The sequence below is a fragment of the Dicentrarchus labrax genome, unplaced genomic scaffold (genome assembly GCF_905237075.1).
Source record: "Dicentrarchus labrax unplaced genomic scaffold, dlabrax2021, whole genome shotgun sequence".
NCBI classification, from domain to species: domain Eukaryota; kingdom Metazoa; phylum Chordata; class Actinopteri; family Moronidae; genus Dicentrarchus; species Dicentrarchus labrax.
In genome coordinates this window covers 14915076-14976023 of record NW_026136717.1, presented here as the reverse complement: position 1 = coordinate 14976023, position 60948 = coordinate 14915076, and the positions used below count along the sequence as shown (strand labels likewise).

General features: G+C 39.6%; 3 protein-coding genes across 4 annotated transcripts; 1 reads left to right on the top strand and 2 right to left on the bottom strand.

Moving 5' to 3' along the window:
• Positions 1-5719: 5719 nt before the first annotated feature.
• rin1b (Ras and Rab interactor 1b) lies at positions 5720-37865 on the top strand. Of its 2 annotated transcripts, none has more exons than XM_051428909.1 (12): positions 5720-5957; positions 20961-21104; positions 21412-21526; positions 21762-21834; positions 22464-22555; positions 23669-23841; positions 24022-24306; positions 24583-25138; positions 29319-29627; positions 30293-30424; positions 31728-31897; positions 35893-37865. In XM_051428909.1, exons 2-12 carry the CDS (start codon positions 20961-20963, stop codon positions 36214-36216), a joined length of 2373 nt encoding a protein of 790 aa, XP_051284869.1. In that variant the 5' UTR covers positions 5720-5957; the 3' UTR covers positions 36217-37865. The 2 variants fall into 2 exon arrangements, with proteins under 2 accessions (XP_051284869.1, XP_051284868.1); XM_051428908.1 differs by having other exon boundaries at positions 23669-23850.
• On the bottom strand, positions 37019-44477 carry zgc:101810 (uncharacterized protein LOC493612 homolog). The gene is made up of 9 exons (XM_051428921.1): positions 44300-44477; positions 43225-43335; positions 41288-41446; positions 40883-41012; positions 40612-40748; positions 40370-40519; positions 40146-40291; positions 39866-39998; positions 37019-39028 (listed from the first exon to the last, which is right to left on the bottom strand). Exons 1-9 carry the CDS (start codon positions 44345-44347, stop codon positions 38858-38860), a joined length of 1185 nt encoding a protein of 394 aa, XP_051284881.1. The 5' UTR covers positions 44348-44477; the 3' UTR covers positions 37019-38857.
• A 2510-nt stretch (positions 44478-46987) lies between these two features.
• six7 (SIX homeobox 7) lies at positions 46988-50939 on the bottom strand. Its single transcript, XM_051428925.1, has 3 exons — positions 50187-50939; positions 48681-48844; positions 46988-48492 (listed from the first exon to the last, which is right to left on the bottom strand). Exons 1-3 carry the CDS (start codon positions 50592-50594, stop codon positions 48282-48284), a joined length of 783 nt encoding a protein of 260 aa, XP_051284885.1. The 5' UTR covers positions 50595-50939; the 3' UTR covers positions 46988-48281.
• Positions 50940-60948: the final 10009 nt, after the last annotated feature.

Genomic DNA, 60948 nt, shown 5'->3' with positions numbered 1-60948 from the left:
TGAAGACACTTTTCTGCCCCGATGGACAACACATTCTTGTACAGTCTAACATTTAACCAGGTCAGACTCCTTGTGTTTCCTGTCCACTTGGCAAACAACCTCCTTTCTCTCTCTGAATAGCAGTTGCACGCTGCTTTTGGACTAGGCTGAGGATTAACTAATTATCGCATATGTAACTCTCTCATTCCATTCTAGTCCAGTACAAACTACTGTATTCCAATGTCAGCTTGATTCGGCCTCTGCAGTGGTTATCCGGCCACAGAGTCCTGACTCTGTGACTCAGCTGTCAGTTTCTGAGTCCAGGAGACGTGAACAAGGTGTCAACTCGACTGCGTCACTGAGCCGTGCAGTGGAGAACTGATCAGTGATGAAGGGAAGCAAACAGACAGACAGAGGAATAACGGTGCAGGGGACACAGACGACCAAGTCAGCTCTGCTGCCTGTTGTCATATTCTGCTCAGCCCTCAGGCATTGTGGGAAATATGCATGTGAGAGTCTCACATGTTTCTGTGGGGATACAGTTTCATACACAATTTTTCGAGGGTATTAAAAATGTTCCACACTGACATGGTCATATATATTTATATGTATATGTATATGTTCATATCCAAGACTCCCTGTTTTATGGCTGCACCATTTTCTCAAATTTAAATATTGTAGATGTCTTATTTTCTTATATTTTTTGACACATTTCTCCAGAATTCAGTCTGACATATTTGGTCTCTTTGGAAACTTAAGTCTGTCCACTAGAATTTGAAATAAAGGTCTGTGGGTTTGAACAGTGCTTGGCCGAACAGCTTGAGCTTGTATTGACTGACTCATCAGTGGCTCTGCAGGGTTTAAGAGCTTAAAAGTGCAATCATGCAGCAAACACACTGCAGCAGAATATATTGTGATTATACATATTTGCATAGAAACAATCGGAAACATATAATCACACATCTGTATGCCCTCCATCGTTTGATAGAAAATGGGAATTTGCATGCACACAAGTGTTTTAATTGATCTCAGAAATAGTAGCTGTACATTCACTAGCTGTTCTGGAGCTTTTGATACAGTCTTCCTCAGCAGACAGAGCTTGTCCTATTGTCCTGTTGCTGTCTGTGTTCAAATATCCCGTTTCCAAGGTCATCGATGAACCTTCAGTCTCAACTTTTAAGCCACCATGGGGGCATAAAACTGGAAATTACTAACATGTGTTTCAAATAAATTCTATTTTAATTAAAGGCTAAATAATTGAAACACCTCTCTGTATAATGCAAGACAGTTTCAACAGCACCACAAACTACATCCTCTAAAATGACCATGAAGTTCAACACCTCTCTGAAACAGTTTAAGCAGACATTATAACCTTCATGAAGGTTGGATTTATTGCAGGACTGTTGTACCCTGCATTAGCTAGGTGTACCTAATAAACTAGCAACTGAGTGTGGTTGTGGTGGCACAAAAGCGTGCTCGTACATAGCCGTAATGTGCTCGTAGGTGAGCACAAAGAAACTTCCCCCTTCAGAAGGTGAATTTGGAAAAACCCTCTGGTTGTCCAACTCTGCACATACATCATTCTGCACAGTGAAGGGCAAACATGTAACTGAAGTAACAATTAGCAAAACATATTTTTGAGTGGAGGGGAGTTTTAACCTCTACTGTAATGAAGGTGGGGGTTAAAAATCATCTCAAAATACACTTTTTTTCCGAGTTGTGCCACTTCTACCTGTCTTCCATCCGTCATCTCACCTCCCCTGAAGAGCTCTCGTGTTGAGAGAGAAAGGTCTGAACAGCAACAAACCTACCTGTCTTCATGACATCCCCACAGCATATGATATGAGCTTATACACGGTATCTGACATGAGTGTAACATGATGAGACACACACACACACACACACACACACACACACACACACACACACACACACACATACACACACACACACTGACAGTATCTTACATGAACAGTGTCCATGTCTCTACTCATTTCTCTCTCTGTGAGTCAGAGATGTTTTGCACAGAGTTGAGACCACAATACATCACTTCCATTTTAGTTCACACTCTGAGGGGCTGTGGGCGGCATGAGCGTGTGCGCGCGCGGAGAGAGAGAGAGCAAGAGGGCAAAAGGGAAAGAGACAACTAGTGTGCATGTGTGTGTGTAATTAATTAGCCTAAGCTCGCCGCTGTTGGTTTCCGAGTGGCTGCAGATTGCCACACTAGTGGTTTTTCCACTCAGCGGACGGAGGAACTGGCCTACAGTGATCTGGCATGTGAAAGATGCTGGAGAGAGGAAGCTGTCCTAACATGGCAAACACCCAGCAATGAAACACAGAGAGCCACACAACATCCGAAGCAGAGTTTGCCACCCCCGAAGGCGTTCAGCAGAGCGCAGCTTGAGAAAATTGGACATTAAAAAAACACATCACACATCCCGACCTTGGAATGATACGGTTTCTTGTGCCGTGTTTGGTCAGAAATGAGTTATTCACATTAGAAAGGGACCTCAAATGTAGCTATCTATACTTGTTTTTGAAAATAGTTTTGGATAATGGAAAAGGTTACAGTATATTAGTTTTGCTATTTGAGATATCAAAATGCCTCTCATTGCAGACAGCGCTGTGCACTGTAATTTTGAGCCTGCAATTTTGTAATTTAGCTCCAAAATACAGACAGAGTCAATATTAGCAGGGCTGTAGCTATCACTGGGGACACTGAGGTCACGTCTGTATTTTTAGGCATGCTAGCTGCTAGCTCTAGGGATGGCAACGTCTGTCTGTCTGTCTGTCTGTCTGTCTGCTGGTCATTCCAGTCCACCACTTTGGTCCAGACTGAAATATCTCAACAACTATTAGATGGATTTGAAAATGTCGTTCAGACATTTGTGTTCCCCAGAGGAGGAATCCTACTGGCTTTGATGATCCTCTGACTTTTTCACTGGCATCAAGTTGGATTTGTCCAATACATCGGTTTCTGACTACTTAATAGCGAAATTGATGACATTTGCATCAGCAGAGTCAGCTCCACAGGGCAGTGCCCCCCCACTTCATTCCCTGAGCCCCCTCACCTAAAGGCATGTCAATATTTTCTCACGACTGTGGTAAATGGATATCCATTGGAAAGCTTGACTGCAGTTACATAATGTTTAACATTTAGAATTCTAGTTTTTAAACTGTTGTCGGCTATAGTTTAAGTTAACTAACCTATAATCCCATTTGCCGCCACAGATTTGAGAAAGCGGTCGACCGGCTCAAGAACAATAAGTTCAGCACCCAGGTGTGACGATGTCCCTTTCTTTTTAGTTGTCTGAGTTGCTGTCAGTGTCCTTTATATTTACACCTAAGTGATTCCTACTTGTGTTTTTAGTCTTAGATTATTAGGAAAGAGACAAGAATGCACTATTATTGTGTTTTTTTTCTGTAAGTTTTCTCTTGAGCAGCATGGTTTCACTTTCACTCTGCATGACTACCTTTCCACATGCCAGTAATTTGGTGTTCCCTTTGGAAATTTGTTTGTTTGTCTATTTTATGCTAATTAGCAAATGTTATTGTCATTGCGTGAATGTTAGCATGCTGACATTAGCATTTAGGTTTTAGCAACGCACAAAGTCCACATTTTAAATTTAGTGTGTTGGCTTATTCTAGTGCTTTTAGACTCGTAAGCCTCTATGTTTAAATGTTTACTCCTTTTTGGACATCAAAAAACAATAAATGAATATAGAATCATCTACAACTGTATTAATTATTTTTGTGACAGAAAATAAACTAAACAGAAGATCTACTTACGGGCTTTTTGGCTGCTTTCAACTACATCTTATGCTCTATTTTGTCTTTAATCAGCATTTCACACTTTATTTTATTGGCATGTAATTTCCCATAAAGTTCTGGAAAGAATTATGTAATCTGGCATTACTTGAAGGGAGAATAGAGACAAAGCTGTGAGACAATTTAAGTTTAGTCTGTAAGCAGTTGTTGATTGCCAGAGACATTTACATGAAAGAACGGCTCCATTTTTACTAAAACTTAGACAGAAGATTAAATTCAGCAGTTAACTGAATAAATCAATGTGAAAAATCCAACTTTCTCTGGAGAGTTTGGGATTTTTACTGATGACATCAGCATTTATAAAATCCTGGCTACAGCCCCGAATAATAAAAGTGCAACATCACGATGCATTCAAAAAATGCAAAATTTTGGGAGCAGAGACAGAAAAACAAAGAGCAAAACCACAAAGATCATAGAAGAAAACAAGAGAACTGTAAACTCATTCAGTCACTCATGTCAGCCATTAGTTTGTAAGTGTCATTGTCCTCATTTTCAAAATGGCATGATTTCACAGTTACACTCATCATCTGCAAGGATGAGTCCAGAGAGGCATGAAAATGACAAGACAACAAGTCTTACTGGGAACAAGAAAACAAACCCGATTAGATTAAAGAGCGTGCAGAGGAATGATTGCGGTCATAAGATGCATGGCAGTGGCCCAGAGAATAATCATCCACTGCCAGACACCAAACAACATCTGGAGCTGGCAGAGCACCATCAAACACTGAAATTACAAAAACTAATAAGGAGGAATGTGCATATAGGCAGGGACATTATCACGTCTCAAACTTAATCTGAGACAATATGGCGTGAGATGGAAGAATCAAGTTTAAGTCTGACCTCGCACTGAATCACAGTAACTTACATTGCCAAAAGTATGTGGACACCCAAACATCACGCCTGATTGTTGAACTTTTAATTCCAAAATCATTGCTGGTATATTAAGTATGAACATTTGATGAAGACACTCAGTTTCGTGTCATTTCTTTCAGTGAAATGAGACATTATAAATAAAGTTTATTCAAAATCACTGATTGGTCCGTACTCATAATGACATAGGGCTGCACCAGCTCCTAAAACCTTTCAATATTAAACCTTTTTGTCCTTTATGTTGAGCCATAATGTTTTTATCATAGTGCCTTTGGTTCTGTAGGTGAAGCTAAACGCGGCCTGTGGCGCCCTCCAGCGGGAAGAAGCGGAAGTACACATGCTCACCTGTAAAAAGAAAATAAAAGTGATGGATGCAGCAGTCCAGAAATAGCTCAGACACACACACACACAGAAGAAAAAAAAAAAAAAAAAGCTGTGCGTCAAAGTCCAGTTCCGGTTACATGATGCGTCTAACAGCTTCCCCATGGTCGGATTGTGATATTCCTAATTTATCTATGCAAAAAAAAAAAAAAAAAAGGCTTGAATTTGCGTTTTAGGACCCTTAGCTGTTTTCTCCCACCTTAACAGAGTGTCGTATGCGCAAGTAGTTTATGTAATGGAAGCAGTTCTGACACAAAGGTGATGACTGGGTGGTTTTTAGGGGCTTTAAAATACTTTGTGGGGAACTTATATGGTACCTTTATCATGTTTATTTCTATATTAATCGGTTAATAGTGCATTTTATGTTACAGTGGCTTTAAGGTGCGTTTTTATAACATTAATTGAATATAAATTATCATCATACATTGATGTTATCGTCCATTATGGAGTTTTTTATACAATGCTATCACTACAATATCCCTTGTGGACTGGAAACGCCCTCTTTTTTTGTGTTTCTGACAGACAAAAAAAAAAGTGGTCTTCCTGAAAAATATATTATTCTTCAGTGGCATAATGTGGTTGGGTTTGAGTGTGTGTCAGAGTCAGGGAGGCGGGAGGGGGCACACACACACACACACACACACACACACACACAGAGAGTCTCTGCTGTGACTGTGTATCACTTCAGATGCTCAGACAGAATTAAAAATGCGCTCCTCCGCCTTGTCACCAGTGTTGTGCGCATTTTCTTGACAAGCCCGTGTTCCCACAGCATGGTGCTCGGACTCAGAGGCTCAGCACTGTCTTCATACATAACCATTAAACTCTCTCGGACGCCTAATTAGACAGCAGAGCACGCACAGCGCCGCGCAGCACCTGTTCCCACCTTCAGAGAGAAGGTAAGTTATTTTTTGAAGCGTAAAAAAAGAAAGTGCGCCCGGTTGCCATGCTTAAAAAATAGACTCCTCGAAGTAAAAATGCAGCGGGAGTTCCTGGAGAGTTGGCACATGCATGCTGGCTGCAGGCTACACTATCTGTATTTATATATTTTCTCCTCCCTTTCAAGGTTTTCTTTCTGTTCTCAAGTTCAAAGCGCGTTGGCGTTTGTTGTTTAACGTAGTTTCCGGTCAGCAGGGGACGTCTTGGTAAACAATGCTGCTCGGTGATTCATGCATGTGTGACATTCAAGCGATGCCAATTAATCAATTAGCGATCAGGACAATCATGGTACGTTTCCGAAGCGGTGATGTCACCCAGGCTGTCCCACAGTTGCAGCCCATCCAAAGCCAAAAGTAGTGACTGGATTTAATTATGAGAGAAGTTTTCAGTCTTCAGAAAGTGAAAAATGAGGCTTTTTTCTTTCTAATTGTTTCATCCCGGCATTGAAGACACAAAGTGTAGGTGTCTAATTATTGCCAGCCACAGGTTTATACTCAGGTTGTCAAAGGGAGCTGTTGTTCTCAGTGTGTGCACTGACAGCAGGCTTTCTTTAAATGTCTGTAAGTGTTTTGTCCAGAGACAATAAAAGCCTTTAAAAGTTTGATTCTTTGCATACACGAGTAGAAGTTCAGTTTGATTTTCCTGCAGCTGACATTTCAACCTAAACCCTGCACCCACGATGCAATATCTCACAACTACAAAATCTTGCTTTAGGTGTAAAATAATGCACCAATGCACCATTACCAGCCAGGACAATGTTCAATTAGCCACTCAGACGTTTTTATTTTTTGAGTATCTTGATCTCTTGTCTTCCCTCTGAGGGCAAAGTGAATGTAATCTCACACCATTGGACTGTTACATAACTTTAAAACTGAAGTGCCATCCTGCCTGCGTGGGAGTAGATGTGATGTTCCCACTTCCTTGCTGTTGTTTTGCTCGTTAATTCTGAGAGGCACATTACTGTAAGTGGCGTTTTGTGACTTTACATGACTGCTGGTTTTTTTTTTTGGGGAGGAGGGTTTTTTTTCTTTAATGCAGATGATGCCCCTGAGGAGGACTGATTGCCTCATAAATTCTCTCTGTGATTATGTAGCCTACCTACATGAAGTCTGTGATTGTTGAATGTGGAATGACATGTTAATATTGAAGGTGGCATGACCAAATGTGTGTATATATTTATGTGTGTGTGTGTGTGTGTAGGGGGGCTGCATTCTGCCCTGTGTTGTGTAGGAGGAGTGTGATCGCAGTGTGCCCGAGCATGACGCTAAGAGCTGTTGGACAGAGTTCAGTCCTTTGCTGAGCAGTCTGTCCTCTGTGCTGGAAGTGGTGCGCAGACAGACACATTACAGTAACCTGACTCATGTATATGGCAGGCTTCCCCCATCACTGCTCAGGAATTGTGTCATCATCATGCAACACAACACAGAAAACCAGCATTAAAATTTTTTTTGCTTCATTCCTGATGCAAATGTCCACCATTTTGAAAATTTTGGCAGCTACTTATATAAAATGATGGTCAGTATGCAAGAAAAACTATGTGGATTGTTTCAGTTGTTTTTCAGTTGTAGGACATTTCTCATTATGTAAAACCACTGTGCACTTACTGACCAGGGACAGTTTCTATAAGTAATGTTACATAATCTTATTATTGGAAACTGCTAATCAAAAGCTGAGCACTGAGCTCATATAACTGTGACATAACACTTTATTTTGTGGGTATGTTACTTTCCTACTAGATTAGCCCTTCTAGAAACAAGCCAAATATTCTTAAATATAAAACATAGAAATCTAGCCTCTGAAAGACTGTAATGGACATTAAAACTAGAAAGAAAATCCAAAAAAACGTAAGCAAGTTGTGCTTATTATAAGCAACGTAAACCCAGCTATTTAAGATAAGATAGACAAAATATTTTTTTCACTTTTTTGAGCTGAATTCAAAAATTTGTTCCTAATCTGAGATTAATAATTAGCCAAAAAAACTTACAATAAGACACAATTTCTTCAAACAGCTCCAGAAGCATTCTTATTGTTAGCATTTTCTATTAAGACAATGAAAAACTACTAGGACAAGAATATTTTCTCTTAAACTGAGCAAGTTGTGCAAGTGGTCTTACTCTTCAGATAAGGAAAATAATTTTTTTCCCCCTGCTGGGATATTATGTAAACCATTGTTGTAACTTGTTACTGGTTAAATTTAGCTCAATATGAGTCTTAACACAATGTTAGATTCAGACGAGACTCAAGACGAGATTACTTTTGGACACGATTATTTTTCTCTTTAGACAAAAAATAAGACTCATTTCCCAGAAACAAGGGAAACTGACAGTTAACTCTTATTTAAGGATATTTACTGGCAACGTGTTATGTAATGTGGTAGGAAATGGAAAATGGAGAAATTGTTCAGGTGGTACCGTTGATACTCGCCCATTATTGAGTTTTAAAGAAAGAACTTAAAAAGGAAAACGTTTACAGTGTGTCTGTAAAGCATAAACCTAACTTTCAAATTAGTTTTTACTTGGTCATCGAGTGGACCTCAGTCAGATAAAGAATTGTTACACTCAATAATTAAGAATTTGAATGGCCACTTATAAATTGTACAAACTAAACACTTTTTTATTTATTTTCCTTATAATTATTACCAAATTAGATTCAGCTTGCTGAGAAATTAGTAACTTGGCTTTTATCCCATATCCCACAGAGTTTTAGATTTATTTAATGCTGGTTTAAAGGTCCAGTGTTTAACATTTAGGAGGACCTATTGGCATAAATGGAATATAATATTCACAAGTATGTTTTCATTAGTGTATAATCGCCTGAAAATGGGAATCATTGTGTTTTTGTGACCTTAGAATGAGCTGTTTTTATCTATAGAGGGAGCAGGTTCTCTTCTACAGGGTACACCATGTTTTTTTGCAAGTTTCACGGCCAAGCTGTATTCAAATGGCTGCAATCTGCAACTTTATCACTAGATGCCACTGAATCCTACACACTGGTCCTCTAATGCCCTTTTTTAAAACCCCTATTGTAAGTACTAACTTACGTTTGTCTAACTCATGCAGAACGGAGCGGACTACTCTCATTGGACCACCCTGTATAAATAAAGATTGAATTAAAAATGTTACTAGTTAGTTATTACTAAAAGTTACATACTTGAAAAGAAAACTTCCAGGAAGTTGGAATGGATTTAAGGGACCTGCAAAATAAAGCATCACTGAGAGTAAATGTAAAAAATCAACAACAAAACACAGATGAGACATGAGAGCACTGCTATTTGATCTCAGCCCCATAATCAAATATCAGTGTATTCAATGCAGCACTCCAGTGATAAAGTGATACAATGTGGAGGTTACCATCTAGTTGCTGGCATCTTTCCTGATGAGATGTGCTTAAGACATGATTTTGTTAGCACCCATTAGCTCCGAGTTCACTGCTGCTGTTTGCATAACTCACTTTTTAGTTTCCATAGTACCACTTTTGGGCACTAAGACTCAACCAGGAAGTGTCTTTGTCAAAATTCACCTATAAAAGTTGTGTTTTATGGAGGTTTCTTTTGCAATCAGAGCCGGATTTTTCCAAGGCTTATTTTTGTATTCTTTTTTAGACTGGTGGATAAATTCTTCAATACAGACAATGTGACGTCAAGCTGGAGATGTTACAGGATACAAATCTTATTATTTGGTGTCAGTATCAGAGTGTAAGGATAGAATAACTCCCTATTAAGTAAAAAATACTACTGTGATTGGAGTCAGATATCCCTTTCTGAAAAGCTTTGAGACAGATTTAGATATTCACAAGTGATTGTAATAGAGCAGAACTTGAAAAGGAAGAGGTCTGAGTTGACATCCTCCCTGTTCGGCCGCTTCAGAGAGAACAATATTAATGCAGGCTTTTGTCCTCTTGTGGTCACTCTAACACAATCTGAAAATGGATGATGAAAGTGATCCCTCATTGTCATTGTCAAGTCTATGCTGATTCATACGAGGGCGTAGAAAGCCTTGAGAGGCCTGGAAAATGAAATAATGTCCGAATGTTAGGCAATTAGAAAGATGTACTAAAGTCATATGGGCAAAATAGTTTTTAACCCCAAAAATTGGCTGTTAATTAATTGTCCTGTCATGTGTTATCATCATGTTTTTTTGTTTTTCTTTGGAAAAAAAACATCTGATTGAAGTCTGATTTAGAGAATGATATTAAACTAGGGTCTCGAAAGGCGGTTAAATTGCAAAAAGTCTTGGATGCCTGTGCTTCCATTGCTTTTTGTAAAATATCTACTTGAAACATCCCGAACAAAACTTTAAAAAGCACATTTTTTAAAAGGTATTATTCACACTCACTTATCAAAAACCTCTGACATTACCTAACAGTCCTTTACAAAAATAACATTTTGTATGAAGTGCTCCTCATGTCGATCCGTCATTAGTCACACTGTGAATCACACAACCATCCAGAGGTCAAAACAGATCAGAAAAGGCGAGATATGTGACGTTAAAAAAACCTTTTTAAGAGCACAAATCCCCCACAAATATTGTTAAATATAAATAATATTTACATTTCCCTATCATAATTCTTTTTTCTTAAAAATGTGAATATTTGCAATCCATTAAGGCTGCTATTCAGCATCCAATCTTGTTTTTTAATTTTAAAAAAATGTGTGAAAACTCTTACAGCATGGTGAGATTAGAGTTGTTTTGTGTTTAGAGAAGTGACAGTAACAAGTGACAGCGTCTTGGAAAAAAGTTGTTTTTTAGTTTTCACAGGAGACAAGTGGATGGATTGGAACTAGATTGTTATTCTGGCAAGTTTTCTCAGCTTATTATCAGAAAAATTAGATTTCAAAACTCAGCGATGACCCGTTCAGATGGACGAATTTGGCACTGCGAGACGATTTCAGCCTTCACAAAAAAAGCTCAAAGCATGGTGAGAAAAACAAGACATGGTAATGAATATTCACCAGTCGTTGCTTCATTAAATAACCAATCAATTAAAACTTTCTTCAGTCACCTATGTGACTGTTAGGCACTGATAGTCCAACAGGTGTTCCTAGTTCCTGTTTGTTTTGGTGCATCTGATTGCTTTTACAGAGTTTAAATTAGTTCATAGAGTTTGGTGATATTATGAGTGGAGGTCTTATTAGCCAGATTCAAGTGTCTCTTTAAGATAAGTGACATACAACAAAGACCAGCCTGATTCAAACCAGGGAGGCGTGTAAAAAATATTAAAAAATACATAATTCAGGAAGAGAATTGTATAAAAAGTTCCCTAAACAGGAAACAATCTGCTCAAAATACATCGTTTTACACAAACTTTTTGCAGTTACTGAGTTCATTATTTGAGGCAATTGTACAGTTTTGAATATAATATGAAATATCCATAAAATATACCTCTTAGTTTGGGGTTGTCAGTTTACTAAATGATAGGAAGAAAAGGTTGGGAACCACTGTCTTAGGCTTCACATTATTTGTTAAATGTGGCCTATATCAGCTTCCAGTGTAAACGGGTCACAGTCCTGAAGTCACCCGCATGACGAATGTCGATCTATAGTGACGTAAAAGTCACAGGAATTCTGATGACTGTAATAATCAGATTTAAGTCACTTGCAGTGACACTTGGCCTGTAGTGTGAACACGACCTTAGACCCCCATCAGCTATGGCTTCCAGTGAACCACAAATTCCTGTAGGTTGTTTAGGAAGATTAGTCATAAAATGTTTTTTTCTTTGACATAACAGTGGAATACAGGTCAGTACTTTATACGTGTTTTCTTTTCTTGCCATATTGTGGTAAAGTCATTGACAGTATATATGAGTACAGTATATATAGGATGCCTGATATGGTAAAAACATCATATTGTGATTATTTTGACTGATATGATTAGTGTAGGAATGAAAGAAAGTTCACATCACAAAACTATTAAATTATGATGATGTGACATTTGTTGGGGTCTGTACCAAATAAATAAGGTTTTTAAATCAGGCGAACAAGATTTGTTGGCCAGGGTCTCTCTTCAGAACTACAGTGCTTCATTATAACACTCTTCTGTCACACATTTTACCTTTATTGAAAAAAGTGCAGCTTCTGTGATTTGCTTCTTGCACCCGGCCATATTGCAGTTTGGATGAAATTTCAATTAATTGTGCCGCCCTGGTATACATCCAGAGTACTATTGTGATAATGTCATATTGTCCAGCACAAACTGAAAGCCTCACACTTGCAATATTTGGTGGTAACAGGACCCCAAGCAGCGTCTTTTTCACTTCAGAGCATCTGTGATTAAAACATTCACACTTCAGGATCATCGGAGTGTTACAGAGTCAAAGCAAAGTGTCGATTCAGAGTTAGTTCAGTGTCACACTGCAGAGAAAGAGCAAGGAAAGACACTTAAAACCATTCATGGAGAAATATGAGACAGATTAAAGATTTTATGACATCATGATGGATACTGTATAGCTTCTCTCTCTTTTACACACACAAACACACAAACACAAACACACACACACACGCACACGCACACACACACACACACACACACACACACACACACACACACCACTGGTCTGACAGAACTATTTGTGATAATGCCCCTTCTGAATCACCGCACCAGTTAACCGATATGCTTCTAAAATTATGAATATTCACAGTTATGCTAACAGTCCTTCTCCTCTCCTACAGCCCCACTGTTACTTCTGACTCATACTAATGCCTTTGTACGACTTCGTCACACACACACACACACACACACACACACACACACTAAAACACACATTCTCACTTCCTTGTCGCTGGCCCTGAGTGCCATCGCTACGGCGCTTTTGCAACAGGCATCAAAACGGACACCTGTCATCAGTCAGCAGGCCCCTGTGCCCACTGTTGCCCCCTGCGGATACTTATAGCCCACTGCAATTATGTTGTTCCATTAGTCATCCTACGCATGCAGTGATGGGCTGCTGGCTATACTTAGCCACCGTCATGGTCACTCTTGAGCAAATGAGAGATTTTACAGACTGATGCTTGTGGTTGGCGTCAAACACGATGAACAGAGATGAATAATAAAGTACACATTTGTTGTTTTGAAAAGTTTGTTTGGGAGGAAACAACCACTGCTGGTTTCTAGAGAGCCCCCTCTCTCGTAGCTTTTCTAGTCCAGTTCAACATTTTGAGAGGGTAAGGGTTTTCTTATATAATTATTATATTATTAAATGTACAATATGTTTTTTTCTGTTGCAAGGGGGTCTCACATCAAAGTTTGCTGACATCATGAAGTAGCGTGGGATCATGGGAGCCACCATTGGCGTCATTACAGTCAGCTTCTCACAATAGGAGCTGAATTATCTGCAGGGCTCTCCTCCTCTCCAAGGCAAACAGACCTGTAGATTAAATCCAGTAGAAACAATGATCAAAGATTCACCTTAAAAATCAGTGAGTCTTCCACGCTGTTCAGCAGACAAAGTATGGGGACGTTAGCTAAGCTTTATCCTTTCATAACTTAAGTTCCAGACATCAAATGCCAAAAACCCTTTATCCAGTTAAAAACGACCAGGATGTAAAAAGTGTATTGTAAAAATGTGACTTAAAACTGCATTACCTGAATAAAATTAAAGATTTCTCAGGGTTTGAATATGGAAAACTTGGGATAAGGTCTAGTGTTTATAGATGCAGAAATGTTACATGTTATATCTTTAAATAGTTTATGATATATGTCACAGAAAGCTTAAAATGATGTGTATACTATCAGAAAAGATAACTAAAATTGGACCAAATTTTGTTGATAGTTATAATTGAAAAAGAGCGTCAACATCAGCAAAATGTGACACATAAAAATTGATGTTACGTAGGATTTCTCTAGCCTTTTTGGGATCTGGTCATGTTTGAATAGAACATTTAACAAGCAAGCAGCCACTATTTGAACAGATTGAATGCATAAAAGCGCAACAGAAACCCTCTTTGATAAAAGCCATTAAGTTACAGAAGCCAGTGGAAGCGAGGCTGGCCAGGAGAGGCTGTAGGACTTTGGCTCTCTGTTGGAGATAATTTTAAAACATAAAAACTGGCACAGTTACTGTAGTTGGAGACTCTTCATACCCACTACTGAGAAATGTTGATCAGCTTGTTGGGGTGCACCTGTCATGGTTAAAAATGCATAAGCATAAAGTTTTTTTTATTGCTAATTTGAGCACCGAGTCGCCTGTTGCTTCTGCAGAGAGTGACAGTTTGCACAAAGTTAGAGACTCCAGTGTTGACAGTCTGTAAGGACACTTTATTTTGTGACTGGACTGCAAAAGTTTTAGTAAAGTTTGGGGCTTGCTGGAAGTGTCTGTTGTTCCTGTCTGTCATAATAACAAGTGAACTGTCTGTGTGTGTGTTTTTGATTTAAAATATTGTGTTTTTTGACTATTTTTGAACATGAGTCGTATGTATTAGTGGGTTACAACTAATTTAAGGTTCCTGAATTTGGTGGAAAGTAAAATAAGAGAAATACACACAGACGGTGAATTGAAACCTGTTGAAAATGTGTGTAAATTGTTGATTTGTCTGCTGATTTTTTACTGTGACGATGATTGATTACAGCATCATGTGGGTGTGAAGAGTTGTGAAACGAAAAACAAAACAAATATTAATTCAGAAGATAAGTAACATATTTGAACATCTATAAGAGAAGCAAAGCATGTAAGAATATCAAAATGTACAACAAACAAGATGTTAAAAATGAAAAAAAATGTGAATTTTCAGTGGCCGGATATGTGCTTTGCTAGCTGCCTGCTTATCAAAATCTCCAGATGGAAATACCGTATGTAGGATGTGACGGTGAGCAAAGTGCACGACATCGTTGTCTGTTTTCAGTATCGCTGTCAGTAGTTGTTTGTTAGCTGGAGGTTACATTGATGGAGAAAAGATGTTGTGAAGACTTGATGTTGTGTTGCACCTTGGATGATGAAGCAGAGGCTGGAGATGTAGCTGCAGCAGCTCAGTGTCGTGGGGGTGGGAGATGTTGTGGAGGATTCGGTTTCCTCCTCGTCCTCCCCCTGCTGCTGTCTCAGGAGTCTCTGTAACTGTCTCTGGACTTATTTTGTTACGTCTTTTTATGTGGAACTGCTGAAATGTAATGTGCAGTACAGATGATTTATCACTGAGAAATTTAAATTGCAGCTAAAACTGAGTTTATGAGAATACATAAACATCAGCAGAAATGTATCTCAGTATTTTGAACTAATGATCAGATATAATCTTAGAATTACTTTCTCTGCTAGTTGTATTCTCAAGAGACCAGAATCTCTAGATGAAGAGCTAGATGATGTTGTTGTGTTCAGTGTAAAGGGCAGTTTTCCTTCACTGGAAACCTGAGTTCTTTTGCTCTTACTATCTCTATCATTATGGTTACATCCACCTACGCAAAATACTCAACTGATGTTCATGTTCATGTGCATGTGGAGCTGCAGAAAGTAATTCTGGGAAATGTAGGAAATCACTAAATCACATCAATTCCAGGAATTTGTGTTTGGCACTTTACAGATTGAGTGATTCAAAGGGGGGAATTTCACCTTCCAGTTCCATATTTGCACATTTTTATCGTTTAACTTCAAATCATGTATATATTTTGCATAAAAGAATTCCATGTTTCTCAATTTTTTTCTCCATTGTAGTTTACATTTAGGTGCAGTTATGTTTATTTATTTTTATCAAAGTAAGATTATACTGTATACTCTTCTGAGAGAGCAAGGTGTTGAAAAGCTCTTTCTAGAAATCAAACCTTCAACAAATAAGTAATCATAGATGGAAGCTGGTGTGAATTTAGTTGTTTATTTAATTAAATATAGTTGCAATTTGTATCTAGTAATAACACAGATTACTATATATATGTTTTCTTTCTATCTCAGGCAAGCTGACCTTTACCCTCCTAATATGAATGGAAATCAATGTCTCCATGGAAGTAATCACACTGAATACTTCTGTTTGTGTGCACATTTTTGTTATGCATTCAAAACCACAGGATTCACCCTTTAACATATTTCTGCATCCATTTATGTTTATGTTGCCTTTCCAGCACACCTGAGCAAACATCCAGTGGTGCGTTCACATGCGGAAAACTCAAGTAGAAGAGTTAATTCATTCACCAGCTTAAAGAGATAACGTTCCAGCTTGTATTGTGGCTTTTATGAACAATTTAAATAAGTTGAAATTAGAAGTAAAGTTACCAAATTAAACACAACTGACAAACATATTCATAACCTTTTAGACTGTTTTTCCTTCTCCATGCACTTTGCATTCCACTTCATTCACCAACTCACTCTGGATGGCTGGATAGTTTATTTCTTGCTCCTTCACCTTCCAGACTCTGAGCTGTAGGTGGTTCCCCTCGCAGCACCTGTCAAAACTCTTCACCAGACCTATGTTCACCTCTTCCTCTGCGTCAGTCATGCATAACACGTCAAAGCCGTCATCGGGGAACATCTGGAGGTGGCACAAACTGTTGAGGTTGTTCATGTAACGATGAAACCACTGATCCCTTGGTGGCGCCAATGTGCTTCTCTGTAACCTGATGGGATACTGGTCTGGAGGTGGACAAATCTGGACACCATGATGTTGTCCATCTGCACCAGGCTGAGCCTCTCACTGAGCAGCTGCTCACTGTCAGTGATCTCTCTCGTCCTACACTGTTCTCCTGAAAATTTTAACTTCAGTGTTTTTGTCATCCTCCTCTTCAGCTTCCTTGAGGTCAATTTAACTTCCACTTCACCTCCAGCCCTGAAAGCCTTACTTATTTTGTCTTGAATACTTGCTAATCAATAACTGGTCATATGAAAAATGTGTATATCTGATTAACAGATGCATGACGCTGCGGTCTGATGAGTGACAGCTGCTGATGTTTTCAGCACCGATACCTATAGCACCTGTTGTTTTCTCAGATCTGCTAAAAAATGGTCTTCTGTAAGTGTTTGAGTCAGTCCATCACTCCGTCATCACTCGCTCAGCCAGCAAGTCGGTCAGTCCTTCTGGCCAGTTTTGCTTCTGTGCTCAGATTTCATTCCAAATTTCTCATCTCTTCTGCAAAAAGCTGTAAAAAAAAGTCAGGTTTTCTCTAGCAGTCAGTCAACATTTGCACAATAAAATCCCCCTTTCCAAAATACCCATTAGCAGGCTGCAGATTTTTGGCACTTTGAATGCTCATTCCAGTTTGGCCTCTGCAAACCAATTCTCCCTTTACTGCACTGGGAATGTAATTAAGAAACCCCACTTTTCTCCATACAACTCCCCACAGATTAGATTCCCCCTGTTGGGCTCAGCAATCCTTTATCTCCCTCTACTCCCTCCATCCCCCTTCAGACAGGTCTTGCCCTATACTGTTTCTTTATCTACTTGTTAAGTGCTCAGTGCGCATCAGACTTTCTGGTCTATCCTGCTGGGTTCCCGGCTGCTGCTGCTGCTGCTGCTGCTGCCCTCAGGTGCAAAAACACCTTGTTAGATATACAGTGTTCGTCTCCGTCTGCTTATTATATTTTCAGTCTGACAGCTTGAACTGCAGTGCTGCAGGCCTACTGAAGTTGTGATTTCCTTACCAAGCTTTAATTTTCAGTCCCGGCTTTTCTGTTCTCTTTTCATCATTTTACCTTTTATCTTTCCCTTCTGTTTCTCCCTCTCTGTGTGTCTCTCTTTCTCTGAGGGAATTACATAAGTCTTTCTGTGTGTGTGGGCAGCGTTGCATTTTATGTAAGGCGGACCTGGAAATGGCTAGCGAAACACTAGGGTCTTGCTCTCTGTTTTTTTTTCCCTCTCCCTCTCTCTCTCTATTCGTCTTATAGCCTTGTGTGGTTGGGTCATCGGACTGCGGATCTGCGTGGTACTTGGCTACAGATATACAAAGGGGTGACTCTGCAGGCCCACGTAGAGTCACACTCGCAGTTTTTTTTTTAAAGCGCACCTTTGAATAAAAAAATATTTGATTCCTAATTTGAAGATGATGATGCTTGTAGTGCTTATGTGAAGTGTGTCTGTTTTGAAGTGAGAAATGTCTGAAGTGTGTCTTTGATAGATAAAACAGTGCTGCTTTATTCATTTGCAACTGATTGTTCGATAGGCGCTGCGGTTATTAATCAAGGCTACAACTGTAGGTAGTTAGCTATTAGCAGGGTAACATTTTGTTTCAACCATTCGTTACAAATTTGCTCTTGTATTTTTGGTTTTGAACTCTTTGTTAACCGAGTATGGCTCTAAGTAAAGCCCCTAACACAGCATTTTTGCATGTGTTGAAATCGAAAGATTGACACGTTTGCCTTGTCTAGTTACACTTGTTAAGCTATGACTAAACAATTGGTGCCATGCCATTGTTCTCACATTATTAGAACTAGTCTGAAAAATTGGGAACAAACACCCATTGCCGGCGCTGTCCATGGTGCTGACTAAATACCAGGTTGTATTTTAACCCACACCACAATCTTTTCCAAAAATGTAACCGAGTAGTTTTGCCTAAACCTTAACAAACAGCAACCTTAAATTTTTTCCCTGTCTAGGGGTGAAAAGTACATATTGCATTACATGCGTTGGCGTTATTCCAGGTTGGTATTTTCAGAGCAATGGGCCATCAGAGCAATGTGCATTTGTATTCCATTTAACGGGCTGTTGGACAAATGGGTTTTCAGTCAAATGGGAAATTTTTTGGGCTACTGGGGTTTCGGAATAATGGGCCTATGGGACAATGAGCAGTCCCCCGAAAAATTGCTCTTATCATTTGGTTTGTCAATTTATCAGTTTTTCCTCATTTTTAAACACAATCATAATGTTCTGCAGGAGTTTCTTTTAAAGTCTTAGAGCTGTCAGAACAAACCTGTGATTATTATATAACACCGACCCCCTCCTTTGATTGATATGTGCAGTACTTGATTTCTAACCCCTCTAACGCTATTTACCATTAACTGTTAATGGTCCTACAGAGTGCAGATTGGCACACGGATAACTGGTTTTCCCCGAGAGGAGGGGAGAGTTATGTAATAAGTGGCAGGAGGTGATGAAAAATGTGAAAAATTCAAATGTGTTACTGAATGAAAACAATATTCATAATGCTTCCTCTAATACCACTGAAACAGGTTGCTGCATCTGATGTCGGAGCAGCACAGTCACTGCTCAGAAATGGACTTTGGTGCTCTGATGTGAAGGAGGAAGCAACAAGAAAAAATACTGATTATTAATGGCATCACTTTATTATTTATTTTATTTTTTCACAAAAAAATAAAAAAGCTTCCTAGAAATAAAACACCTCTGCAACCCGGAACACCTTTTAAGACACTGTGTGTGCGCGTGCTAGTGTGTGTTCATGTTTTTGTGTGTAGACTGTGTGTGCGTGTTTGTGTATTTGTACGTGCACGCGCATCTCCAACTTGTCAGAGAAAAGGGTGTTTCACTGAGTGGGAATGCCTGGTAGGATGTGTAGGCCCAGGTTGCTATGGCAACCATCTGCTGCTACGCTCACAAGCGTTCGCCAGCAGCCCACACAGTGTGACATCCAGCAGCAAGCCAATCTGAGAGAGGAGAGAGAGAGAGAGAGAGAGAGAGAGAGAGAGAGAGAGAGAGAGGGAAAGTAAATCTGCGATTGAACGTTAACACTAAAGGGCCAAAAATAAGAACAGAGTTCAAACTGAATGATTGTTGTTTTGAAGGACATTTGTTTACCTTTAAGTTATAAGTTTAAACATATAATTTTTTTAGAAATACATATTGAGTGTTCTGCTGAAGACAGAAGGAGGAGAGGTGTACAGCATTCGGATCAACACACAGAAGCACACAACAACACTTTGACAGATTATAGAATGAACAGAAGGATGTAAAGCTGCTTTAAAATGTTTAAAACTTTGAAATGAAGTTTGGCGAAGGATAAATTACTTAAATCCACTTTTACTAAGCAGGTTAACCATGAAACACAACGTCCTCAGTTGCTGGGAGCCTTTGTTGCATATCTTTCCCTCTCCCTCATTACCTGTCATCTCTCCACTATAGGTATTTAATGAAAGCATAAAACAAATAAACAGAAAAGGATAATAATTAAAAAGCTGCCTAAAATCAGCATTTGTCTGCAATATGAAACGCAATGGTATTTTGAACTGAAAAAAACCCACATTACATACATTAAATCAGACATTTTTAATTGTTACTTTTTTACTTGGCAACACAAATCCGACACAAATCTGATTTGTGGTAATGCCGTCACAGTCTGATTGGATTTCATTATCGTTTATGTCTCTACGACATTATATGTCAAGCTGCAGTTCCTGTGTGAATGAAATTGCTGCAGATAATAAGACGGAGGAAAGCTGAGATGAACAGTAGATATACAGTAAGATGAAAAACTTTTTATTATTATTACCTTTATTTGACAGTATGTGTAGATAAAGACACAAGAAACATGGGAAGAGAGGGGTAACATGCAACAAAGGTCCCCCAGCTGGGAATCACCATCTACTCGTTAGGCTACCGGGGCTGCCCCTTTGCATCCTCTTATCGTTATATATATTTTAATATACAGTGTGTATTTCTTTAATTCTTTGTGAATTTGCTTGTTATACCATTGAACAAAGTAGCGTCGAACTTCCTAGCAATAAATCTGAACTGATCTCCAAAAGAAAACCTTGTACTGTGACTGTATAAGCAGTGTGTATGTTCATCTTTACGCACACAACTTTTCACTCTATAAGTACACTTGTGGAGTGTGTAGGTTTCACTTCAACTGCAGGGGTCACGGTCTGGGTTCGAAAGGAAAATCTCAAAACTCATGTATATCTGCAGTCAATTCTTGCACGTATGACAAAAGACCTTGTGGACAACTATTTAAGTCAGTGTGGACAATCCAGAGCTAATCTTCTGAATAAGAGTACGGACATTAAGAAACTAAACCTTGCATTAAAAGATAAAAAGTCCGACTATAAACTTTATTTAACTAATTTTGTGGTTGTTGTGTGATAATCTTGTACATGTGTTTCAGATGCAGGAGGTGGGCGGTACCCAGCGAGGCTCTCAGCGGGCCTTCAGCGTCCTGGATCGTCTGCTGGTCACTCATCCTGTGTGGCTGCAGCTGTCACTCAGCCAAGACTCTGCACTCTACATCCTGCTCAGAGAGCCTGTTGGGGTATGGACAAGTCAATTATTTCAATCTTATGACATTACTAATTCATAAAGTGAACTACTCGAGTCACAGATATATATATATATATATATATATATATATATGTAACAGCAACCGCCACACACTTAAATTCATTCAAGTTTGATTAAAAATCATAAAGATTTACATTGAAAGCAGATGAACAAGAGTCTGTTCTCTACATTGCTGTTTGCACCATCTGGTCTCCTGAAAAACCTGTGAAAAGAAAATATGTTTAAAAAAGAAAATAACACCCTTTATTCTTGTTCCCCGTGGTTGTGGGTGCTTACAGACCTTTTTGGTGCGTAAATGCAGCTCCAGCCAGAGGAAGGTGCTGTGTTTGAGAGTGGCAGCGGACAAAAGTGCCTCCTCTGTTAAGGAGTGCTTCATCTGTGAGGAGGACTCCAGTGAGTATAAAACAAGATATATTAGCATTATTATATATTACAGCAACACACGCTACGTTTCTCTGCTCGGCATTTGTGGTGCAGTGCAGTTCATGCACTTGCTGGCTGAAGTAGTGTGGGACAGAGAGGATGGGTCCTCCAGAGGATTTGCAGCTGCCATATTTCCTGTTAAATTTGAACAAGTGTCCCACTGCCTCCACAGCTGTCAATCAAACTCTGTCTGTTCTATAACCAGCTTTCGCCTTGGAGAGCTCTTCACTCAGCTTCCCAGACCTGTGTCGACTGGTTGCCTTCTACTGTATCAGCAGGTGATGTATTATCTTAACTGTATGGCTAACAGAATGTGCACATCCCTGTCCCTGACACTTTTGGTTGGTTGGGGCTGTTTTTTATGTTTTCTCCCTTAGTTCCAATGAAATTGTTACATGCTACAGCATACAGTATTATTTTAGACTTTAGATTGTGTGGTTTCAACTTTGTGCCAACAGTTTAGAGAAGGCCCTTCCCTGTTCCTTACAAAGTGAGGTCCGTTAAGTAATGTTTTTTCCAGTTTGCTGTGACCTCAATCCCATCCAGCACTTTTGGGATGAACTGGAACATCGACTGGGAGCCAGGTCATATTTCTCAACATCAGTGGTCAACTTCAAAAATGCTTGCAGCCAGGTTCCACAAGCTTGTATAAAGCCTTCCCAGAATAATGGAGGCTGGTGTAGTACTAAATGAATGCCCATGGTTTTGGAATGAGATGTGCTACATGATAAATGGTAAATTGACTGCATTTATATATCACCTTTTTAGTCTACTGAGCACTCAAGCACGTTATGCCACATATCAACATTTACCCACTGATGGCACAGCCTGCAGCAGAAATGTGGGGTTCAATATCTTGCCCAAGGACACTTTGACATGTGATTGATTTTTTTTTTCTCGTCTGCAGAGATGTGTTGCCCTTCCCGCTGCAGCTACCAGAGGCCATTGCTAAAGCCACAACACACAGACAGCTGGAGGCCATCTCACACATGGGACAAGGTGCAGTGATTGAAGACCTCTCATCCTCATCCAGATGAAAAGTGCTTCACTTTGTCACGTGCCTTAAATAATAATAGTTACTTTACTAAGATTAACCGATTAGCTATGTTAGCATCGTGTCTCTAATTGCAATGTGTGTTGGTTTCCACACAACTTGTGTAGATATAGAAGAGTAAAAGGTTTTATATCAAACTACAGTTACATTATTTTTTTAAATCTCTGCCTTGTAGTATTGGATACAGTGAGGATACAGTGAGGTTTCTCTGTAACGGCTTCTCTTCAGCAACGTATTGCAAATGTGAGAAAGTAAATGAATAACTGACTAAGTAGTGACTGCCAGCTTGCATCTATTTTAACATGGTAGCATGTACTGATGCAGCGTCGCAGCGGAGAGAGCGAGGTGTGACTTCAAGATGGCTAAAAATGACACAAGTAAGACACAGTATGTGTCACCGACTTCAGCTCAACTCTTTCTCACTATGGTTCTGCAAAACCAGTCTGCTCCAGTCAGCTTGCTGTAGATAAACTTACATAGTACAGTGCATATTGTATTGCTTGTTTGTGTTTGGTTTGATGAAAATAGTGTATCTTCTAATCAATGTTTTATTGAAGAAAACGCAGCAAAATGTCGTACATAGTCAAAAGGCATTTTCAGTTCTAACAATGCTTCTTCCCAACCTTAACCTGCTTACCCACCATCCCACAGTCCTCCTCTACAATAAATAAAATGACAGTATGGTAAGTAAAAAGTAAATAAAATAAAACTGTGAGATTTGATATTAAAATGAAAATAAAGATGTAAATCATAAAACAAGAAAGAAATTAGTCATTAATAACTCCAAGTTGCAATACTATAGAAAGTCCCAAACTGGAGTTAGAACATGAACACACAAGAACCGGTACACCCATAAACATGCACACATAACTCTTCAATGCAGGGCTGGGTGGTGAATATGCACTCACAAACACAATCTGTGTGGTAAATATGCACTCACACACACACTCTCCCCACTTGTTAAGCAGACTAAGAAGCCTGAAATAGAAAAATAAAGCTCCTACAAACTGTGTGAATGTGTAACTGAAAGCCCTTCTTCTTTCTGGATCTCCCACTAGACTTCTGGAGTGCACCGAGTGCTTCAGAGATCCAAAACGGGCCGATGGACTCGGTTGCGTCAACCAGCGACAGCCAGGGTCAGACGTCAATGAACCAGGACCGATGTACCCTGCTCAACCGGGGTAGACAAGGCAAACTTTGCTTCATCAACCCACTCTTCCTACAGCTGGAGGTTAGCAAGGTTAGTATAAGGTTGTGTGGTTGTTAAGTCCATTACAAGTGCTCTAAATCCATCCTCCTATATGACTGCTGATACAGCTCCTTGCACTTCACCTCACACCTTTTAAAAAATAAACTCTTTAGAGACCTGAAAGTTAGATGAAAGACTGAATCCACTATTTTCTTTCTACAGCAGCCACAACTCGTAAACCACAGTGCCTCCAATAAACGGCACCGCTTCAAACGCAGCATGCGGCTCCGGCTCTCAGAGTCCTCCATGAATCTGTCCCTGGAGGGGATCGGCTCCTACTCACCTTCCTCGTCAGGGGAGCAGCCCAGCGGGTCAGAGAGGCTGCAGAAGGCCGGCACCAACCCACAGAGAAGAGTTCACCCCGGGGCAGGGGTCCTGAGGAGAACCCCCGCTGTATCACCGGGGTCTGCAGAGGAAGAGGACATGATGTCTGTCTATGTGCCACAAGTAATGCTTGCTAGCATCTTTATTTTGTTTTTCAGACCATGCGTTCACATGCGTTCAAGCCCTCTGTTTATGTATCCACTTGGAAAAGCATTTTCTAAAACAGTGGCTCTGACAGGTCACAACACAATTAGTATTAGTATTAGTAATTCTGTATTATTGACCAGTAACCAATGCTATGTTTTTAAGTAACCCCTTTCTGTCTTGTATATATATGTGAGATTTGTTCACTATTCTCAATTACCGTGCTGTATAATTGTCACTTTTGTCCTGGTCAAGACATCTGCAAAGGTGGAGGAGCCTCCACAGCCCCAGCAGTCCGCCCGAGCGGAGGAGCCAGGCATCGAGGTGGCAGTTCTGGCCCTGGAGCGCCGCCCGGCTCCGTCCCTGGCTGAGCTCGACAGCAACAGCTCCTTCAGCAGCATGGATGAGGACAATGACTCGGATTCAGATCCAGAAAGCATGGCCCAAGCACAAACCCACTTCTACCCGCGCCCACCACTTGTGCGCTCTCGAGGCCGCGGCGGGCTGCACCGTATGAGCGAGGCATTTGTGTGTTTCTTTGCTCCGGACAAGCGGCTGACGCGACTGGTGGAGGAGCTGTCCAGAGACAGGCGCTCCACCTTTGGGGGCATGGTTCAGGACTTCCTCCTGGCACAAAGAGAGGTTCTCAAATCCCTGGCTTCCTCTTCTTCATCCTCTTCCTCGTCACGTGTGACCTCTGTGCAGCTCCTGCAGGGTCTGCGCCTCTTTCTGTCCCAGGCGAAGTGCTGCCTGCTGGACAGCGGAGAGCTGGAGCCTCCCATTGAGACCCTGGTGCCGGAGAACGAGAAAGGTAAACAAACACAAACCTGGTAAATGTGTCCGGACATAATGTTGCTCACAGCATTTACATTTGAACCACAGCATCAACTGTGTCTTTTTAAATACTGACTGATGACCTTCGAACTCCCAGGAGAAGGAACTGGCACATTGAATTTCCACTTTCCCGCACAAATTAAAGTAAATTGTCAGTTAAAGGTAACAAAGTTGGGAATGTACATACTATATGCTTGAAAGGTTTTATTATAAATAAAAGGGCTTTGTAAATAAGTTGTAAATACTGGCTTCCTCATTGTTAACACATCCTTTATTAATGCTTTATAGATAGCGTTATAGTCCATTAATGAGGACCAGTTTTAGGTTTTAATTTATGTACAATCAGTTTGACAATGCCGACAATTGACAGTGTTTTTGTAAGAAAGTGGAAATTGTGTGAGTCAGTTTCTTTTCAACAATGTTCACACGTGGGAGCTGCCAAGTACTACCAGTCTTCCACTGTTGACCACTGAGTGCCTTCAGTGGAAGATAACATAAGTCAAGGTTTTTTTAGTCATATCTTTTTTTATTTGGTCATAAATTAACAGCACTTGAAAAACTCGCTGCCATGGAGGTTTAAGTCAACCATTTTACAATCTCCTCATGCTTTGTCTTAACATCTGTCTTTTTAATTTGCCAGAATGGACAGTTTCAATGGACAGTGTATTTCTGTAGAACAGCTGCAGAGCATATGGAGCAGCTGAACTCAACTGATCTTGTTAAAAAAGAAAAAGTTATGATTTGAGACAGTATGCACCAGCCACAGGGATTTTTACAGCCCAAGCATGAGGTCCTTGAATGTCCATGTATGAATAATAAATGAATGATGTCTGATGTTGGAATTATACCTTAGTGAAAATTTACATAAATGTCTCTGCAGAACAATGCGGAGAGGGGAGCTATGAGTAAGTATAGGTCGAGAAGAGACCATATCTCTGCAACTCGTTGTGCCTCAAACAATCTGATTGGTTATACCAGCAGAACTAAACTGGACAGATTTAAATTATACCCAAAGTATAATGGTAGAACACCTTTGAATTTTCACATGTAGATGCAGAAGCTTTTAACCAGTGTTTAATCAGTGCTATAGTAAAGACCATCTTTGCTGAGTCCGAGACAAGTCCAAGACCAGGACTAGTCGAGACCGAGTCAAGGCCGAGTCCAAATGAGAGAGACAGAGAAAATAAAATAATGCTTTTGCTATTGCCAGTGAGATGAGTGAATGTCAATGCCCCTTTTAGATGGATTTTGAATTAAACCAATATCTGAACAAGTGCGCTTTATCAACAGTTTTGTTTTCAAGTAGGAAGTTACTTCAGAAAAAAACATATATTGCTGGACTAGATATTTGTCTGGGTACCAACGTCTGAGACAATAGAGTACAACAGCGCTGCACATTATTACATATATTCATTAGTTACAAGTTATTAATCTCTTATAAAGTATGCCTCATTTGAAAGTGTTTCCAATTAACATAGCCTACTTCCATTGTTGAATATACTCATAAAAGTCATTTTACAATGCTTTAATTCTTTTGATTTTATCAGCAAAGAAAGTGAATTTATTTAATTGAATTTAGCTGACTGCGCTTTGAGCTCAATTGTCTCAACCTTTTGAATATCTCGCATGCATGCATGATTAGCTTATCGCATCACAACGAGGAGGAGACGGTGGGTGCAGCAGGGGACTGGAAAAAAACCCTGTACTATTAGAAAACACTGATTCAATAGAGCACAGTGCCAGAGGACGCAGGTCTATGGAAACAGACAGCCTTTTCTGATAAATGGTGGGCTGCCCAGGCTCTAGTGAAAGGCACTGTCAACACAAAGTAGTTTGCGTGGGGGGGCCTCATTCACTAGAGCTCATATTGTCTCTTGTATTTAGAAAACAGCATTAGGAAAGCCCTGCCCGGCGCGCCTGCACTCACATCCATCGCATTCAAAGTGTGATTCTTCTGATTATTGTAAAGACATCGCAGGGTGTTACTTTGGAAGGATTCTAGTTAGATCTTTTGACACAGTCCTGTGCGTAGGTTTTCTCTTTTTTGGACTTGTGTGTGCGGCTGAGTGTGTGTTTTGCAGGTGTGCTTGTGTGTAAATGTGTGTGATGATGGATGGTTGCCTGGCAGTGCAGAGGCTTCAGGGGAGAGCGCTCGGCCGCTGCCTTCCTTCCTCCCGTCCTTCCTTCCTGCGCTCTGATTCTGATTTATCTCGCATTGCGTCGGTGGGAGGCATTTGCATTTTTTTCTCCCCCTCGTTTATCATAAAAAGATATCACAGTCCCACGCTCACTTGAAGAGCAGCACGATTCAGGGGAGGGTGGGAGGGAGGGATAGAAATAGGCAGGATACTTTGAAAATGTAATCAGTTACAGATCTGTGAGTAATAGCCAAAAAAGTCAGTTTTTTTCAGAACTAGGCAGTAACTAACGAGGCTGTAATCGCATTACATGTAATCTGTTACTCTCTATAGCTTGTAAAAAAGAGAGGGATGCTGGGAGGGGGAAGGAGAGGAAGGTGGAGAAACAGAGGATGGGGGCGTGAATGATTAATCACAAAGAGGAGTGATATAGTAAGGTAGATTTGGGGGGGCGAGATGTTGGGGGATTATACAGGACAGGAGGGATACATGAAGGATGGAGAGGAGGGAGAGGAGGATATTGACGATGAGTGGAAAACAGTGTGCGCTGGAGAATTGTTACCCACTTAGTCAGGACTGCCCACTGACTGCAGGAGACTCACTGAGAGTGTGTGTTTCCACGTGTGAGAGCATGCATGCATGTGTAATATGTCCACGAGTTTGTGTAATACATACCGCTGTTGTCAGGCCAAAAAATAACAGTATCTCCAGAATGTTAGCTTTTCAGGCACTAAGATAAATAGCCTTGGGTTAGCTTGATGATTTTAAGTGAGAAGTTAAAAAATACAGTTGTTTTTTTTTACGAGAGTTATATTATTGGTACCACTCTAATATCTGTGTGTTAAGTCAAGAGCGAGGAGGCGATTAGTTTATTAGCATATACATACTGCCATCCTGGCTCTGTCCAAATGTACATGCACCAGCACCTCTAAAGATTTAATAATAATGTTGTTTTAATGCATTCACCAACCGAAATGTAAAAAAAACTACTAGTACTTTTACTGTAATCATTTCTTGGCAAAGTACAATAACCTATGCTAACACTTCACTTCAATCCTTCATGCATTGTTGATCAATAACAAAGGTTGAGGCATTTGGGATGTACTTGTGCCGGTTGTGATCACCTATAATTAATCCCACCTGTGCATATTGATTGGAAATTGCCAGAATGCTGAGGAAAGGCATCTTGCCCGAAATGTCCTTGTGCCAATATTAAAAAGTCAAATTGCTCTCCTAGTCTTTCTTTTTATGTTTTAGTTTTGTTAAGCTACATTTTGGATTAAGCACCCAGTATTTAAGGTCTTATTGAATACGCTGTGTCTTGTTTCTTTTGACCAATAGCAAACCACCTTGACAGTGCTGACCTTTGAGGGAGCCAAGAGTCCCACAGAAGAAGCCATCATAGCCTATTAGCTGTGTTTCACATCACATTGCCACAAAACAGGCATGACATACAAATATGTCTCTTGAATAAACTTACCAAGTGAACTGACAGCTCGCTTACTTTTTCTTGACTTAACAGGAGGTGGACAAAAGAAAAGCCCATACAATCTGATGCAATTCAATTCCTGTGTTTATATACTGTATGATCTGTGTTTTGTCAGTTGGTAAAAATGGTAATAACACAATCATATTATATATATATAACAATAGAGGTCCCCTGTACAACAGACTGATTTTACTGGGTGCTCCTCAAATGCAGCAAATTCCTCAGCTCTAGACCAACTTAAAACTCCTTGGTATTTATTTATTTATTTATACAAGTAGAAAATCAATTCCACTTTATATTTCTGATACACAGTATTAGGCAGTATTAGGTATTCACCCTAATACTGCCATTGTAATCATCGCATACCTTTCTGGGCCTCCTGCCAGTGCCTCTAGATATGTAGACACATTTCTGCTTGCAAATGATAAAATAAACAAAACACACAAGCAATTATATCTACAAAAAAAGAGTAATACACAACATTTTCAGTTCCAGTCTCCCGAACAATGAACCCCTCCCTCTGTCCTCAGACCTGGCACTGGAGCGGGCCATGTTCTCCTGTGTGCTCAGGCCTCTGAGGTCCCACCTTGACAAAGCTCTGGTTGAGCTGCACAATCAGGACGGCAGCAGCCAGCGTCTCATCCAAAACCTGCTCCGTCTTAAGGGGGACGCCGCCATGGAGTGGCTAGGCGTGCGGACGGGCGTCCCTGACAGCCGTGAGGTGGAGAGAGTGAAGCAGAAGCTGGTGCTGATGCAGAGGACACACTCGCCCATTGACAAGGTGCTGCTGCTGCTGCAAGTGTGCAAGTGCGTCTACAAGGCCATGGGGTCCTTACACGGTGAGACAAAATATATTGTTATTTTATTGGATTTTAGGGCTCTAATTTGACTTTAAAAACAAAAACAGCTTTATTAGTAGTAGTCCTTATTTAAAAACTACACTGAAGTCCTTGCATTCACAGAGGGAGATGGTCACTAAAATGGAAATTTGCTGTAACATACTGTATTTGCTGCTTGAAAGCTTTCTGTAAGAGGATTGAAGGTCAACAATCATTGCAAAGGCGAGTGCCTTGTCACTTTGGAAAAGCTCTACACTTCAGACATACAGTATCTGTGTGAGCTGTAGCACGACCTGTCTGCTTTTCATCACGACCTGCTGCCGCTTCTAGTACCAGGAAATTAATGCATCATCATGTCAATACTGTTGAATGTTGGGTATAATTTTGGAATTGCTGCAGAGTTACTTATTTAATATTTTTACTAAGCTGACATTTGCAAGTGTTATTAGGTAGGTAACTGAACTTATGCTCTTGTATGTCTGTCATGAAAGTCACGAAACCACCAACACAGTTGGTTTCATGACTTTTCTTTAAAACCCAGAGTGAAACACAGATTTGGTCCAACTCTTTTCTCAATTTTTATCCATATGATATATATAAATAATAATACCATGAAATCTCAGATGACAGCTTTCCTTTATACTGTCCTGTTATTGTCTTTCCAGGACAGGAAGTGAGCTGGGATGACTTCCTGCCGTCGTTGTCTTACGTGATTGTGGAGTGTAACAGGCCTCATATCCTGATAGAGGTGGAATACATGATGGAGCTGCTGGAGCCTTCCTGGCTCGGAGGAGAGGGTACGACCTAAAATCGAATTATGTTACCTGTAGCCTCAAAATGTCTGCTGTTCAGGAGCTGTGCTTTGTTAAACCAATAACAGATCATTTTGTCTGTTTGTGGAAAACAAAGGATTACCATACCTACCGTATAATTACAGATAATTATTCACTCATATTCTTTATACATAAGGGACACATCATAATTTTACAAAACCCAGGTAGACATGTTTAAAGGTGCAGCCTGTAGGATTTAGTGGCATCTAGCAGTGAAGTTGCATATTGCAACCATCTGAATACAGCTCAGCCTTTCAAGCTTGTAGGAGAAACTATGGTGGTCGCAAATCTTGCAAAAGGCCCTGTCTAGAGCCAGTGGTTGGTTTGTCTATTCTTGGCAGCTGTAGAAATATAGCGGTTCAACATAGTGGACCCGCTCCCTCTGTAGATAAAAACATCTCATTCTGAGGTACAAAAACACATTGATTCTTATTTTCAGGTAATTATGCACTAATGTCAACATACCTATGAATATTATATTACATTTTTGACAATAGAGCCTGTTAAACGTTACACACTGGAACATTTCCAACTGAAGACTAAGAAAACAAGCAACAATTTACCATTAAAAACAACAACCAGTGAAGTGAAATAAAGTTAAACTAGCTAATTATTTTAGCTCTAAATGTTAATTACTTTTGACTAAGTAGATTTTGGTCTTTACATCTTTTAATAACTTAAATTAAATTAATATAAATTAATAATTTCCTCACTTTTATGCTCTTACTTGTAGAAAATAAGAGATGCCAGAGTATATTACACTGTAAAACCAGATAAGTTCGTTCAAGTAAAAAAAAAATAATCTTGATCAAGTAGCTTTGGTAATTGTATGTGACACTGACTTAATTTTGTACTATGAAAACAAAAAAACAGTTCTCTGTAACTTACAAAGTTAATGTCAATTAAATTACTAGTAAAAGCTACTTTCAAGAATCTTTTTGAGCTTGAAATTTTTTGTTTGTGTTACTTAAAATGTTCGGTGTAATCCGTTTTAACAATTTTCTTGGGTTAATGGTTTTACAGTGTATTACATTAGTTACTACTACTACTACTACTTGTAGTATTCGTTACCAGTACCTGCTCATAAATTACTAGATCCTTTTAAAAATGTTTACTTTTAATATTTGTAGCTACTAGAAGCTACGTAGTATGTGTGGCAAGATTTAATGAGATCTTTACCATTAGCATCTTTGTGAAGAATCTATGCTTTTTGTTTGTTTGTTTGTTTGTTTGTTTGTTTGTTTGTTTGTTTGTTATCTGGTTCCAGGTGGGTACTACCTGACCAGTGTGTATGCCAGCCTGTGCCTGATCCAGAGCCTGGACAGGGAGCAGCCGTTCCCAGGCTGCCTGACGCCGGAGGCCCAAGAGGCGCTGAAGGAGTGGAGCTGCAGACGGAGCCGAGAGGCCCAGAGACAGAAGGAGAACCAGCAGAGCCAGGTAGGTTCCAGATGTTTTCATTGTAGTAGTACAACACAGAAAGACTGGTTGTGTTACAGTATGTGTGGGTTTGTACAGTGATCTACGTTATAGCCATCACACATAGCTGCTGTGTGTGAAATTTTCTGATTGATGTGCAGACAATAAGAACTCCTACTAATTATGCAGTCAAACAATTCTATGGGATGTCCTCTACTGTACCATGTGAATGGTAAATTTAAGAAATTGAACTTTTCTTATGTTAGAATAAAGTATTTTTTAAGATTCTGGCAGTTTCATGGTTTATCATGGTACTTAATTAACTTTATATAGGTTTAAAGTGGTTTATTCTACTGTCAAGAGCACATAAAATATAAAAACATTTTAATATTATCATGTATGTACTGAAGGTTTGATTACTTTAGGGTTTTCTTGGCCCCACAAAATGATAGGAATCACAGTGTATGGAAATTAAAACTAGTGAAATTAGTGTATGGAAATTAAAACCAGTATAGTGGTGCATCTTGTATATCGCCCAGTACTACTCCACGTTGAACATAAAAGGCATGCCTAAAAAAATAAATGAAGGCACGTTGAATGTAATGGAAGGCATGTTATGCTATCGTGCTGTTGACAAAGTACCAAAATCACATATTTGTGGATAAAAAAGAAATTATCTTACACACAATAATAACAGAAACGTTCAAAAGTCAAAATAGAAATAGACATAAACAGAAGATTACTGTAAGGCTTTAGAAAAATCTTCCCTCTCTAGAAATTTCAAGTTTCTCTATAGCCAGAAATGACAAAAATCCATCCACCCGACTTTAATGGCTTGATCTATTAATGGATTTCCATGGCAGAACAATTTTATGTTTCGCTTGAAGTAAATAAAATATAACCCTCTCCAAATTTGTATTGTAAAATTTACAGTTTATTGGGATGCTTCTGAAAAGTCACAGTTTATTGCGTAGTGGAAGTTCCTCTTTTGCAGTAGACCAAGTTGTTATCATTTCCTTCCAATACTGTTGTATGGTTGGGCATTCCCAAAGGCAATGGAACAAGCTGCCTTTGAGTAAAACCGGAGTGCCTCGTCTCATTATCCATTTGTACTGAAACAATTTGAACCGACTGTTTATAGTGTGGAGTTGAGATTGTGACTTTGGATAACTATTGGTGCTTATTAGAACATTTGAAGAGAGGAAACATAGTCACATGGTAAGTGATGCTGGAGTGCCCAGAATTGCTTTCAGTTGGATGAATGTGGTTTAAAGGCTCTAAAATACAACCGCCGATAATGAAATGCGATTGTTGCAGCCAATTCTGATGTGAGTTGTTGTGGTGAGTGTAAATATAACTGTTGCTATGGGACCTGCTCATCTGAGAGTATAGGCAGGTAATCACAGTCACGTATCTTACAGAGGGAAGTCACAGGAGAACAACTGGAGGGACGCGTACGAGAGGGTCTTTGCTGGTCTTTGTCTTGTAGTATTTTTTATTTGTTTGTTTTCTTTCGCATTTATGAAATTTATTTTAAATCAGTATATAAATAAAGTATTACATTTTCAGACAGACTTCACTTTCGTACCACTTCGCATTGAAGATGCCTTCAAATTTCTTCAAGTGGCATTTTTTTGTTGTTTAATTGTGTCTACTGTGATAGACAACAGAGGTTCCCTCTTTATTCCAGATGTTGCACAGGTTATAAAATATCTGAACTGACCAAATTGTGTGTCTCTAACTACTTGCTCTAAGTTGTTTTTTCTTTGGATCCCCATTAATTGGTACCTTGGCAACAACTATTGGGGTCCTGGGGTTGTTGCATGCTTGCTTTGGGTGGAGGTTAGGTCAGCATTGGTTGGCACTTTGATAATATAGTGTCCAGGATTTAAATCTCTCACCTTCTGATGGACCAATTGAAGCTGGACTGTGGACAAATATAATCTGAAGTTGTCGTTTTAGCTAGTTAGCAACTAGTCAAAACTGTAATCTGGGAAATTTGGTCTAGAAATGTGTGATGCGTCTTCCTACAGCTTGGATTTTCTAATGTTCCTGGCTTTAGAATACTTGTCTGTTACTGACAACCTACCTGATATCCTGGACTTCAGTTTATATTAAGGCAGTTTCAAACAGGGGCGCCTGGATAGCTCACCTGGTAGAGCTGGCCTTACTAACTCTGACTTGTGGCTCTTTTGCTATCATTCCCCTTCTCTCTCTCCCCCCGTTGCTGTCACTCTTCAGTTGTCACTATTGATTAAAGGCAATAAAAGCCCTCACAAAAAATATTCAAAGAGTTTCAAACAGCCAACAAGAATCATCGGCTAACTGTTTCCAAATTCCTCGATTCAAACTTCAATCTGTTTTATGTCTTTCAAATGGCACAAAAGACACAAACAACAAACAAGGCGATAATCCATCTAAAGAGCTCAGACTTTACATTAATTTTACTGATGGCGATGCACGCTGAGCAACATCAGATTATCCTACATCTGTGACAATGGCAGGTGTGGTAGAACGCAACCCATATTTGATTAAAATTTGACCTCCGGTGTTACTGCTGCTGTTGGGGACGTTGAAGAGAGCGCTCGATTTTTCTAAAGGTCATGCTAAAGGTTAGGATTTTCAGTAGGTCATCCATTGAAATTCAGACAGCACACCTGGATTTCCCACCTTTGCGTGCAAACACGTTTTCAAATTCATTTGAGGGGATTAGTTTTTAGACATTTTTAGAGGTAATCCGCTGATCTGGGGCCACCAGCTTACGACAGGGTATGCACTAGTGCACACACACACACACTTTTACCCACACTCTCCTATTATCATTCTCCTGGCCCCAGATTGGTATAACGGTCCACCAGATGCCATGGAAAAAGGCATTGTCATCCACAACGTTTCTGTCTCGTCACGTGGTGCCTCTCTTGGCTTCAAATAGCCGATCTAACTCACCCGGCAGCCAGATTTTCCACTGACACAGGCGGGGATCAGTGAGCCAAGTGCTATGAAGAAGTGGGCGGTCAGATAACATGAAATTTATTGAGCTGCATCTACCCATCGAAGCAGGCAAACACAATATGCACACGGACAGCGAGGAGCTCAGTGACTCTGTAAGTTTTGATGATGGCAGACCTGTTGATTGTAATTGCTGGTGTGTGTCTTTCTTTTCTTTTTTTTAGAGCGTATTTGGCCACTTGTGCATCTGTATGTATGTTTGTGTGTGTTGGGAGGGAGGGGGGTGGGGGGGTGGGGGGGTAGTTGTGTGTACAGGTAGGATGTGTGATGTGTGATGTGTGTGTGGCAGAGAGGGGGATTCTCACTGGTTTCTCAAGGTTGGATGTTTGGTTAAATGATTATGTTCAGTATGTTTTCAATGTGTATGTGTGTGTGTGTTTTAGAGAGAGTTGTGAGGGCGTCTGTAGGTGGTTGAATCTGACATTATATAATAGCTTAGGTACAGCACAATTGCTGGTAAGTGTTTGAAGAGTGGCAATTGTTGAGATAGACTCGTTAGTTGTGTGTTTGATTGCTTTCTGTTCTTTTGAAAATGGCAAAAAGTTTCTGTTTGGATTGAAGTGCAGAGGGAAAACTTCACCAGAACCCCAAGGTAGAGCGAGCTTAATGGATTATATTTGATCAGTTTGGACGTGGACGTTCCCTAGTGGATTAATTCTGGGAGTTTGTCAATGAAGCTGTAACATGCAACAGAGAAAAGAGCAATTTTCACGAAGATGGTTTTCATATAAAGCTCTTGGATCAGCTGGTTGTGTGTGTGGGAAGTAGAAGCTTTGTTTCACAGAGAATTTCTTTTATCAACATCAGTTTGGCTCATTTATTGTAGTGGATTATAAGCTTGTGTGTTTGCACGGCTCTCACTCCTCCTCTGGCTCCCTCTCTCTCCTCCCCCTCTTTTGCCCTCACTCCATAAGCCTCTTGACCTCTGTTTTGCATGAATACAGTATATAGTCACTCTTTTTTCCCCCTCTTTCTCTCTTCTCCTCCCTCCCTCCCTCCCTCTCTAGAGGTGCGTTCGGATATTGTTCCAGGACGGGGAGCGGAGCGCCGTGCGGACGTTGCAGTGGAGAGCCGGGGAGACCAGCCAGGCCCTGGCGGAGCTGTGCGCCGCCACCTTCGGAGTGTCTGACCCGCAGCAATACACCCTGTACTGGCGCAGCGGCGGCGAGATGAGGGCCCTGCCGCCTCAGGCCCAGCCCCAGGACCTGGCCAGCCACAGTGAGGGAGGCCCCTCGCTCTCCTACCTGAGGACCGACCACGACTTCAGCAAGATGCGGCGGCTCACCAGAGGTGGCGCCGTGGACCTGAGCGAGTCGGTGTGTGAGGAGTGAGTGGGAGGGAAGGGGGGGGAGGAGGAGGAGGAGGAGGAGGAGGAGATGGATGGTTGCTCTCGCTTTCTCTCTCTTTCTCTCTCTTGTTCTGTCTCTTTCTCTCCGGCGGTGTGTTGTGTCTCGTCGTGGGTCAGGACTTGTTGTGAAAAACTACAGCCCTTCTCCAGACCAGGAGCAGACCTTAAACGGTAAACTCTTCCCTAAATGGACCAACATGCAGTGCACAGCAGGACCAACATAGGGACTGTTACCAAAAGTTGTACTATGTACCACTCAGTGTGGCTGCTGGTGTAAAGGAGTGTACTATTTGTGACATGGAAAATGTGTAATAAATGGATTTGGTTGTTATTTGAAACATGAACCCAGAGTTATACCATGAAGGGATTACATCATTAAAACGTGAGGAGGCTCAAATCCAAAGACAAATTCTGTGAGGCTACTGTTGCCTGGAAACAAAATCACTTCCTGTACGCACACGAGAAGGCAAGTTGTCCACCGTGGTGATGTAACCCTTTCACAGTATAGTTCTGGGCAAATCTAAAAGACACTTGGATGTTTTATTACTTCACTTTTATGTGTAAAAGTCTGCAGATCTTCGAATGGAACCATGTTGTTAAAGGGTTTGGGGATGCAAACCTTTCTGTGCCCCCCTGGAATACAGTTTGACAAAAAGGTGAGATGTGTTATAGCCAAGACCAAACCTCAATACCAAAGTGACAAAAAAAGAATAAAGATAAAGAGAGGCCATTTTGTGATACAACAGGTGTTTACTCTGAAAGAAATCAGGTTTACAAGCTCGAAGGAAGCTTTAAATCAGCTGTTTATTTTTAGAATCACCCACAGAGACAATTTTTATTTTTGCTTTTTGAGAAAAAGCGCAGACTCTCCTCCTTGCTTGTGTATTCTATTAAGTGTTTTTGGCAGGTGGAGTAATGAGCGAGTAGGAGGGAAGTGATAGAAAAGCATCAGCTCTCTGTTTTTAAAACCATGTGAGAAAAAAAAACCCTAACACATCACATCGACACACCGAGACAACCTGCAACAGATTTACTGAATGACTTGCGAATGTATTAAAATCTTTTTTGCGTGTCAAAGTTTAATCCTTTTACAACTGCAGTCATTTCACGTTTCAATCCACTGCTTTTGAGTTCTACTGTTTCTCTTGGCCGTACTGTAAAATACCACTGCGTTACAACCTGGACTGACAGGACAGTCAGACCAATAAACCAGGACCTCACGGTGACTGGTCGAATGTAAATGTAAAAGTCACCAGCTTCTGGTGACCCCTGCTGCAAGTCATCACTATCAACTGACTGTTCAACTCAGTGTCATGATCGATTATCATATTGTGTATTTAAAACTAACTTTTAATTGTTCAATTTGTTGGGTAGATATCAAACCTAAGTATGGATTTTCAACATATCTGGAGTTTTTAATCAGCTGAGGAGGTTCATTTTGAGAACTATGATGTGCTTTGAACATTATTGCATGCTTTTTCATTTAACGTGAAGGTTCTGCGAATGTGGTGTGTGTGTGCGTGAAGCATGTGTTCATTGTGAGAGCTCACTATTTCTTTTCAGTGTAAAAACACATTACTGTATTTTGTCAGGTAACTCAGTATCGCAATAAAAAATTGCAATATCTGTTCACAGTGTTGTTACATCCAGATTTGTGTTGTAGTGGGATGTTGTGATTTGATGTCTTAAACAAATATAACCACCAGAGGGCAGCAAATTACACCATTTAACGCCTGACTTTAAACTACCAGCACCCTCAAAGGGGTCGTTTATTCAGTGTTTATGGTTTCTAATGTTGATGTCTTAAAGGATTTGATATTTTTGATTTAAAACAGATCTTAGAAAGATGACACAGTGAAAAATGCCCATACATTTGACAAATGAAATATTAGGAATGATTTTGATAGACAAAAAATATAAAACTACAATGTTCCTGAAGTCTTGTTTGACAGGTTTAACATTTTAAACATTTCACATTTTCTACATCAGTCAGTTATTAACATAACTTTCTTATAATTACCAGTAGCCTTTACAAATAACCAGGGCACAATATGGGTTTAAATATGGGCTTGACATGTTTAATCCAAATGTTACACTAGAACCTTGTGAGCTTTGCATCAGTTTGAATCAAGACCCAGTTTAAATGACAATGTAAAATATATATAAAAGAGGCTATGAATGTTTCAGGTATCTATATACTGTATCGGTTCAGTGTGGCCCAAATATATTTATGGTAAAATAATGCAAAATACATTTCTTCCTCAAATGCCTCTCCTCTCTTTCCACGGCTCGTTCATTAGCCTGAAGTGCTGCTCAGTTTATTGTCAGTTTTTGTAACAAGTGGATACCTGAGACTTCTATTGTGTTGTCTGTCCTGATATTGTTTCTCTGTTATGAAAATTCACCTTAGCAGGGATTAAGGCTACAACCAACAATTATTGCAATGAATTGTTTAGTCTATAAAGTGTCAGAAAATAGTGAAAGAAAATGCCCATTAATGTTCTATCACTATAGCAGGAATGAAGGAGTGCTATGTTTTAATCCATGCCAGTCTGAGAGGTGAGAAGTTGATATAAAAATGTAAATGTTTGGAGTAACGTTGTTTTCCTTTATACATTTTATTTTTATCTGATTTCACCTCCCAGCTTTTGCAGTACTCCCAGGCCTTTTTCCTCATACTCTGCTCTGCTCAGCCAGAAGGAGTCCTTGTCTTTCATGATGTTGGCCAGCACCGCGCCGCCCATGAAAACCATGTGTTTACGCCTGGGAGGGTCCTCGATGCGGATCTTAAACTTCTACACAGACGAAGAAAAAGGAGAGAAGAGGTCATTAAGACACAGTGCTCTACCTGTACATGTACATACATCCCCTCTTTTATGCTCTGTGTCTAAAACTGTTGTTACAACGGCAGTAGAAAATCTTAATAATAATCATATTTTCAATATTATAATTATAATAACATTGGATTTACAATAACAAAAAGTAAAAACTGTAATAATTCACAATATAATAATCCAAATTTAGTCTTTTCTGGTTCTCCATTCAAAAAGGAAACTGGCAGTTCACTCTTGCCTTTGGAAACAACAGTAACAAAACCATTTAAGCTCAAGATCCACTGACATTCACTCTAACCCTTCATCCTAATGAACATTTGATACAGCTGAAAGCTCCAAAAGCTGAGAATGTCTTGTCAACTGCTGTTTCCAAGGTCATGAACTAACTGTCAAGATTAACTTTTAAGGCAACATTAAAGGAAAATCCTAAAAGTGCTCAGAATAATAGTAAGTGTGAAAATCAACAGTTTTCATAAAACTGAGCAAACTCCATCCACTGATGAAGCCTGTATTCATATGGTTGAAAGCTCCGGAACAAGATTATTTGACACTTGCAATTATTATTATGACAAAAAGTAAAAAAAAAAGCTATTATATCAGTGCCATGTAACATTTAATAAATGAATGGAAAGTGCATCATGTTAACATTGAGGCTTATGCTACAGATTATGTTGTTGTTCCCTTTATGGATTATGATTTATGCAAAAGTATTAAAGAGAATCAATGGTTGTATAACACCTGTACTGCTGTTTTCACACTTCAGTAAAGCTGAAATTTTGTGGATATTTAAGTTCTTACTGATAGTTTCTTAGTGTCTCCGTCCAGCACCCTCTCCAGGTAGAGCTGCTTGATCTCCCGTTCTAGTCTGGATGGAAGTCCGGGGTACATGGTGGTCCCTCCTGACAGAACAATGTGCTTATAGAAGTCTGCCCTGCACAGGAAAACAGATGGTAGATTGGAAAAAATACATGCTTTATTTGTCTGCATCCCTTATATGCGAGATAAAATGTACTGTGCCTTTTATTTTTATGTTAATACAGCAGCTGTAGGGCATTAGTAAAGACAGCAGTGAGGAAACCTGAGGTCAATGTCTGCAGCCTGGATGGTGTTAAACAGCAGCTCAGCCACTCCTGCTCCCTCCACGTTGATGAGATGGGGCTGGAAGAGAGCTTCAGGGGCCCCAAACCTCTCTCCACCCACATTCACCTGCCGGCCATCAGGGAGCTGCAGTGGAGAAAGGAAACCATAAGAAAAAGCTACTTTTATTTATCTAATTTTCTGTGATTTTGTTCTTCAACGTACCGTAAACGACTCCACCAAGTAGGTGGTCTCTGTGGCCAGGCGCTGCTCCTGGTCGATGTTGTATCCCACATAGCAGAGCTTCTCCTTCAACATACGCACAGTCTCAAAGTCGGCCGTGTGGTTGAAGGCGTAACCGCGGAGAAGCAGGAGCTGATGGCAGAGAGGTAAAAGGTAACTTTATATATGATGTTTGATTTTTTTTTAGTGTCCCAAACACTGAACTGAGCGTCTCCATGGCTCACCTTAATGAGGTAGCGTGTGATGTCACGTCCTGCAATGTCCAGCCTGCGTGTGAGGTGGGGTAAAGAAAAGCCCTCATACACCGGACAGATGTGGGTGACACCATCCCCAGAGTCGACGACCACGCCGGTCAGCAAACCTGTAGACGGGATCAATTCCCAAAAGAGGAAGGTCAGACTGAAAGGAAAAGTTGGAAATTTGATTTCTTGTGTCTTTAAGCACTGAAACCCAGTAGTTGGACATATTAATTTACTTAACTTTATAAAGTCTTACCCTGAGCATACAGAGTGAGCACAGCCTGAATTGCCACGTAAATGCCGTGGAACTGGTACTTCTCAAACATGACCTCTGCGATCTTCTCCCTGTTCTTGGTGGGGTTCATGGGCGGCTCAGTCAGGAGGATCTTAAAGAAGTAAATACAAAAGTGAGGATAATAATACATTAATAATGAAGGAATAAAGAACATACAGATCTCTGTTTTAGTATTTTATCAATTTGTTTTTGTTACTTCATGTGATGTTACAATCATTTCATATGTCACTGAGCTTTATTTTGAAGGGTAAACACTTAACATAACAGGTGCTCACAACATTTAGCCTCCTGCAACTTGCCTCTTTATATGTGCACTGAACAAAATACAAACCCATACAGCACAACATCTGCCCAGCTGTGTTCTACCTTGCACTCTGATGGGTCGATGTTCAGGCGCTCTGGCCCGAAGGTGTAGTCCCACAGGTGGAGCATGTCCTCCCAGCTGCGCACCATGCCGTTCTCCATGGGGTAGGACACCTCCAGCATGGAGCGACATTCGCTGGCCTCGTCACCCACCATCAGGTCCTGGCGGGTGAGAACAGGAGGAGATCAGCATTAGTAGAGGCCGACTTTAAAGGGATGAGAGCTGACCTTTCTGTCAAGTGTCTGTCGGTTTATGTTATGAATAAATACAGGATAAGGACTGGAAGGGGTTTTTCTAGTGGAAAGGGGGGAGCATGCCCTTTCTCTATTTTATCTTTTTTTTCAACAGTGTTTTTGAGTGAAGTGTCTTAAAATGTTTGCTTTTTTGCATATAATAAAGATAACATAATGCAATGTGGCAAACAATCAGAAAGGATGAGGACTGGGTGTTGTTTCTAAAATGTCAATACTGCCAATATGATACCTAGAATAATCCTTATTGTTATATCATTTTGACACAGATACCAATACTTTTTACAATACCATAGTGGAATATATACATCAGTGTTTATTATTGTCTTAGTACAAGATCTTTGTCAACTGGTAATATATTATTAGAACTTTTAATAGACACATTTAAAAAATGGAGGGTGTATTTTACAAGAGAGAAAGACAATTATCTTGGGAGGCTTGGTGTCTTTACAATGTTGGTAACAATACCTTCACGATTAGTTTTTTTGTGGCTGTGCCCACTGCACTGCAGTGAGGATTACACGGGTAAAGGTCAGAAAGATCTGTGCGACCTCAGGTTACGTGAGCATATGAACTTAACTGTGTCTTAGGAAGCTAACGAGGGTACAGCTCTAAGACAGTTTGATACTATGAGCTGAGGGGTAAGAAGCGCTGAAGGGGAAGAGGTAGGTCAGGTGTTTAATGAGCTGAAGTCTTACAGTGTGTGTCTAGACTTCATTCCCTTTTCTTTAAATAGAAAACATCTACATACAGACAGCGGTAGAAGAAGTATTCAGTTTAACAGTAAAATTTACTCGAAGTATCTGAAGTAAAATTCATTCTGCAGTAAAATGGTCTCTGTCAGTGTTTTACTATTATATTTGATGTTTTTGGATGACTGGTGCATTAAGGTTGGGCACAGCTTAACTACTTTATATACTGTTGTGTATGTTAATCTACAGTAAAGCATCATATTCTATAAGATTATCATATATTAGTGTAGCTGTCCTGTGAGAACCACGTATCTCTAACAAGTCAACTTTTCATGAGCTCAGAAAAACAGCCTGTCTTCAGCTTTGTGATGATACATTTTCTTTTACATTTTAAAGTAGTTTATTGAGCTTAATAAGTAGGAGAATTTTCTCAACCCATGAAGTAACACTTCATCCATCAGTTTATCAAAAATCTAAAAATTTTAAATCATCAAATTTGGAGATATAGGCCTATATAGTTTTCATTGGCTAAATTATAATCTATATACTAACTCAAGCTATCAGACAAATGAATTGGAGTAAAAGTACCATATTTGCCTTTGAGATGTCGAGGAGTAGAAGTATAAAGTTGCCTAAAGTGCAAATACTCAAGTAAAGTTCAAGTACCTTGAATTTGTACTTAATACAGTAACTAGTTACATTCCAGCTCTGCACATAGATACAGTTTTTTTCATAAGAGGAAGTGGGAAAGTTGGTGACTCTGTAAGTAAATCCAGGTTTTATTGACACATAGTTTCACCCCTTTTGTTATCCATGTTACTGTCATTTATCTCAAGCCAAACCACAGCAGACTGGATGGGAAAATATGCATGAAAATTCTTCTTTTCATGTTTTATTGTATTGAATTGTTGACCACAACCTGTCGGGCTGGTTTCAGCTGCCAGTTTCAGAACAAAAAGAACAACGAGCAGGTTGTCTTTTAATTCTGAACCTCACCTTTATCTCAATGTTGCCCACTTTGGTGTTCGATCTTATGATTGGTCGACCCACCATGGCGGGGAAGATGTGATCAGGGAAGTTGGATCCAGCAAAGCCACACTTGACAAACTGTAGAGGGATATGAGAATGAAACATACAGAGACATTTATTTTTGTGTGTGTGAAAATTAAATTCTCATTTTTGTATGTTGACTGAAACTGAAAGTTTGTTCCTTCAGCCCCTAAATCATTGCTGTACATTAACTACCCTATGAATAATTTCCATTCATAAATCAGTTAATCATAAATTCCGTTTAATCTGGCATGAGGCTTAATCTACATCCAGGAAACTGTGTCACAGTTATTATAATTATTATTGTAAAACATTTACCAGATTTTCTAATTTTTAATCAGACAATGCAATTGCAATTTAATTCCAATTCTAAAAGAATGTGAAATAATTAATTTGGCAAGCATGGGGAGATTAAATACGTTGCTACACTGCCTTTATATGGCCTGCAATTCACTGCAGACTATCTGCTTCTCTGCCTGTCATGACTACACCTCATACTGTAGTGCCTCAACTTGTCTCTGTGGCCATAGACACATTCCTTAGCCTGGAGGGGTGCAAACACATTCCAGGCAAAAATAGGATAGAACCAGTTTGTGCCTGGACATCAACATTTAAATGACACAATACAATATTATTTTAGCACAACTCAGATCTACTCTTCCTGCTTTTCATCCAATTGGTGCTCAGTTTAAGGCATCACAACCATTTATGGCAGTGTGTGAGTGTGTGTGCACATTAGAGGCAGAGTGACATGTCCAGACAGATATGGAATCAGGCTGCAGTATGCACACAGATTCACACCCTACAGATGTTAATCACTACACGATCCAGAAGCAAACTTATACCCCCTTAAAATAAAAACACAGATGTTTGCATCCAAAACTCTTGAAGATAAACTGTCTGAATACAAGCTAAAATGCTAGAAAATAAGAAAGAAAACATAAGAAGCAATACGCAGTGCTGTTAATAGGCTGTCAAGCTCCTGTGTGTTACAATAAAGACACCTTAGACTATGACTTACCCCTGTCCCATTGTCACAGACCACCACTTTTCTACCCTCGCTGTCCATGCCTAACCAAATACTACAACAACTCAAGATACTCCCTCCTGTCAGGACAGGGGTCTGACTAACAAATAACCAATTCTCATGAATTCAGCAGTGACTACAACGGACAGGTAAGCAGAAGTCTTCTTCCTTTAAGGGTGGGCGGGAACACTGAATGTGAGGACGCCCATTTTCTGTGGCTAGGGAGGAGGGAAGACCCACACTACTACTTTTTTTAGGGAAACAGGTAGTGTTCTTTTGAATGAGGCATATACAAATAATCTTTAAAGTTGACATTCCTTAGAATATTTGGTCATTTATTATGTGAATGTCCCTAATCTGCATACTTCTGGGGTGACATTTCTCCAATTATATTCCCTGCTTTCTCCAGGCAGTTAAAACTTAAAGGTGCTGTATACAAATTTCTGTCTACATGTCACAATAGAGCACCAAATGACCAAGACAACAACTGTTTTACCTCCCAGATCATAAAACACGTTTCAAACTCGACTGAAACAAAATAAAACTTTGTTTTTGTAAGTCTTTCCACTGAAATAAATCTATAACTCACAGAGGTAGAAAAAAAAATACTGCTATACTTTGATACAAGCTTCAAAAACATTCACATAAACATAAAATCACATGAATTTATTTTTATATTCTTTAATTTTTATGTAATGCAATTTTAAAATGAATTAAAATATTTATCTTACTTATTTCTGAGCATGGCATATGTAATTATTAATTTGTCATTGTTGTTTGAAGTTCTTTTTTTATTTATCCATGCACTTCTAATTGTTATTTTTGTGTTTTGAATTGCTCTAATAGAAATAGGAGTTACATAGCCTATTTACACAGCAGCAGGTGTATTAACGGTAGTCCCCAAACTTTTTCTTTAAGGGACCCCTTTTCTATCATTGAGTAAACTGACAACCCCTGACTTAAATAACATATTTTATGGATATTACCAGTACTGACTGATAAACTATACAATGAACCCAAGTTGTGTACACAATAACTGCAGGTTTGTGTAAACCGAGTGGTTTGGATGAACTTTGAGCTGATTATTTCCTGTGAATCCACATCAGAGGTGAGTTTTCTGATGATTTTAGGAACTTTTTCTCCGTCTGCATTGTGAATTTTCTATTTTTAACAATCATACATGCTCTGTAAGCAAAAAATCTAATTTAGTTTTGATGATATACAGGGATACTGTGTATATTTTTTAAGTTACGTTACACCCATTAAAATCAAGAAGGTCTCTATAATCTGAAAAAGTCCTTTAATATTGATTTTATAATCGCTTCCTGAAATTGGTAGAGACCTCAAACAAACTGAAACATTTATCGTTATATATATTATTGTCATAAAGATTAATATATAGTAGTAATAAAGTCCCAAAGAACCGTTTCCGCCCACCGTAATTTCTACCGTTGGTCTACGAAAAAGTGAAAATAGTGATAGCGAAAATAGTGTGGCTTGTATTTATCTTCAGAAACTGAAAGTTATGCTAATAATCAGTTCAAAAGTCCCTAGCAACTAAGCTAACTAGTAATGAGCATTTGGCATCAAAGGAGCCAGATATTTTTCTCAGGGGACCAAAACAGAGCTAAGAGGAGAGTAAATATTGGGCTTGCATCCATTGTGTATGAATGCCAGTGTTGTCCACAAGTTTAACCAGTACCATAATTAAAGGTCCAGTGTGTAATATGAAGGAGGATCTATGGGAAGAAATATAATATGCATAAATATTAAATAAATGAAACTGGGTTATCATTAATGTTACAGCGGTGCTTTGACAAATGTGAGAAAGGTTCATTAATCTGATCCAGTTCGGGAACAATGTGAGAGTCAGAGGGGTCATGACAGACAGTGTTTAGCTTTTTCCTGTAAGACTCGAATACAGTTTGTGTGTGTCGTTATTCATTACTTAGTTGTGCCTGTGCTCAGTCTCACAGCTCATCTCCTGAGACGGTTCACACAGCAGGGGGGACATCTCACTTACTGTCAGATCACAGTAAAATGCCATACTCTGTTTTCACCCACAGAATAAATAAACTCCATTATGACAACAACTATCTGTAGCTAGAGTGTATTGCAGCTGCAGCTCTGCTTTTGTCTCTGCCTGCGTTATTAAATGAGCAATACATAGTGGCAGTGATAGTTTACTAGCTGATCTGGAGGTCTTTTAAGTATTTAAATTAAGAATAATGAGCCACAAAAATACTTAAAGGGACAGTTCAGCCCAAAATAAAAACTACATATTCTTCCTCTAACTTGTGCTCTTTATCCATCCAGATCGTTTTGATGTCAGTTGCTGAGTTTTGGAGAAATCAGTGGAAGAGATGTCTGCCCTCTCTCGGATATAATGGAAACAGGTGGCACTCGGCTTGTGGTGATCAAAGAAAATACTTCCTACATTAAACTGTTTACAACAAGGTCTGTGGTAATTGTATTTTTTGGGCGATCTGAGCACCATAAGTTGAGTGCCTTCTGGTTCCTATTACATTGTTAGATAAATTCATGTTACCTGATTGTGTTTTCTGCCCTGTGTGGAATTTGGGGATTCTCCCTCAACTAAAGTGAAGACAATATTGTACTATGTGGCCCATGACTCCTATCACACTGCTGTTTTGTACTTTAAGTAGTCAGTTCTACTTTGGATAAAAATAGGTTCATTTATTTACATAAAACATTTACAAAATACATCTTTTCATTGAAATGCAGTAATGTATTATGAGAAATGATGGTTGTAAGAAAGACAGCAGACAGTAGGCCTTTGAGTGTGTCGTTCCGACATGAGGACACAATCATATGTGACTAGGTTTCACTGTTTTCAGATGTAAATAGGCACATGAGTTAAGACCGATCAGTGCTTTTACATTCTCGCTGTTTCGTCTTTTCTGTTTCAGCTCCTGCAGGATCATCAGAGCAGCTCAGGAGCATTTACAAAAAGCTCGACATAGTAACACAGGAGCAGGTAAAACACAGCTAGTAACAAAATGCTTTGTATTTTAGCAGCACATGTAGCTCATTAGTTACATACGGTAAAATCTGTCTAAAGTTATGTTATTGTTTGTTTTTGCATTGTAGAAGAGTGATGCCATTAGTTCCTTATTAAGGCAGTGAAAATAGTTTTGGTCTGTCACTATGTTTACATGCACATTATAACCTGATTACTCTGATTAACAAGATTATGGACAAGGTTTGCTTACCAGCTTTATTTTTACTCGTGCCATTAAATAGGTGGATTTTGGACTTTTTTCCACCACCATTTGTGTTAAAACACAACTTTGTAACCATTTTGAAACATGGGCAAAGTTCGATGGCAAACAGAGCATGCATTGGATCATTGCATCAGCCAATGAAATTTCCCTAATCCAAAGATAAACAAGTTATTTATGTGCATGTGGATATAGTTACCTATATTAATAGCCTACTCAAGGCATTGTTCATTGTGTCCTCACAATGTCCATACAAAGGAATGATGTAGCTTAGATAATAACTAGAACATTATCTATCCCAAAATATTTAATGAAACCAGTATCAAAACTTAAAATATTAATATTCACATCATCTAAAGATCATTGGCATTACTTCTATAAATACTGTGAGTGTTGAAAAACACTGTTGTTCATGTAGAAGTACCCGTACTATGTTTGCCTATCAACAGTGCTGACTCATGTTCAGCTGTAAACTAATTCATATAACAGTCAAGGTCATGTGCCATGGTGCTTTTTTAAGTGCATGTTGTTTTTGCATATCCTTCCCTTACAGTGTCCACTCACAGCCACATCAAGTGGCCTCTTCCGCGCCCTCCTCCCACTGATAACACCTCCAGTGTGTCCACAGTAACAAGACAGTTCAAGTGTCTTTAATGTATGTCTGAGTCTGATGACAGACGCCTCTCTCGCCTCTGCAGGAAACGAGAGTCCGTCCATGAAGCGAGTCCATCATCTCAAGACTCGAACTCGCTGTCGCTGCTAACGGAGATGTCCGGGGTGGAGGCTCCCATTCCTCTGCGCTCGGTCTCTGTGCTACAGTCACTGGCCTCTGGGCTGCCCAGGTGGCGAGGAGAGGTAGGCAACAAGTGGGGGTGATGACGGCGCTCCTGATGGGAGCCGTCACGTGAACTCTCGGAGGGCAGGAGAGAGGGGTCCTGCTGCATTCTGAGTGGTGGGAGAGATGAGAGAGATGAGGGTGAGGTCCCACACTGGAGTCTTACAACAGTACATGTGGCAGAGCTGCCCGTCAGGCAGAGGCACTGGCAGTTTGCCTCATATAACATCAGTTTTTGCCTTTTAACAGACCTGCTGACCGGTTAAGTCAATGTGATCATGTGTAATTTGCAACATACCTGTTCTTTGCGGATGCAGCGCGGTCTCTTTGTCGGCGGTTCTTGAACCAGTTGCCGACCTGTGTGGGTGTGAGTCCTGTGGCCTGGGCCAAGTGGCGTTTCCTGGACGGGTTGGGGTAGGGGTCTTGGAGATACCACTCTCTCAACAAACTGCGAGTTCTTTCCTGGAGAACAAATAGAAATACATTGAATATTTAGGCTACCATGCCATAGCACTTTAAAACGACACCATATGGTGTTTTGATATCATCCTATTAAACCACAATAATCTTATCACTCTCATATGATGCTCAGTATAATCGTATTAGACTGGATTTATAAATAGATGATTACAATCTACATTTGAAGTATACATAACAATGTATATCCACTAAATGGGATCATGTTAAGGGGCTTAATAGACTGTTGGAGAGACTATCCCTCCTGAGGGTTGGAATTAAAGATTAACTACACTCATGAGCAGTACTTCACCCCTCCACATGAGGGAGATCACACACATAAACACACACCCAAGAAGCAAGATGCATGCTCCTGTGCTTTCTTACATACAATATTTTACAAAATTAATCTTTGAATCATTTTTCCTCCCTGGTTTGTAGTTCATTTATTTGTGTGAAATGTATCAAATAAGTGGTGTTATCATACATTTAGGTGAATAAATGCAAAGTGTTTGCTTCCAAAAGAACCACTAATGATCTTGTGACACTGACAAATGAAAATGTTTCAGTATTTTTGGTATACATGATGGTGCTCAAGACACATTAGGCACATCAGGACATTACAGGTTATTAGTTAGTGACACCATTAGTGGTTTCTAACAGGAGGACTCTGCAGGTGATGTACTGAAAATGTTGGAAAAACGTGGAATAAATTTTTCTCTACATTGGCTTCTGGATAGCAGATAGGTGGCTCATATAGACTCCTGCATGCCTGTTCTCATAGGCAGTTAAAGTGTTAATATTTGAAAAGAGTAGCTGCTAATTAAAGATCAGATTAAACTTTATTGGACCATGTGGGGAAATCTGACCTTTAGTAAATGTTAGAGCAAAGAACACATGGTGCCTACAGAGAAATAAAACATGTGACATCGGCCTCCTCGTGTGTGAAGTTATTTAAAAACGAGGGATAAATATGAGAATTATAAAAGATGCATTCACACTCTAGATACACTGGATAAAACTAGTATTTATTCGGCAGAAGGCAGGAGGATAACCACGGCTCTGACCATTATCATCTTAAGAGCTCAAAGACTGCTTGATGCAGCAGCGTCAGGTTAAAAAGCACCGTCACAAGAGAGCAACTGATGGTCACGTTTCCAATGTCACAATGCCATTTCATGTCATTACATTAATGTCGTTAATAAATGTTATAGCTACTGTCTGATAAATAGATTATTCGCCCAAACACGGGGAACACGTGGGTTGTACCGGGGTCCCATTACACCCTGTCACCGACAGCCATGTGGTTGTTAAATGATATCACAACATGTATCTCTATGGTGTTTACCTTAAAGCAATGCGTCTTCTGCTCGCCGTCCCAGATTGTGCGGGGCAGGGGGAACTTCTTGCGGATCCGGTACTTCTCCACCGGGCCCAGCGGCCGCCCCCGGAGCCTCTCCGCCTCCCGGTAGTGCGCGTCCAGCCACAGGTCTTGAAGCTTGGCGTGCGACTCGCGCGTAAACCGGTGGCTCTGGAGGATCTGGTAGAGAGCGTCAAAGTTGCCACCGTGGAAGGCGACCAGCGCTCTCGCTCGCATCACGGACTCGTGTCGGTTCAGCGCTTCCCCGGCGGATCCAGGGACGGCGGCGGGCAGGGACCAGAGGAACCTGCCGAGGCGCTCGATGTCCCCGGTCTCCTCCAAGTTCTCGCACACCCGAGCGACCTGGTCCGGCGTGAACATCGGCAGTGGGAACATCTCGGCTTGTTGCTTCTCAGTTGCTTACCGAAAACAGTTAGGAAATGTTGACAAGGCGCACGAAATGGTGTATCCAACCGTGCGTAAAAGCTCCGTGCGCACGCTGCTCACTTTTTTTTGTGTGACAAGTTTATTGACACTTGCAGCATCTATCTGCTGCCTCTCTTATTTAACGGCCTTTCCTGGTATATGGAGTAATGTTTCAGAGAAGCCGGTGCGCATCCGCGGCGGCTCTAGGTTTCCAGAGTAGAGCCGAATAAAGAAAGAGGACAAGGAGTCAAACTGTATTTATAGCTAGATACAATTAGCATCTCTGTAGTTGTTTTGAGAAGGATTATACGTCCCGGCCATTAGCCTCTTAGTGGGGGGTAGTGTGTACAGAGGTGACTGGCTGATCAGCTTGTTTGGCTTAGCCTGAGGATACATTGACTGCCAGGATGACTGCAGTGAGCAAACAAGGATGGATAGGTTATTTAATAGGTCGGATCTGATGGAGTCCTGCCCCAGGAGGAGAGGACGAGGCGAGTAAATATGGAGTGAGAAGTTACGCACGGCAGAAAACAGTGCCAAGGAATTAGGTCTTGTTTGTCTTTAATAAATAAGTTACTTCAAATGAATATGAAGTTAGTCTGCCGCACACTTGGACGGCACAATTAAATCGCGGTGCCCGTGGTCATGAAAATTGGTATCACATGTGCGTCGACATTTGGCCGAGGGAACATGTCAGGACACAAAGCTGTGGCTATCCTCGACCAGTTAATACCCATGTAATTAAAACAGACATGGTTGCACCTACGGGTTATCCTCCGCGACCTCTTGCCAGGCCAAGACATAATGAAAACGCCCCTAGACATCGATATACGGCAGAGCAGCTCCAGGACAAGGAATTAATGATCTGCTGCTTGGTTCAATCCTTCTGATCTCAGTAGCTCATTAATCAGTCTAAGGATAATTTTCTTATTAATCAGGTTAAGGATCCTGTAAGCATCTGTCAACTATAATGCAAACATGTTACACTTCATCTGCCCATCATAGCCTAGAGGAAAATGAGTCACTTTTTCCAAACATCAGTGGACCAAAGCATGAATAAAGAATGTTAAGTTATAAATATTAATTTCCCCTATAGCCTACAATGAATGCTTCTGTAGGCAGACATAGATTAGTCCCTGGAGGGAATATGAGGCTTTATATAAAGGTTGCAGTCAGGTGAAGGATCATCTGGTTTAAAATAAGGTGAAGGGGCTTAAAATCTGTCTACAAATCTGTCTAGAATTCAGATATGAGCCTGCCAGACACACAGAACACTGATATATGAACACCAGGAGTCCCAAAGTGTGTATGCCAATAGAACATGTGAAATAATCCCCCCAACAAAAACAACAATAAACATTAAATTATGTTTCAGAATTACAGTAGTTTGCCTAATTAACATACTTTTTCATTGCATTTGCATGCTTTAAAGGATGTAATTACAGACATTTCAGCTCAAATGAAAATGAACCGTTGAACTGTGTACTACATTAATTTGATACATTTGTTCCATAATTTGGAGAAAAAAAATATTAAAATGTAAAGTTTCTAAAAAGTATCAAATTAAAAGTCATCTTAAGACATTTAATCACATATTAGTTGTGTTTGTCAGGATAAAATGTTTTCAGATTTTGTAAATATTTACTGATGAAACATACAAATATGTTACATATTAAGTATTTTCCTGAATGGATATACAGTACGTGCAGTGAAATCTTTTTTCATTATTTAAACAATTAGATATTTGGTTTCATAGGTTTTATTCTTTCTCAGCATTGTAATTGTGACTGGGGCTTCACCTAAAAGCCTTTTGCCTAATCACCAGTTATGTGAATTTTGTCAATGCTGAAGTTTTAGAAAAGCAAATTAATATAAAAAATATAATTTATATAACTGCTCTTTGAAAATCTGTATTTATAGTCATTTTTGCATAAAGATGTTTTGTCAGGGATATTGCTAATATATATTTTATGTCAAATATTTTACTTACTGTTTAGTCTTATATATATATTTATGTATATGTATTTTCTTTTCTGACAATCATTAAAATCTGTCACAAAATTCAATATAAAACAGAAACAACTGTCAAACCAGAGCCCAAAACCTAAACATGGTCAATTATATAAGATTGAGAAAAGCAGCAAAATCTCCCATCTGAGCAGCTAAATAAGCAAATATTTACTAACTTCAAGCAATTAATCAATTAACAGAATTGTTAATATTGTGTCAGTCAACTAGTCAACTAATCCTTTCAGCACTCGACATGGAGGAAGCTTTTGAAATCTGCTGTTCGGTGGAGTTTAGGGTATAGAAAGCGTGTAGAATTACTTTATAAGCAGTAGGCAATCATTTGATACGTGTTAGATCCTAAATCTAGATTAAAATACCAGGTGGGATTGGTCGGCTAATGGAAAGGGGGGTAGGTGTGATTGTGTGTGTGCACAGAAGGGGAGAAATGAGCTCAGTGAAGATCATGCTCACAGCTAATCTAACCCTTCCAAGTTTCAGACACTTCGCGCCACTGACCACCACCACACACACACACACACACACACACACACACACATACACTCACCTTCATTACCAGAAATCCCCCGACCCAATCTGTTTAACACTTTGAGAGCAGACTGAACCAAAATCTGCTTAAGCACTCCCAAGCCGTTAGAACAGGATGAATGATAAGATGGTGATGGGATGAACAGATGATGTATGTGTTTGTAGAAGGATGGAGGGGGTCGGGGGGTTAATTATACTCTTTGTAAAATGGAAAATCTTGACATCACTGATCACACTGTTGTCACTGATATATTAATTACTACCTTTAAGGCAATTATTATTAATAATTTACCCCGTGCTTCTGTGTTATAATAATTTAAATTGTGTATTTTTCTCATATTTTTGTTAGCATAGCACCACCACCGTCCACAGCTACTGTTGAATGATACTCAGCGGCATCTCAGGCAGACTTTTATTTTGAAATTAATACCAAAAATTGGTTGTACTTTGAAATAAAAGAGAATTAGAGCTGTCAAACTTATTTATTTGAATCCTAAATTAGTATTTAATAGATTCTACAAATGTTTTGTGCCATGGATGTATTGAAATATCAGGTGTTAGGAACTGCAGCAGCTCTTTTTATTTCTGACTGTTAAGATGGTCACTCTGTAAGAGTTTGTTGTCTTTCACAACCTGCCTGATGTCATCCTGACCGACATGCAGGAACAACAATGGAAACAAACAATGGCGCAGGTATCCCACTTTGTTTGGAGTTTGGAAAAGCTTTAAAAAAAGAAAGAAAAAAACAACCACATCCTTCCTCTTTCACTTCACCATGTTTCAGCTGACGAGCGCTCTGTGCTCTCTTGTGATCAGATATTGTGGAATTTGCCGTACTCTGCGAGAGAAGGCAAAAATATTCTGATATTCCTGCTTGTCTTTTTGTCAGAATGTCGTGAGAGGCAGTGTCAGCTGTCATAGACCATGAACAACCCACAAAGAAAAAGTGGTACTTTTCACTGACAGAGTACGGTACGGTTTGAACCCGACCTGGTTGGCAGGAACAGTTCTGTGTGGAGTTCTCCGAGGTTCCCTTCACGCAGGTTAGTTGAATTGGAAAGCCAAGATTGCTTGTATGTTTGTTTGTTTGTCTTTTGCTGTATCTGGTCAGACTGAGCCACACTGAGACCAAAACTCCTGGTACAATCAGGTGTTCCTCATCAACTCATGAGATAAAAGAATATTCATGTTTACTATCAGGAAGTTGACCGAATCTAAATATCCATGGAGAACTTCCATGATTCCCAACAGTACTTAAGTTGTTATGAAACAATGTACTACACATTCATATAACTTCCGTGTATCCTAAACACTATGATTACCAACATGTTTATCCTTCCATTACTTATACCCTGTAGAGGCTTCTTCATTAGTGAAGTTCATAAAGATGATCTGATGATGAAAAAACATGGTAAATACGACAAATTTGTGTGATATTTCCCAACTTTATGAATGGCAGAGAATCAATTGATGCACACAGTGAATTACAATACACTGAGGGCTGCTAATGGTACAGCGGTTGTGTCCTTCAAATTCACGCAGAAGAAGTTCTCCACTGGTTTTGTAGGAGCATTTAAGGAAAAACCTTGCCGGCCTCTTTAACACACACTTCAGGGGATCCAGTCCCTGAATTAGGATGCAGCTGTAATAGACTCTGTATCCCCGCCTCTTGCCGAATACATATAGGTTTTTAGCTTCCTGTCAGTCTGCGACTCTGATCAGGTTAAACAAGTAAAGAAAATGGCTGGAAATGTTCTGTAGCTCAAGTGGGGACATTTTTATAGACTCAAACGTCCAGTTTCCCTATGATGTGCTTTTAACTATAAAGAGAGCTATTTAAGCTGTCAAAAAAAATGTTTTGTCTTGTTAAAGACAAATGTTAAACTACAAAATTGTTAAACCTGTTAAACCACAAATTAAAGTGTGTGCACACGCACACACACACACACACACACACACACACACACACACACACACCACACACACACACCCACACACACACACACACACACAAACACAGCTTCACTGGCTGGACCCATAGATGGTGGAACCCCACTTGGCATAATTAATTAGTGGCTTAAACAGAAGCCTTCTGCTTAAAAAATGACCTGTTGATTTTGCCAACAGGCGAAGCGGGGGGCATGCATCTGTGTGTGTAGGTGTGTGTGTTTGTGTGTGTCTGTGTGTGTGTCTGTGTGTGTGTGTGTGTGTGTGTGTGTGTGGAAAGGGGGGTATTACCATGCTGTATAAATCCACACCAAGCACAATTAACAAGCAATTGGGAGGAGAAGTAATTAGTATTATCTGCTTATCACTGTCAACCCCTATTCTAAGGAAAATGGGTTAAAAAACACACAATGACACACATACACACACTCACACACTCACACACATACACACTAATTCCCTCCAGGCAAATGTGTAAGGGCTAATTACAAGCTCATTTGCAACTCAATAGCAGTATCCTCTCAGACAGGTCTATCCCCCATGCGTCCTCCCCTCCCCTCGTCCCCAACATACTGTGTGTTAGCTTTACCTCTCAGCCCGCGCCAGGGGCACTCACCAAACAAACGACAAAAAATGCTTCCCCATCCGTCACTGTGTGGTGAGAGGACAGCCAGTGAGAGGTAGATCTCTTGATTCAATAGACACAGGTGATATAAAGTAAATGTGGACTAAATTTAGAGCAAACTGTATTGGGGAGTTTCATTACAACTTTAAAGAGGTGTTTTACAGTTTCAGCCTATAACATATAAATATATTTGTTAGATTTAATCCAGATGTGACACCCAGGGCTTTTTTTCTTTATCAAATATCTATTAATAATCTGATTTGTTTTCTTGATTAATTATTTGGTCTCTAAGCTGTCAGAAAATGGTGAGGAATGAGGAATCACAATTTCCCTGAGCTAAAGTTGACCTTTATGAGTTGAGGGAATTCTCCTACTTCTTAAGCTTAATAAACTATTTAAAAGTAACAACACTGAAACAGGCTGTTACCTGAACTTTTTAGAGTTACGTTCTCACAGAACAGCAACTAGTACAAACATATGAAACATATTATGCATTGCTGTAGATTAAACTACCTAACAGAAACAGAAGTAGTTAAAATTATCTCAACCTTAAACATCTACAGCAGTAAAATGCAACATACACATTAATGCAGCAGTGATATTAATCCAAAAACAACATATATAAACACTAATAACACTGACAGGGACCATTTTACTGCATAATCAGTACATTTAATTTGACACTTGAAGTAAATTTAGCTGATAATACTTACATACTACTTTACTTAAGAACTTTTAATAATTGTTAGAGTTAAGGTAATATATTGTTAGTATTTTTTTTTTTAAAGTCAAGTTAATTTTAGGATGTGTATAAAGAGATAAGGGACTTTCTCAAGATTACATGCCCCTTTTTCATACATCAAAAAACCCCAGGAACTGTTCATCCATGATTTTCTTCGTAAAGATTAAAACAGAAGTAGATTAGGTAATAAAGACGTCATGTCGAGCATTTTCAAGAGATCCATTTTCGTCTTTAAGGCTTTCTTAAAAGTCACAGATCTCGTTGCATGTGACTTTTCTCTTCTCTGATGAAGTGCTGTGACATTATAACATTTCCAGGGGGAATCCACCCTGCGTGAATTAAGAAGGGAGTCAGAGCAACAAGCTACTTTACACTTCAAGGTGTGAAGTTAAAAACTAACTGGAGATTATTTGTGTAATCAGATGTTCTTTGCAGGTATCATTAATGAACCAACCCCAGACAGTATCATGTTTGCTGTTTGAGGGATCAGCTTACCGCAAGCTCACAGTTAGCTGGCAAACTCTAATTTAAGCCTTTAAAAAATAGCCCGAGCAAATCACTGCTGGCACTGGATTATTTGTTTTCTTGTTCGCTGATTGTGGTCCCAGAGCTTTAAATAGTGAGAGCTAACTGTCTGGGTGACACAGTAGGTGATGTAACAGGCTGAGGGCCGTTATGAGACTTGGTGTTTAACCCCAATGAAGCCTTGACTGTGAGAGAGAAACTATAATGTGTAAGTAGGTATCAAGATGAGGGACTGCTGCACATTATACTAGATAAAAACTAACAAAGGTCAGATGTTTTAAATTATTTTGTGGGGTTCAGTAGCCGCCAGGTCACTTGATGTGTCTAGTATGAGTTAAATAGATCAAACCTTCTCACAGGAAAGTAGCTTTACCTAACTTAAAACTAATATTTATTGTAATAAATATAGCGCTGCTGATTTCATCTTGTGTATTCTCCGTTAAAGTACTACCAAGAGTGTGAAAATTAGTTGCACATCTGATCTGATCATATCTATCTTTTATTCGTTTCTATCGGCTACTCTTAAGAGTACATCTAATTGTTCAGTAAAACATTGATTATTGTTAACTGACCCTCAGCAGCTTGTACATACAGTAGATACCTTTCATTGCAAATATGTGTGAGTTTGCAATAATGTTAAAAAATGCATTCAAATGTATGAAGATTTTTTGAGTTCACAAGGCTTCATTTGTAATATCATGTCAGACAAATCTAGTACACAACGACATTTACTTGAATATTGCGTAATTTTAAAGCCTTTTATCATAAAACCCTCTTCTTCCTCTACTTCCCTCCATCATCATATGTAACAGGTGTTACTGGAGTTGTTTAGGAATCCTTAGGGATTTAAGGTGGGACTTATTCTTACCTAATACTATAATGCTCATTAATTCCTGCTTTGGTGACTTATGTCCCCCTGATCCTCTCTGGAAGGCCCGGTCCAGCTCGGCCCATCCTCACTCTGCTGATGCTGTCAGGTGGGAATAAGCATTGGAAAGATAATTTGTCTTTTAGAGGGAATTTGGAAGGCGGGAACATGGGATTGTAAGATCGGGGTACACGCATGGATCTACCTCTGATATGGACAATTTTGTCATGACCCGCCAAGCACAAAGTGTTGTGTTTCAGATTGAGTGTGTTGTGTAACAATTGTGTGCAAGGATTTGGGACATCCTCTGTCAAGAACTGTAGTTTTCTTAGTTAGGGTGGGGGAAGACATTATATGAGATGATCATCCACAAAATGTAAAGTGGAAGTGTAATGCTACACAAAATTCATGTTTCAATACACACTGTTCACAAATAGTTGTGAAACAAAAGATTAAACTTTGAAAAACAAATATAAACAGTGGCTCATGACCTATAAAAAAAAAAAAAAGAGTAATACATGTTCATATTATATTATGAGCAAAGTATGTGTCAGTATTGGTCTAAATCAGTTACAAAACTATCCACACATGACGTAACATTATCATCATACCACTTCATTTTCTTCATTCCTGCATACACTCACACATAATCAATAATAAAAGTCAAAAGATAAAGTCATTATTTGGTTCATAAGGAATATCAAACTATAAGTCCTGTACTAAACAGTTTATGATGAATACATGTGTCTATTACTACAGTCTTCAGGGGGGTCCGTATAAGTTGTACTGCTTTATAATAATGAGGTGCAGGATTTTTGAAAAGCACCAGATCATGTTCGGCACACAGATAAAAAATGTCCCCGTTGGTGACCTTTCTGTGAAGGGGTGGTGTTTATAATGACATCTGTCAACATGTGTCGCCCCTGAGCTGCACTAACTAATGAGAGGATCATCTGTCATATGGACCAAAACATCATATCACATACTTGACTGCACTTTGGTACCTGATAGAATAATTTAAAAAGTATTTTTTTTTCTTTGTTTATAAAAAATAATTAGAATTTGTACTCAGTATGTATGTTGACTGAGTCTTGTTTATTTAAGACTAGATTGAACAAGAAAAGCAGTTTTATATAGAATTTAGGTTGTCTAATGTTAATGAACCGTTTTTGTAGATGGGAACTATATACTCTTTTTTATAGTGTACTGTTTTAGAGGACAATATTAAAAAACAGGAAGTACACAAGACTCAAACAAGGCACTCATAAATCAAGTATCAGTATGGACACAGACTCTTTTGAGTATACATTATTTTGTTGCTTTTCCAACCTGAAAACCTGCTTAGTTTGTGTCTGTCGTATGGAGCTAGGGCACAGGTCCAGTGTTGTTAGTTGATAATAGTTAAATTAGTCATAGATGTTATACAAACTCTGACGTCATCGCAGCAAGAACGTTCACAAAAAAGTAGTGAAAACAAATACAGTCACCCTCACTACTAGCTTATATTGATTTTGTCATGTTGTTTTGTCAAGTCAAGCTCAACTAAAATTTAATCTGTCATATTAAATCCCTCTTAATCTACTGTGTTACAACTGCTTTTAAGTATATTAACTAGAGTAAGTGGTCAGCCAGGTTTGTGGATCTTCTTTATAGTAAAACCAGTTAAATCTCCAGTTCTATTTTGGTTCCATATTTGATTTGTTTTATATGACAACAGTAGCAAGGCATAATGATATCACAGAAATCCTGTAGGTAATCTTTGAGATTGTTGGCATACACCCAGTTTGTGTTGTATAAACATTAGAGCAATTGTATCATAGCCTCCATCATCTGCTACTGAATGACTTTATTAACTGAGCTTTGTATTAGTGCATCGATCGAAGCAGAATTAACTCACAGTGGCCACGGCCACCACTGTAAATGTGTGTGTGTGTGTGTGTGTGTGTGTGTGTGTGTGTGTGTGTGTGTGTGTGTGTCAGTTTCCTGCAGCACAGCAGGACATGGTTTAAAAGTAAGCATGATGACTATTAATAATTATAACTTGTTAATAATAACTTTTTTAACTTGGATTTTATGCAAATAGTGGTTTGTTCTTCAATTAGATCAAAAACATTTACATTGCAATATATCGTCTTGCTTAAATTATCGTGATATACAGTAATATATTGAATCGTAACCCCTTTATAGTGATACATGCCAATACATTTCACATTATACATATATATGTCTAGGATTGGTTTTCCCGCTGGGTTCATGTGACTGCAGGGGTGGGAGGCTATGAGGCGTTAGCCTGGTGAGAAGGATTACCTATATCTGTTAGGCCTCCTTTTCTTTCCCCGGGGCCATGTCACGTCTCATTACTTCTGTCCTTCAGCCCGGATAGTCTGGCTTTAGCGGGATACATTTAAAATGCGGGCAGCCTGGGCGTCCAAGAACACCAGGTTTAGAGGTAGAGTGATATGCGTGCCCTTTGCTTGAGAGGCTTTTTTCAATAAGCAGACAGGTAAACTTCTCCCAAAGCTGGCATTGATGGCAGTTAAGCCTTCACTTGTTTAAGTGAAACGGATGGCTGCATCTCAGATTGAGACGTGCTCAGCGTGTGGTTACAATCTGTTGTTGTGATTGTCTCAAGAAAGACCCCAGCTGACAGACTTCTGTGTAATTAACATGTAACATCTCACACATTACATGTATGAGGAAGAGAAGGGGGGCGGGGCGGGGGGTTATAAAGGAAGAAAGCAAGGGGGAGTTACTAGAAGAGGGCATTGTAGAATACTGGGGGTACGATGTAAGTAAAGATGTCAGACTTTCCAAAAATGTGAGGATTTGCCTCTTCTATCTGTTTTATATCACCATTAATTCAAAACAACACATCTGAGGATGTTAAACAAGGCTCTGAAAGGCATTTTGTTCACTACGTTGTGACATTGTTAGAGAAGAAAATCATAAAAGTCAAACCACAAATAATCGTAACTTGGAGCTTTTAACTGGAGCTTAACTGGGACTGGGCTAATGTTCTCACATTTAAAAGATTAGAAGATTATCTTTCGACTATTTGCTG

Coding starts and splice junctions, on each gene's coding strand:
- rin1b (XM_051428908.1), top strand. CDS start 20,961: ATGCAGGAGGTGGGCGGTACCCAGCGAGGCTCTCAGCGGGCCTTCAGC. Junction 24,307..24,582: donor TGTCTGTCTATGTGCCACAA/GTAATGCTTGCT, acceptor GTCCTGGTCAAG/ACATCTGCAAAGGTGGAGGA. Junction 25,139..29,318: donor GGTGCCGGAGAACGAGAAAG/GTAAACAAACAC, acceptor CTCTGTCCTCAG/ACCTGGCACTGGAGCGGGCC.
- zgc:101810 (XM_051428921.1), bottom strand. CDS start 44,347: ATGGACAGCGAGGGTAGAAAAGTGGTGGTCTGTGACAATGGGACAGGG. Junction 43,336..44,299: donor TCTGTGACAATGGGACAGGG/GTAAGTCATAGT, acceptor ATCCCTCTACAG/TTTGTCAAGTGTGGCTTTGC. Junction 39,029..39,865: donor GAGACACTAAGAAACTATCA/GTAAGAACTTAA, acceptor TCGTCTGTGTAG/AAGTTTAAGATCCGCATCGA.
- six7 (XM_051428925.1), bottom strand. CDS start 50,594: ATGTTCCCACTGCCGATGTTCACGCCGGACCAGGTCGCTCGGGTGTGC. Junction 48,845..50,186: donor AGAAGACGCATTGCTTTAAG/GTAAACACCATA, acceptor TTTGTTCTCCAG/GAAAGAACTCGCAGTTTGTT. Junction 48,493..48,680: donor GCTGCATCCGCAAAGAACAG/GTATGTTGCAAA, acceptor CCCACCACTCAG/AATGCAGCAGGACCCCTCTC.